This window comes from Ursus maritimus, unplaced genomic scaffold (assembly GCF_017311325.1).
Source record: "Ursus maritimus isolate PB19 unplaced genomic scaffold, ASM1731132v1 scaffold_29, whole genome shotgun sequence".
In the NCBI taxonomy this organism is placed as follows: Eukaryota; Metazoa; Chordata; class Mammalia; order Carnivora; family Ursidae; genus Ursus; species Ursus maritimus.
In genome coordinates this window covers 5,000,484-5,072,572 of record NW_024425452.1, presented here as the reverse complement: position 1 = coordinate 5,072,572, position 72,089 = coordinate 5,000,484, and positions in this window count along the sequence as shown.

The window sequence follows — 72,089 nt, the reverse complement described above, 5'->3', positions numbered from 1 at the left end:
CGTGGCTCAGATGCTAATTGTTCTGGGACCTTGGCCAAACCTCCAAGCTTCCCTGAGCCCCAGTTTCCTTGTGTTTAGAAAGACGGGATTCACCTGGAGGGGCTCAGCTCTTCATTAGTCTATGATTTCCAGAGTTTCAAAAAGTGAAGTTGTGCTGTGGTCACATAGCGTCCCATCTCCCCATCTCAGCCCTTCTGCTCTCCGGGGCTGAACAGTTCAGGTGTCCGTGGACTAAACTCGCCACATTGCAAGCCCTTCTGCATCGAAGCTAATTGGAGCCACGATCATCTAGGCACACGCTAGGTCCAGCCCTGCTCTTTGCTCAGCGCCACTCTGAATCGAACTTGCTCCATTTTAACTTGACAACGTTGCTGTGTTTATTTTACCTGGTAAGTGAATCATTTGCCTTATAAAAAGCTCATTTCGGAGATGGAGTGGGATCCAGGAAAGGGCAACGCCAGTCATTGTTCCTGACCTTCTCCGTTAGTTGAAGTAGACTCAAGGAGAGGTGATGCTATCCCCCGAGGCAGACACAAGACATATGGGGATGAATAGAGTTGCTATTCTCCTTTCATCGGAAGACCCTGCCAATGGAGTTATGCTGGGTTCTTCATAAAGGGGAACTCAGGAACTCAATCTGAGTATCATTATGTAGACCCCACAAAGTCTCTTTGAATGTAGGACTCTGTTGACCTAGAGTGTGCTGATAAATTGGAAACAGGATTAAGTAGAGTAGTTACAAATCACAAAGCATTAGGGCTGTCCCTCATTTTCACCCTCCTCTCCTTCCAAATGGGCATGCCACTTCTTTGTTCAATGGCGTTTGGCAGCTGCCAACCTAAAGCCATTTTGATTTTTCCTATTCATCTGTGGTTTCAGCCGTGCATTAGAGGCCTATCTTTTTCCTTTTCCCCCCAAATAAAAATATTCATAAAGGGAACCAAGAAGTTGATGGGAAGACTGGGATTCTTTCATGAGGAAGCAGGCGGGGAAAGCATGAAATACACAAAGAAGTTGTTTAACACCATGGGCCGGCCATTACGTCCTCTGAGCCTCAGGACGTGAGGTCGATGGCTGCTTCCAGAGAGCTAGAGGGACTTTAGCAAGATACTATACAGAAAACGCATAACACCCTTTCCCTCACATATTTACTTATTCAACCAAAGGTTAGCGAGCACCCACTCTGTTCCACAGAGGACAACTCTTAACTCCCTCAAAACCAGAGAACATAGACTTAGCTACCAATCCTATTAAAACACAGAAGAATTTGTTTCAGAAACTCAGTGTTTACTAATAACTCCATTTGAGTTAACTTTTTCTCTATCTTGCCCCTTCTCCCCCAGCCCAAACTTGACTGTGGAGAAAAGCCTCTGCCCAATTCAACTCCCTTCTCCCTAATCTTCTCTGGAATCCAGGAAATCAGACTGGGAAGAGGTGTCTGGAGAAAAGACAGCCTTGAGAAACAATGGATGACCTTTGATAGATTGGGTGGCCAGTAAGAACAGGAAGGGTAAAATTCATTCAATCCCACAAAGGTCTAGTAAGTGTCTATTAGTGACTCACTGCTGGGTGATGTGGGAGCTGGGAGAGAGTTCGAGTCCCTGGTCCACAACTGCTTGACTCCCTGACACTGGCCAACTCCATTGCTTCGCTGGACCTCCTCTTCTGTTACGGGGGCCTGGAATAGAGGGTCGCGCGTGGCTCTTCCAGCGCTAACGGTTTATAATGCTGATCAGCACAGGGAAAGAAACTGAAAACTTGTTCCTGCAAAAATGGAGCCTCTTTGCCCTTTCTGTTCTTTATTTCACCACAATTACTTAAACTATTTAAAACATATTTCCATGTTGAAGTCTAATTGTGGAATTTTCTTTTCTTCTTTTCTTTTTTGTTGTTGTTGCCTTTGAATCCAACTTGTTTTGTTCATTTCCTTGGGTGGAAACTTTTAGTGCTGAGTGCATTTTTATGAAAGTCTTTAAAAGAGAGAGTTAGATACAGTTTCTCTGCCTTCAAATGGAAGTTCCCTGAAATTTACAGGGCAAGGAAAAAAAAAGTATCTAGTCACTTCGAATCTAGGTCAAACCGAATTTTAATATCCAAAGAATGTAATCAGAAAGCTGGAGTCTATATTACTGTTTTAAGATACCAGATTTGGCAAGTGTTCTATTTTGTTATGAAGGACTCTACCCATCTCAAGGCTAATGCGGTACATATTAGCATCCGAGACCTCAGGAAATCTCATTTTGGTTTAAATTTAACTCTATCTATCCTAGAGTTTTTAGATAAAGGAATATCTGCTTCAGATGTAGTCTCATGGATCATATCAGAATTTATTTCTCTAGCTTAGTGTGATTCAAGAGTTATCAAATAGTTCAACACGTTGCAAAAGTAAACATAATAACATCTCATTAATTTAGACCTCGCTAATTTAGAGTTTATGCACCCCGAGGGTACAAAGGCAAATCTAAGCAATTGTGTGACGGAAGTGACAGTTAAGGAATTTCAGCGTTCTTACGAAGACATTGTTTTAAGTGCATTAAAAAAAATCTGCATCGAAAAAAAAAAGATGCTAAATACAAATGATTCTAAATTAATCTCCAAAGCTGTCCCAATGGCCCCTCTCTGCACAATATATTTTTAGCCATGATTGGTGACACTGTTTTTAAGAGAAGTTCATTTTTTTTTAAGATTTTATTTATTTATTCGACAGGATAGAGACAGCCAGCGAGAGAGGGAACACAAGCAGGGGGAGTGGGAGAGGAAGAAGCAGGCTCATAGCGAAGGAGCCTCATGTGGGGCTTGATCCCAGAACGCCGGGATCACGCCCTGAGCCGAAGGCAGATGCTTAACCGCTGTGCCACCAGGCGCCCCGAGAGCAGTTCATTTTTAAACATTGCACAGTTCCAGCCTTTTCCTTTTTGGCTGCACTTGCCCCACCACTTAATAGAAGTTAATCCTATTGCTGCTATAGGATACACCGCGTCGGAAAACGTGACATGCTTGATCACGGTGTGAAATTGGCTTTCTGTGATTCACCCCGGGGTGACGATGAAAGCAGCCGTGGGGACAAGAATAGTTGAGGTGAGTCTGGGGAAATGTAGAAGGAAAGCTCATCGTCAAAGAATGAATGCGATCATCTTATCTGGGGGCAAGGAGGACCCAGACAGGCAAAAGCAAACTGATATGCTGAGGTCCCTTAGTTTAACAAGAAGGAAAGCAAGGCTTAGAAAGCATGGCTCTTTGCTCTCGCTTCAGGCTTTTTTACTACCCTGCTCTTTACTCTCTGAAAGCAGCTCCCCTCCCTGCAAGGTCCTCCTGCCCGTCTACAAATGGTCCTATGCTGACCCAGTGCCTTAACCTCAAGCGGCCGCAGGATCCCTTGTTTAAGGTACACTGGGAGCCGGCCTACAAAATTGTTCAATTTCCCCCCAAACCAAGTCCTTAGCCTCTAGGACTTGCTTTTGTTCCAAAGCATCTGACTCAGTGTTAGTCCCATATAGACACAATTATCGGGTTGAGGGGGGTGCGGAGAGGGGATATATATTTATCTTGCCACATTATTTAGACTGACCCTTCTGCCCATTTCCACCTCCTGCTCCTCGGTAAACCAAGGGTAAGTGGGTATTTTAGGGAAAATGTACTGGGAGATCACCAGAGCAACCTGAATTTTCTTCCAGCGGAGCTGAGAGCCACAGGCCACAGTAACCTGACTCTTGAAATGTTCACCACTGATCTTGGCAGCTGTTTTCTTTCTGGTTTGTGATTTTCAATAAGATCCCAAACAACCAAAGCGGGGGGGTGGGTGGTGGTGGAAGAACAGGCAAAGAGAGAAAAATCCCTAACCTTCCAAAACCAGCCATTTATCATAGTCATTCACACAGCGACCTCAAGGGAGGTCACCGCTGCTTAAGAGTTGGCCCCGGTGCTGTGGTGAGCACCAAAAGGCCTTTTTGGCCTCACAAACCAATTAGCCAATGATCATATCCACTTCCTTGCTCCTTCCTGAATTTCTTAAACATGTGTTTCTTGGAATCCACCTCTTTTGCCACATAGACCCAAGTGACAAATCATCGCCCCCGACGATGCGGTGCTGTCTAGCAGGTCACTGGCTTGGGTTGCAGCTGCTGGAGCGACAAGCCAGGCTACCAAATTTGGTATTAAAAAAAAAAGAGAGAGAGAGAGAGAGAGAGAAAGAAAGAAAAAAGAAAAACAAAGGAAAAAAGGAAACTCTTTGCATTGGCTAAGTAGTATATTCCAAAGTGCGGGGATGGCCCTCATCGCTCTGCAGAATGTTCCGAGATCTGTTACAGTGAAGCAGAGGCTTGGTGAAACAGAGGGTGTGACATCGGGGCAGGTTGGCCAGCAACCGGGAAAGCAGTAGCTTGATGAAGTGTCTGCAGTCCACACACTGGTCCTCAGCCCTGTGGGCCCACCATTTAGACTTTCCCTATACGTACCCAGAAATGAAAGATCAGTGCCCTAACCAAACACATAGGGGGCTGATGTATAAACCAGAGGCTAGCCTATTAAGTAACAATGAGGCTGACCCTCTTCTGGAGCTGTCATGCTCTTTTGCCTCCCATGCCTGTCTGGAATGCTCTTCCCCAGACACCCGGGAAACCATCTTAAGAATCTGAAAGAGGCTAGTCACAGTGCATTGACTCAACAATTGCAGGAAGATGGCCTTGAAGAAACTGCCAACCCCCCCAAAACATCCCTCTTCCCTGAATGGACCTGGATGACCCCTGTGCGTTTCTGTCCTTCTACCATTCCAAGCTGTCCCTGGCGTTCTCATTCTTTCTGGAAGTTTCTGGAGCCTCTAAGTGGTGGAGGCAGTGTTTGAAGTCATGTTGGTCTCTCTCCCCAGCCCGTGTCCTCAGTCATGTCAAAGGAGTCCTTGGTATCTTCCAATATTCTGGATTTCCTCCCTTTCTTCAGGGATTTATTTTTTTAACTGAGAAAGGGAAAGGTAGGGCTTTCACTAACCCCGGCAGGGGATAGAGGGTCTATACACACTCGGAGGTGACAAGAGGCTGACTAACCACAGCTGTTGAGAGGACAGAGAATCCTGAGAACCAGCTTTTTTTTTTTCCCCAGCTAACACAACAACAAAAATAACAACAGCAAAAGTCCACTTTAAAGGTGCTAATCTTTCTAAAATACTTCCACTGATTGTCTGCCTTAGTTCTAACATCTAATAAGCATAGTTGAGCTTTTAGGTTGTTGACTATGGTGACCAGAGACCATTATAGCTCTAGTTGGTATAAAAGATTGTACTGAAGCTTGGTTGTTTTTTCCCATCCCCTCTCCTTAACGCAGACCTGTTTTCTAATGATTTCTTCTCAACGCTGAGCTGAGATAGCAAAAGCTCTAGTTCTGCAAAGATGAGTAATGAAGCTCTTTTAATTAGAAATTGGCAAGCACAATGATTCATAGCACATGATAATTTGTAGCTTGGGGGACTGTGGCAATCATGGAACCTAGTCACCTCATTCTACAAATGAGGAAATGAAGGCCAAGAGAGAAGTGAGCTGGGAGGAATCAGTAGCAGTCATCACCACATCTTCTACCCACAAATAAAATGCTCTTTCCACCGAGTGGGACCAAAGTAGACACGCAACCAGAAAAGCTGTCACGCTGACGGGGAAGAAGGACACGGGGATGTCCTCATACCTTTCTAGGTCTGTGTTAAGACCTTAAATACAAATACCACTGACTCAAAAAGTCGTGGAGACATCTTTCCCTCACCCCTCACGAACCCTGGTCTTGTAGACTCAGGCAATGGGTAATGTTTCTGGGCCTCTCTTTCCAGATGTCAAACGGGATTTTTGTTTAGTAATAGAGCCTTGTCTACCCTGAGCACATCTTGAGACTCTCTGGGGAGAAAACGGACAGCAAAGGAAGGAGGTTGGGGCCTGCAGGAGGGGAAGACTGCCGAACAAAGGCAAGTAGAAACTGGTTTTGGAGTCTCGACTGAGGCTGGGCCGGTCATCATAGCTAAGAAAACGGATGAAGAGTAAGAAGATCTGAGGAGAAAAAGTCTGGAAAGACCCCAGATACCTAGAAAGACACCTTCTAATGGCTCCCATGGCTGAATCTGACAGGGCAAAGGCTTCTCTCCCCACCTCACCCCAGCACTGCAGACATTCAGACAAGAAGGGGGCAGAGGTCCAAACACTCTCACTCCATGGCTAGGACAGATGCTGATTACGTGGGGCCTGAAGCCAATACCATTCCACTCAGGCTAATACAATTAGAAATAGCCTGAAGCTAATTACAATTACATTTAAGGGAAAAAAAAGTATGTTACAAATAATGAATTCTACTGCAATTATGTGTTACAAATGTGAATTTTTATTTAGAATGAGAAAAGACACCACCAGATATTACAAAAGTTTTAAAAAGCCATCAAATACCAAAATATTACAAAATCCAAAAAGATGCCCGTGGTATTTTTATCAATTAACTTTCAGACATGGCCCCCATACCACTGGGTTTTTTTTTCCTATGTTTTTGTTCACATTTCTTTTTGATACATCGCTTCTGTAAATGATAATGAGGCACTATTTTTTATATATGGGGAGGAAAGGCAATTCAGTCTTTCCGCCAGCACAATTGATCAAAATTTGGTTTTTGGTATTTGGGGTTAATAGTTTTGATTAGGCCTTGGTGAGATGCCTAAATCGTCCACTTACAGTTCTGGGCACGTAATGTGGAGAAGAACTTTCCAGAGCATCGCTTCTGGCTCCAACATCAGGATCTTGCTTCTCCTCTGCTGTCTCCTATGACCAGTGCCAGTGACGTAGGACACAGACATGATGAGAGATGACGCCGAGCCTGCATCTTTGTGCCGTGACGTGAGGCAAGTGTACCCCTTGGGTGGTAGGAGAATCCAGCCATTCCTATATCAGGAGGGTTTGGTAATCTCACCATGCATGGAAATGGCGACAAACCACACTAATCTACCCCAAGGAAACTGAACTCATATATCCCCCACCTAATTGCCCTTTATCCAGATCCCCCAAGATGCCCACGGCCCCTCCAATGTCACCTCCTAGGAAGGGAGGTGCTGGAGGAAAGAAGGGGGAGAAAAACCAGCAGTTCCTACTGACTGCCTTAAAATAGCTTACTTTTGCCAATGTTAGGAAGACATATGAGCACTGGGGCCTCTACCATGCAAATCAGGGAGGGAGGTCCTGAAACCTAAGCCCTCATCAGCTTCATAGTAAATCCAGGCTTTAAATCTGGAAATGCCAGACCTGTTGATAAAACTCAGTACACCCTTCACCTCCCCCAGTAGGCTGGCTCACCTGATGTCTGGACTGAGGACCTGGTCTTCTTAAGTCTGTAGCCGGGATGGTCAGGGGGAGGGGGTCCCAGATAATCCTTAAAACGAATCCATATGTGGCTGGATTTGCCTGATGAGTGGGGAGGTGGGGGAGGAGCCAAGACCAGCAAACGTCTATATTCAGGGCTTGATTCGCATCGTGGGAGAAGAAGAGTAAAAAGCAGCCTGCTGTGTAGTGTGGGGAGCAAAGAGGGGGACAGAGGACAGCATGGAGTCACACGTGTGCGCACGCACACACGTGCGTGCGTGTGCGCACGCACACATGACCATCAGTCCCAAACATGTGTCTGGGCCCTGTGGCTGCCCTGTGAAGCTGCAGGAGAGGATTTCTAAAGGACCTGGGAAGTCACAGGGCACTCCTATCATCACCTGATCAAGCCCCAGATGATGGAATGTGAGACCCAGAGTAGGACAGCGGCCCTCTCACGTCTAAGCGGAACACAGCATGACCCCGGCACCGCGAGGACCGGCTGCCCTCAGAGGAGATGGCCTCAATATGGTGGCCGGTGTTTCTGTGGCGGGTGCAGGCAGCAGGCCGAGGCAGCTCAGAGGGCCATGCACAGAGAGGACATTGTCGTGAGGGCCTCCAGGGGGAAAGGAGGAAAGGAGAGGATGCCACGTGGTGACCGCTGCCTATACTCCCAGGATTCCCAAACGGACGGGGCAGGGCTCTGCAGAGAGCTAAGGCCTGCTTGAGCAGGTGGGGGCCAAACCCAGCGAGGAGGGCACTGTTGTCACCGAGCCCTTTGAGATTGGAGATCCATTTCCTAGACATTGGCGTCTCCGCGGGCTTTGTAAGAACCCCATCCAAGCGCTATCAGTGATCTGATTTTGAAGGTTGAGGAAGCATATGGAGACCTTCCCCGGGCCCATCAGTTGAAGGGGAAAGGGTCCAATTAGAATATGGTTCTAGGTATTTATCCCTTTGCTCGTCTAGTACGAGCCAGGCACTGTTGTGGGGTAAAATAGAGAGTTCCAGCTGAGAGGCTGCCAAGGGAACTGGCAAGCAGTGAGTCAGGAATTGCTGCATCTCATGGGAGCTGGTGTGCATACCGAGGCAGGGGGGAGATGAAGGTTCTGGGCACGGAAGCCAAACTGACCTGGGTTGAAACTCACAGCCACCCTTTCCCAGCCGTGAAAACTTAAGCTACTTGATCTCCCTGAGCCTCTGGTGTTGCGGTCCCCATCTGTGCAACGGGAACAATATCAGGGCTCGCGTCCAGGGTACCGGGAGAGGACTAAAATGTAGATTCCACAGAAGTGTTCAGCACGGCTCCTGGCACGCGGGGAAGGTGTGGTGAGTGTGAGCTCTTCATAGCCCATTGGGATTCTTACACCCTCATTGTCCCCGTTCGGAAGTTGTACTGCCGCCTGGATCTGGGAGCCAGACCCGGGTGCATGGGGTGGCGGGAAAGAGAGCACAGACTTCCACAGGCAGCAGCAGGACGCCGTGCTGTGCAGTGGCCTCAGTCACACCGGAGCACGGGGACAGCAGCTGGGGGGACCTGGCACCCTGCTCCGCTTCAGCAGACAAGGGAGCTGACGAACGCCACTAGGAGACAGACAGCTGCACACACGAGCACACAGATGACACCTTCTGGAGACTTGGAGGAAAACTAGACAAGGAGGCGTTTGCAGGGTGGCTGAGGCTCCCATAGTCACAGGTGGGGCCAGAGCTGGAAAAGGGAGCTTTGCTGAATTGTGTTTCTCCTCCCAGGCTGGGGGTTAAGGAAACGGGGGCTGGAACAGGGCCCACTTCTTCTTATTAGGCCCTTGTAGGGAGGAGGAACTGATGGGGTCCTGAAGGATGAATAGGAGTTTTCCAGGGAGGACACTGGTTTCGGGAGCCACTGAAGTCCTGTATGGGAAGAAATGGAAATGAAGCTGGAATGTTAGTTGAAGCCAAATTGTGGAGAGCCTCCTATGCACGGAATGATCTAAGACACCAAGACATGATTGGTGCCCGTTAAGAAATGTTCCTTTATGCCCAAGTTGCTCTGCTTTATCTTAAATGCATTGTCAGAAGGGAAACAAGAAACTGTGACTTGTGTGTGACCTCTTTGCCTCTTGTTTTTGATGAGAAGGCAGACTCGGGGAGATGAACACCCCTTGTTGAAGCACAGATCCTGGGGTTCCCCTCACTCATGAAGCCCCTACCCAGCAGGCTTACTCCTCAGCCCTCCCACCTCCTCGCTTCCCCAGACGGCATCATGCTCCTTGCTTCCCCACCTTGCCTCATGCCCTGGCCACATCCAAGATACCCCCCTTTGCCTGTCCTCCTCTTCCCTGCTGGCCCTCCCGATCCGGACCACTTGCCACCTCTTCCACTGGTCTCCCCTAATGAGGCCAGTCCTTATCCCAAAGAACAAGGACAGTCCCCTGTGCTGAGCCCGCACCAGCCAGACACTAAGAGCGCTGTAGCCAGGAGAGCACGCTTTCCCCCAGAAGCGGGACATGCCTGCCACATGCCCGGGGACCAGCCGGGAGCAGGGAGGCCACAGTGCGGGGGACAGTGTATCACGCTGTCACAGGGACCCTGGGAGGAGGCAGTCCTGTCCATTACAGAGGAGATCACTGTGGCTCAGCCAGCTAGAACATCTTCTCCAAGGCCCTACAACTAGAACCCGGGGGAGGGAGCTTTCGATGTGGGTCAGTGTGGCGCACCCTCTCTAGCACTGCGACCCAGGGTCACCTCCTTCAGTGTCTGCAGTGACACTGTGTGCAACCTTAAGGGCCTACGATGTCTTCTTATTGTTCGGTGTGTGTTGGACTTAGCTCCATAACTGAGATCATTGAAGGAAGGGCCCAGCCTTTAGTGTGATGATTTCCCCACCGCACCTGGTACCACGCTGAGCCCCAAATATTTGGGGAGTGAGGCAAGGCAGGCCTTATCTGGCTCGCCCAGCGCCTGTCTGGCTTCTTTACCCATAAATTCAGCAGCAGAGGGAGGCCAGCGGGGCTCCTGGATACTGAGATGCCTCCAGGCTGCCCAGCTTGTCTCTGGTCCCCACCACCTGCTAATCCTCCTACTGGCCTTCCAGCTCTGTAGGAGGGCTCACTAATCCCTTTGATATCCAGAATCTTCTAAAAGTGCTATTTAATCAGGCCACGTATTTCAAAGATACCGTGGCATTCCTTTTTTTAATCTTTCAAAGTATGAATAGCAAATAAACCACTGGTCCGGTGTCAGGCATTGTTCTAAAATTCGGGTTCTCAGGCAGCCTAGGGATCACCTGGGAACATGTTAGAAACGCAAACTAAAGGGACAGCCTAAGGTGGGGCCCAGTGATCTGTGTTTTAACAAGCCCTCCAGGGGTTCTGAGCACATAAATTTGAAAACCGCTGTCCTAGGGCTTTTCACGTATAGAGTAACTCACTGAATTCCCCTTCCAACCCTGAGATAAGTTCTACTGTTAACTCCACTTTAGAGCTGGGGGAATGGGGGTACAGAGAGGTTAGGTAGCCTGCTCAGAGTCACACAGCAAGTGAGGTTGGTGCTTCCAATCCCTCACTGGGGGAGAGGCTTGACCTCAGGGAGTTTGGGAAACTCGTGCTGGCATCTGTCTTCCCACTAAGAAAAATGTCCATAGGCAAGAGGCTGGTGGGCAAAAGACAGGGTTCATCAGACTGTGGTGGGCCAGGGATGTGCCCATTTTCCTGGAGGTCACATGGACCTGGGAATAGTTGCTGGGCCCCCGGGCAGCGAAGAACAATAGGAGCAAGTATTTCTGAAGGTACTTGTAGAAAAACACAAAGCACTTTGAAAATCAGGCTCTGCCACGTCCTAATGATTCCATACTGCGTTTCCCTCAGGGCCTGACAGGGATTTTCCAGCTGACACTTCCAGAAGTCCAAGGATGAGGAGCTCAGTAGAACATGGCCGCAGCCTCTGGCCATGGAAGGATGGCAACTATCTTGGACCAGGGGCCTAATTTGTCCCATAACTGGGGGATCATTTTATCTTCAGGGAAATGGCTGAGAGGGCAAAAGAGCGTCCGGGAAACACCCACCCTCCCCCGCCGACCCGCTCCAGGCTCTTCTGCCCAGCTGGGATTCTCCATCTGGGGTCCTGGGAGACAGCTGCGGACGGCCACCATGAAATGGTAGCACATTCCTGTGGCGGATATCATGCAATTTTCTTTCAAAGTATGCTTAAAGATTTTACTAGGGAGAGGAGAAGAGACAGGGAGATAAACAGATGAAAACAGACAGAAAGAATAAAGATACGAAACTGAATGCAATAAACCACACAGAGCTGGTAGAAAGATCTTTCATCTTTCGTCTCTGCCCGGCCATCTCACGGCCTCTGGGGAATGGGGATTCACAGTCCCAGAGAAGCCACACTGGGCCGGGCGCTCTCCACGTGGCACTTCGCTCCATCCTCACACACCCACCAAGCCCTATTTATTGTACCCACTTTGCAGAAGATGTAAAAGACAAAACGAGGTTTCAGGCTTCCTTGTGCTTATCACCAACCCAACACTTTCTGCTACATATGTGAGCTGAGTCTTGGCTCTTTTGCCTGCAGAATGAGTCTCCAGCTATACGTATGATTGGTACTTGAAAATAAATTACTAAGTGCTTCTGTCACTCTTCCTCTCACCCCTGGGCTTTTTTCTCTATTCTCATCTCATGGACACATGCACTTGTCAAGGTGGTCCCGATGGGAATATTCATTTATCTATAAGGACACGAGAGGCAGCCCTTAAGATGCAAGGTTTGGTTCTCTTTCCCCACCGAACTACCCAGTTGTAACAACCCACCGTACCTGAACCAGAAGGCCTCATGGCTTTTCACTGAAGACATACTTATCAGTTTCGCAAGTTTCAAAATAAATGCGGAAGCTCAAAGTGGTAGCTTGGACCTACTGTAGTATCTCTACTCCCTCCCACATCTCATTGAAATAACGTAACTAAATGCCAAAGAATAAATCCGTAACAAACATGAAAGGATCCCAGCAGCGATCTAGGATATTTCACAAATGCCTAGAACACAAAGAAGATGAGATCCTACTCATGGATACAGCTGAGTAGAATAATCCACACCCCAAAACCCGTACAGGAAGAGAGCTAGCTTGGGGAAGGAGACACCCTACCCAGCAAAGCCCCGGAGAGACTCCCAAATCAGAGCTGCAGCTGCAAAGAGTAAGGGTGGGCTACTGACTCACTATGTGTTTGTTATTATTATTATTATTATTATTTATTTTTTATTTTTTGGAGAAGGGAGGGGAGGGGCAGAGGGAGAAAGAGAATCTTAAGTAGATTCCATGTCCAGCATGCAGCGCGATGCAGGGCTCCATCTCAGACCCTGAGATCATGACCTGAGCCGAAATTAAGAGTCAGACGTTTAACCGACTGAGCCTCCCAGACGCCCCTGGAGTCACTATTTAAAGGCCTTTCTGAGTTTTACTGACCCAATCCTCCTCCATAGACAACAACTGGCTGCGATGTCATTTGCTTGTATTTAAAAAAAAAAAAAAAAAAGTCTGTTTGGTCTTAGCTTCTGGAACGTTCTCTCCCCAAGGTCCCCTTGTTAAGTGATGGAGATTCAGTCATACTCCTTGGTTCGGCAGTATCCAATATTTTCATAATCGCAGTATTTTATTTGCTGTGTATCACTTTTCAGGTTTCCAAACCAACCTACAGATGCAACTTGGAAGACCTAGAACATACACTCTAAACACCTTGAACAGGTCAAGTGGATACTAGCGTTCAGAGAAGGACGTGGGGAAGGTGGGGAGGGGAAGGACGCGCGGGTGTGCTCCTGGCTCGTGTTACAGTCTTCCGTGGAACAAACAGCAAGCAAGTGCCTTCCTGTGTCAGGCCGGTCCCGGGCCCTGGGAGGCAGCAAGGAGCCGAAGGGACAGACATCCTCACCCCTGCTGCTCTTCTCTTCTGGGGGCAAGACACTAGGTACTGCCTACAAGTTGGTGAATCGCGAAACAAAGATCTAAGTATATCATTGAAAACTATGAAAGTAACCATGAGATTATGAAGCTAACAGTCTCATGTACAAAAATACAGAGAAAAGGACAGAGAGGGTAAATGTGCTAAAATCCCTGTCGTAGCAGAGAGGGAACGGATGCGGTGTAAGCCAGCTCCAGACCCAGCTGCAGAAGGGAATTACCTAAGCGTCTGGTAGGAATCACCGGAAACTAAATACTGACAGTGTCAGGGAGTGACTTACAGCCGGGGACGCCCGCCCACAGCTGCGGCCGGAGAAACGGACCCACGCTCCGTAGGCCTTGGTCGTTCTGTCGGGGGGAGCACGCTTCCGATGACGGGCAAGTAAGTAGATATTACACATAAATGACTAACATGATCAAAAACAACTTGGCAAACCCTGGGAGAGATGTCAGGTAGGTATTCTCACTCCGTTTTATGTGTGAAGACGCAGAAGCCAGCCTGCACCTGAACTTGTTTTCGGAAACCAGGCCTCCTGACCCCGGGCTACAAATCCCCCCACGTCCCTGAGCCTCCTGTCTTCAGAGGCCGACAGACTGGGGTTGGGATTCTTGATTTCTTGATTCAGTGCAAGCTACTCTGGGCTGCTCGCTGCTCAACTTTGAAAATAGGGAGACTGACCACTGCCCCATGGGTGTGGAAGGAGGGTTCTCTCAAAACTCTCAGCGTCCTTTCTTTACATTTCTTTTTTAACCCATCCAACATTTGGAGCATTAATACCATTCGTCAATCACGTTTTCTTCTTATTTTATGTGATTTAGCACTAATTCTGACTAAAGGAATCCGGCAATTCATTCTAATGGGCAGGCGTGGCCCTATCAGAGGGTCTGTTGTGGGTGGGGAGGTAGAGAATGTCACATTTATTTTTTTTTAATATTTTATTTATTCATTTGAGACAGAGAGATACAGAGAGAGAGAACACGAACAGGGGGAGAGGTGGAGGGAGAGGGAGAAGCAGACTCCCCGCTGAGCAGGAAGCCGGACTCAGGACTGGATCCCAGGACCCGGAGATCATGACCTGAGCTGAAGGTCACGTTTAAAGCATTTGAGAAACATGTGGTGCCGCAGACACATCCAACCAGTGCTTCACGTGGGTGAGCTAAGGGGCACATGGTATGAGGGCAGACGGGGCAGACTTTCTCCTTTATCTCCCCAAATATCCCTGTCTCACTCCCCACACTCAGGCGACACCTTCTGAATCAGTCTTTTGGACCTTGAAGAATTTCGGATTTCTCTGGTCCCCTGTGAAAGTGTCCCGGGCCACAACCCCCTAAAAGGAGGGGCTGTCCAGCTAGAGTACAGTCTCTTGGGACAGACTGCCTGGGAGGGGTCTGGGAAAGGATGGAACAGCATATGAGAGCGCACAGGATCAAGCGCTTCCAATGGGCTAGGTAGATACTGTGTTAATACTTCACAGACATCATTAGCTCATTTGATCTTCACAACAACCCTGTGAAGATGTCACTATTATTATTTCCATTCTACAGATGGAGAAACTGAGGCACAGAGAGGCTGAGTGTCATACCCGAGCCGCACAGCTGTGTGACAGAGCCAGGAGCAGAGCCCAGGCAGCTTGACTCCAATGCTGTGCTCTGCACCATCACACTAGAAACACAGTCCCCACCTGTAACACACACACACACACACACACACACACGCACACACACACACACACACACACACACCCTGGGAGGACTTTCAGGGAACTTCCGCTTTGAAGAACCGTGAGTTGCCAACTTCTGCCTTTTAGAGCCCGGGAGACACCGAGAACACGTTTGTTGTACGTCCAAGTGCTTAAGCTGACACTAACTTCGTAGATTTACTCTCCTTCACTCCAGAGCCCAGAACTGGAACTGAAGGGCGGGCCTCCCCGGAGACACACAGTAGTTCAACCTGAGCAGTGTAAGAAGACAAAGGACTGCTGTAGCTGGTAATGAGCTCCCTGTCAGTGGAGGGGGACAGCTCAGGCAGCCCCGGGCCAGGGATGATCCGTGCCCTGGGGACAAGGTTGGCAGAGCCTTGAGAAGAGAATCTCTCAATCTTCCAATCTGGGAAGAGAATCAAAGCCTCTTCCAGTCATAGCGGTCAGTTCAGACCCGCTTCTCCAGACCTGCCGTCACAAAGCAGTGCACTGAACCCATGGCAGGTGCGTGAACCGTAAGACCTGACCCGGCCTCTGACGAGTTCACAATGTGATCCTCAGATTTCCTAATAGCATCTTTGAGAGTTTCCGGGAGGAATTTAATAAAGGACAGTGAGTGTTCATTCCTTTCCCCTCCCAAGGCTGAGTGCATTCTGACCTGCCCATTCACTCTTTCTGTTCTCTGTCTGCTTTGTATAATATGTTCTATGTCTTTGCCTCATCAGAGGAAGTGCTCTGTGTTACTGTAAATAATAATTTGGAGGTCAGTGAAGGCTGTTAAATGTCCCTGATGCTTTTCTCACTTCCTTCCAGACTCTCGTAATTACTACTACTCTGAACCCAGAGGGCAGAGACGCATATTTCTCTGTCCAGGAAATGACAACAGTGTGGTACCCTCTTCTCAGTGAAGGCCTGTGTGTCTGTGGATCGGATCTGTCCTGAACCCATATCAGAGTCATTCACGTCCCTGCATGGAAATAGCCAAACTCAGCAACTGACTGCCCAAAAGAGCTAAGGCTACGGCTCATGGCCCTGGGTTCTAGATGGTTCTACCACCATCTGTGTGACCTCAGACCAGTCATGGGAGCTCCTGGGCTTCTGTTTCTTTGTCTGCAAAGCTGAGAACACAATACTTTCCTTGACTAAAAAATATCATTGCTATAAGAATTCATTATTTCATATTACATTTAAATATTTATGGGCCATCAGTCAGGGTCAGGTACTATTGTAGTCCCGGGGGAAGGTGGGGGTGGGGCAGTCATAAAGGAAACAGGTGAAAGTCTCTTGCTCCCCAGAGATCCACTGGGGGAAGCAGATACATAAGTGAGTAAAACTAAATAGAGTAAACTAAAAATTTCTAATGGTGATTTCTCGGCAAAAAGTAAAGCATGAAGGAGAATGGGGAGTGCTGGAGAGAGATCAAGGAGGGCATCTTTAAGGGGCTGCTATTGAGACTTACACCCAAAGGATGTAAAGAAGCAATCCCAGAGCACATTTGGGGGAAGAGCATTCCAGGTGGTGGGAAGGGCAAGTGCAAAGGCCCTGAGGCAAAGGTGAGTCTGCACATTCAAAACTAGCATAGGTCAGAGCAATGGAGGGGATGAGGGTGAGGGTACGGTAACTCTGAGGACCTAGGGAAGTGAGACCAGATGGGCTAGGACCCTGTAAGGCCTTTGACTTGACCCTGAGTAGGATGGAAGCCACGGGAAGGTTTTCAGCAGAGGTATGGCATAATCTGGCTTGAGTCTGAAAACCAATCTCTCCTGCCGCCGGGTTTAGAAAAGAGAACTAAATGGAATAATACTTCCTGAGATGTTTTGCAGAGCGTGAAATACAACATGGACATGAGTACAGTAAAACGCTCAGCCCCAGGGGCGCCTGCGTGGCTCAGTCCGTTAAGCGTCTGCCTTCAGCTCAGGTCATGATCTCAGGGTCCTGGGATCAAGCCCCCAGTGTGTGTGGGGGGGTGTCCCTGCTCAGCGGGGAGTCTGCTTGTCCCTCTCCCTCTGCCCCTCCCTATGCTCGTGTTCTCTCTCTCTCTCTCTCTCTCAAAAATAAATAAATAAATAAATAAATAAATAAATAAATAAATAAAATATTAAAAATGAACCCAAAAAACAAAACAAAAAATTCAGCCCCCTTAGAGCCTCCCGGGAACAAGTTGTTCTGGAGACCCGGTGCGGATTTAATATGACCACACATTTACTGCCATATTCCCCATGGAGAGGCGAAGTTCATGTCCCTCCCCTTGCCTTTGTTGGTTCTGCAACTCCTTATCAAGTAAGATACAGTGGCAGGGAAGCTGGGCCTGGTCCAAGGCCAGCTTTTTGAAGGACTGGTAGTGGAGGGCGAGGAACAGGGCTCCACCACCCAGGCCCCAGACCCTGCTCTTTTACCAGCTTATTTGAGCACAATTCTCTGTAGTGACCCGTATGTCCCTACTGAGGCCAGGAAGCCCAGGCAACCCACTCCCATGAGAGGTCGAAGCGCAGGGCAAATGCTTTGTTTGGCTCCACCAGTTACTGGCTGTAGGGTACTGGGCGAGCTGCGGGGGCCCTCCGAGCCTAACTTGGTCAAGATTGTAAGTCCCATTGTCCAGGTTTGTCAGGAAACATAAATAAGATGACCCATGCTGAGTACCTAATACGGTGTCTGGCACTCATTTTGGGGTGCCCTATTTCAGACTTAGCCCTAACACAGTGTATGAGGCTCCCTCCATGGCTGGATCAAAGTCTTTCTTTTCCCTGTAACTTTACCTACTTGATGGGAATGTTCCAGCTCTAGATCCTTCCTTCTGGGGATAGGATGGCAAAGGCAGGAGACTGTCCAGGAAAGGAACCTACTAAGGTATGTATAGTTCATGGCAGGGACTGTGGAGGGAGCCCTGTTGGAAGAGAATCCAAGTTTGCTGAGTCCTGCTTCTGGAACCCTCTGCTGGGCAAGGACTTCCCTGGGGATGGGGAAGAAGAGTGGTCTGCCAGAGTGAATGCTTAAAGGAGGGGCACAACCCTAGAGGCCGGCAATGAGATGAAATGCCTCCCACCCCACGCCTCCCCCTTCAGTTCCCTGAGGACCGTGAGGCCCCCACTACTTATTTTGGAGAGAATTTTAGTCAGTGCTCAAAGGAAAGAGGAAAAAAAAAAAAAAAGAAGAAGAAAGAAAGAAAAGAAAGCCAGTAAATCAACAGCAGATTTTTCTTCCCATCAGTTGGTTTAAAGTACGGGGCCAACGTCAACCGATCTAGAATTTCTAAGTTGTAAATAAAAAATTGAATGGTAAGATTTTTATCTTCACTGCCTCATGAAAGCCACTATTCAGAGTCCTGGTTTATCACACTCTTCACGTAGTCTGAGCTAAGGTATGGGTGCGACACCTCAGCCCCGTCCAGGAAATTCAGTGGGAAAGTTTTCATTTCTACCTGGCTCGGGCTACAATGCTCGGATATGGCACTCCTCCTGTTTCTCCTCCAACTTATTTCTCTCAACAGATTTCTTGCACCCTGAAAAAATCATACAGAAACAGTCAGACGGATGAAGGACACTACAGGGCATCGTACAGCCTCATTGTTCAGGATTGCATAGTCAATCAACATGCCCAGAACTGTACCAGGTACCGTGGAGAATAACCATAACAACAAGAGCAGTAAGGACAGTTTCTATTGATTGCACCTGCTATAGGTCGGGCACCGAGCTAGCCACGTTTATCTTGTTCCCGATCCTTCCAAAAAATGGACAAAGTGGTTGTTCCATTACCTCCATTTTATACCCAAGCCGAGATTTATAGACGCTAGGTAAGTTGAATAAAGAGTCCTATGATAATGTTCTTGCTCCCGGAGAGTTTGAGAAAACACCAGTTTTCATCAGTTACCCAAGAATGTTCTTTCACTTCTAGCCATCTGGTGAGATTCATTCAGTCAGTAAATAGGTATAAAGCACTTACTATGTGTACCCGCAAATATAACACTGGCAACAGAGGAAAAATATGTAAAACAATTACTTGTTCAATTTTGTAGAACATAGTGGAAGGTCAGAGAAAGAGGACAACGTGGGCCAGAGAAGCCAAGGAAAGTTTCACAGAGAGAGTGAGTTTTGAGTTGGGTCTTGAAAGATGGAAAAAAATCATTTCAAGGGCATTCCTAGTCAGGGGAACAGCGGCCGAATCATGGAATAGCAGGAGGAAGCGTGTTGGAAGGAGGAGAAAACAAGTCTCAGGAGGAAAAAAGAAACTAGTCCCGCTCCCTCCAGGGACTGGCAGGAGGATGGCATTTGTCCAGGAATTTAATTAGAACTATTGCAGATGATAATTCCAATGCTTCAAATTCCTTATTCTCAAAAGGTTTGAGACTACTTTTAAAAGTCAAAGATGAATGAAAAAACAAACTACTCTGTTTTAATACTTGAACTCTGCTACGAGAGATGCGACCTACCAGATGATGGTGTGGTTAGAAAAGTTTCTGTCTTTTTTTGTGGGTTGAAACTGGACTTTTTTCTGAAAAGTAATTTGTCTTCAGAAGATTCCTCTGTGTGTGTGTGTGTGTGTGTGTGTGTGTGTGTGTGTGTGTGTGTATGCATATGGGTGTATCTGTTTCCGTAATACTCCAGAAAACTGGAAACATAAGAAAGTGTAACTGCCCTTTACCTTGGTATGGAAAGCTATATAGGGACCATTGTGTCCACATTCCCAATGGATTAAAGGTCTTGGAATGTCAAAGGCTTCCATGGAATGGCTTATCATCCTACACTCTCTCCAGTAACCTCCCAAGATGGCAGATTATTCCAGATCGAACAACTCCAATTTAGGGGAAAATTCCTGTCAGGTAAGGGATGGATTCTATGGTTAGAGAAACTCCTATGGATAGGAAGGCACTTCCCAAAACAGTAAAATTTACACGATGAAAGTAGAAAAAAGGACATGCTTTTGCCAAAACACAGAGACCCAAGGACAGAAATGAGGGTCAAGATCCAGAACTGGGAATACTTTCAAGGGCACCGTCCTAAGGTGTTTGAACTTCTTGTATACTTGCACTGGGGATAATTAACATTTAGTTATAGTTTTAAATAGTTTTCTTTCATGGCAGAGCCTGTTAGCTATCTTCCTTGTGCCCTCCTTCGACTGTACAAATTTTTTGCTAGAAAGTCACTGCTCCATCTGAGGCCTCACTTTTGAGCTCCCTTTGCATCCAAGTCAGGGCATGTGGGATGCCATGTGAAATCTTCCAGAGCCTGCAACTCGCCCCTGATGTGCAAAGATCTTATTCCTTCAAATCCTCGCTTGCTTCTTCATGGAGAGTCCATTAGGAAATAATATTTCACTCATCAGGATACTAATAATAATACACTAAAATTAACAACTTACAGTTTATGTGGTCACATACGTGATCCCATTTGATACCAAGGAGAACACTAGGACATCTTCTATTGTCCCCATTTCAGAAACGAGGAAACTGAGATTCATGTCTTAAAAAAATCTGGTAAGTGGCAGAGCCATAGCTGATCGGTGTTCTCTAAGAGAAAGTTTGTGGGTCATTCCCCATGAACTGTCTTTGCCTTGCTCCTCGCCACTGCTACTCTCATGCTACCAGCTTCATAAACCTTCGGGTTCTTCCCTGATGGCACTCTCCCATTTTCACACTCACATAGGCGAAGGACCAGAGAGTTCTTCCTGGTGCCCGTGGCTTCATGTTCAATCTCAGATCATAATCACAGTGCGACATGGAGAGAACAGTTCAAACCGAAGTCAAAATGTTATGGCAGTTGGCTACATCTCCAAGTACAAGAGTGTTTGCTCAGGTTCCCCGTCCAGCGCTAGAAAATGGAGCCATGAAACCATCTCCAGCCATACATTACATTCATTCAGTCAGTCAATACACATGGTTGGAGCAGTGTTTCTCAAACTTTTTTTTTTTAATTATGACTCCCCTAAGGAGACTTTTTAGATATTTTTCACCCCATCGCCCCATGAAAATTTAATGCCAAAGGTATACTGTATATCTACTCATGGACTGTGGCCCTTTGACGGGCAGTAAGCCATTTTTCAGGTTTTTCTCATGTCCCTCCCCCAAGAGTCATTTCCCCCCCGGGGGTACAGTCTCCTCCACAGATAATGCATGGTGGAGAGAACTGACTGTGTGTGGACAGCAAAGGGAGCGAAACAGAACCGATCCCCGCCTTCAAGGGCTTACCGTCCAACATGAGGTAGCCTTTGTCTTGCATCATCAACAATCCTAGTAAAAGAGAGAAACCAGAGGCTCTGGGTTAATTTCTGTCTAAACCGCCAAAGTTGATTTTAAGACCCTTCTCAATCCAGGAGTTTAGTAGCATTAGATCGGGTTTCAGTTCTGAGCCATCATCAGTGGGGGCTCTACGTACAAAAAAATTGGCAAAGACTTGTGTTCTGTGTGGAAATATGGTTGGGAGGCATTCACCACACATTTATGGCACGAAGAATAATTTCTGCTTAAAAAAAACTGTTTATAATGAAACACAAGACAGAATGGAACAAGTTCCTCCAAAAAATTAAAAAAATTTTTTTTTCAATCACTTCTATTGAAAATCCATTCAGCGGGATTTAAATAGCCGACCCTACTCAAATTAATGTTTCACTTTCTTTAACAAGGGAAAGAATTTGAAGCCGAAAAGCCAACTGCTACTTCATTACTTTCATGGAAATCCCCTTGAATTCTATGATCCACTCAATCACAGGCTCATCGATTGAGTCACAAAAAGGTAGGAACCCTAAGAAAGGGACTGAATGTGAAAGGCATTCCATTTCACGTTAACGCCTAAGAACGCGTTATCGTAACGCTCCTGGTGGGCATGGGGGAGAAAATGAAACATGTGCCATGTTCCTTCATTCGGCAAATATTTATTTATTTATTTATTTTTTAAGATTTTATTTATTTATTTGACAGAGAGAGAGAGACAGCCAGCGAGAGAGGGAACACAAGCAGGGGGAGTGGGAGAGGAAGAAGCAGGCTCCCAGTGGAGGAGCCTGATGTGGGGCTCGATCCCAGGACTCCGGGATCACGCCCTGAGCCGAAGGCAGACGCTTAACGACTAAGCCACCCAGGCGCCCCTCTGCAAATATTTATTAAGTGCAGCTTTGTGCCAGCTACCATGTTAGGTTTTGTTTTGTTTTGTTTTGTTTTAAAGAAGTCCATTAGGGAAAGAAGTGACACTTGTCTAACATCTATAGGTGACTGGTCTTATACTTCATATGTGAGGCATTCGAAACTCAGTATTGGAAAATTGGAAAATTATTACACGGGGAGCAGGAAGGAGACTTGAGTGCTGGATCCACCTCTGCGTCTAGCTGTCTGAAGCTCTGTCAGTTACCTAACGTCTCTGGGACTTGATTTCTCCACCTGTAAAATTTGAAGGTTGAAGGTTGATGTGAATAGTGGTTCTAGCCCTGGGGGGCTTCAAGGATATATGGATGCTATCGGTCCGTCCAGGACCAATTGTATCAGAATCTCTGGAAGTGGGGCGTGGGGGTAGGTTTTTTTAAAGCTTCCCCCCAGTGATTCTTCCAGTACTCTCTGTGCTAAAGGCTAAAGACAAAACCCTAGAGAGGGACTCATCTCAAAACAAGACGGCAGCTCTGACTTCCTGACCAGGAGCAATTCTCAATGAAAAGAGGCCACGGTTGCCTCCATCACTTCTAGTTTCTGTTTTAGCATATTTATGCTTTCCTTCCTCCTTCTCCCATTCCCAGCTGTTTCCTTTTTCTCCTGACCCACTTGCTATGGCCTAGTGCCCCCCGTACTTTTCTTCTGCTTTTGGTAAAACATACAGTAGCATTTATTTGCAGCTAAAAGAGAATTCATCTCAAGAGTTTCTGGTCTCAGGAAGGACGACGTGTAACAGTAAAATGAAAGGCCTTCTAACCCAGAGAAAGCAATCGTAGGTCTCAGGCAAAGAGCTTAGGAGACTTTTAAAAGTCAGGAACAAGGCTGACATCAAACCCTGTAGATTAGTACCTTCCCTGGACTTGTGAAAGAGTCATATGCCCTCTACCCCCAGTAGAAAATTAGATAAAATTTCTCCAGGATTTAACCTAAAAAGATAAGAAATTTGGAATGGATTGAGAAGTCTTCTGGTCAAATACTTCCATCCAATGCTCAGGCTCCCAGGCCCATCAGGCCACTTTTTTACTTGTGGATGTTCCCCTTAAAAAAATGGAAATTCCATTATATTAAAATGTTCTTTTAAAGATGTCCAAACACTGAAAACACCAGGTTCCTCCATAAAGTCCATTTTATCTGCCTGGAGATACTGAGCTATCTAACTTGAACAATAACATGGACAAAGAAGGTAAGCAACGGATATTTCCTTCTCCCTTTTATGAAAGAAGTCTATTTTACATTATTCAAGTTAAAATGGGGCATTTTTGCTCCATACCTTTCTTTCAGCCCTGAACTAAAAACCCTTCAAAGGACAAGAATTCTCCATCACTTAGCAGAGAGTTTGGCACTGGAACGAATAGATGGATGGATGAACAACTGTCTCAATGGAAGTTTCTCCTGTAACTTTTTTCTTAAATAAACCATTCTGCCTTGCTTATAGCCAAAACTGCACTATTTCCACCACAAGAAGATCTGGACTGTTTCAGGATTGAGTAACCCTCTGACCGTGCCTAAATGGCAAACACACCATTTGTACTGTGAGCAGATGACATCTTCATGACCTATGAAGTTGTTGCCCACAGTGGGCACAGCATCCTATGACTTTCTACTCTGGGTGTCCCATCTGAACCCGTAAAAATGTCCTGGAGTCTCAGCTGAGAGAAGGTTAGTTATTCATTCAGATCACACTCAATAAATTATTTAAAATTTTTTTGGAAGAATTATATATTCACAGGAAGTCACAAAAATGTACAGAAGACATCCCATGTACTCTTCACCAAATTCATCCAATTCACCAAACTACTTTGCAATTTGGCAGAAAAACTTTTATCAATCTGTTCATATGACGGAATGGGAACTAGAGTGCCCAACATACTTGGTTTGCCCGGAACTGAGGGGGTTCCCAGAACATGGGACTTTCAGTCTTAAAACCAGTCCCAGGCAAATTGGGACGAGTTAGTCACCTGAAAAATATTCATATTAAACTACTAAGCAAGCAATATCGGGGAGGGTGAGTATATCCCCACTGCTCCTTTTGCATCTCCTCTAGAGTTGGTTTCCATCACCCCCACTACGCTCTCGGGCTATTTCATTTCACAAGCTTGCAGACTCTTGCCTCCTGCTACTCATATCTGTCTTTCCTCCCAGAGCTCTGTTTGAGAATTATTCCCTCACGTTTTCCTAAATCCCGCATTAGCCATCAAAATTTGTATTTTCTCAAGTCACTGCTGGTCTCAACAAGATATTGAGAGAAAAGCCTTTCATTTCAGTGCAGTGAAAAGACTCTGGTCCAGAGCTCCTGGACAGGGAGCAGGGGGCGAGATTCACACACAGTTGGCTGAGTGACTTTGCAAATCGTCTTCAAGCTCTGGGTATCTCACTCCGAAAGGGAGGAAATTGGTTGAAAACAAGCTTTCTCACCAAATCATACCACTGATATTTGGGGCCAATTATTCTTTGCTGTGGGGATGGTCCTATGCAATGTAGGGTGTTTAGCGGCATCCTTGGCCTCTACTCCCTGGATTCCAGGAGCACCCCTAAGCTGTGACCACCAAACATGTCTCCAAACATTACCACATGTCTCCTGGGGGTAAAATCACCCCTGGTTGAGAACTGGTCTAAAATACTTCTGAAGTCACTTCTGGTTGTGAAAACATTGGATATAAATTAGTCTCCAGTAAATTATGAATGATTAATAGTTTCCCCTCAACTTCCCAAGAATATTTGCATTTTCAAAGTATTACCCATTTGGGGGGCGCCTGGGTGTCTCAGTCGGTTAAGTGACTGTTTTCAGCTCAGGTCATGATCCCAGGGTCCTGGGATCGAGTCCCACATTGGGCTCCTTGCTCAGCGGGGAGCCTGCTTCTCCCTCTGCCTCTGCCTGCCGCTCCCCCTGCTTGTGTGCTCTCTCTCTCTCTGACAGGTGAATAAATAAAATCTTAAAAAAAAAAAAAAAGTATTACCCATTTGGAAAAAAAAAAAGTCCAGAAGCATCTTCACTGAAATAATCAAAGCAGCTCTATATTGTAGTTGGAGAGATTTACTCCCTCCTCCCCTCCCCTGTCTCTCTCTCCCACCCCCTCCTGCTCTTATTCTTCCTCTTCATTTTGGGGGCGTTAATATCATGGTCATCTACTACCTGGGCTATTTTTTCTTAAACTGGATGTTCTTCAGTCCAAATGAAATCAGTCAGTAGGTCTTCGAGCCAGGAGGAGGGAGCCTGGTTTGAAACAGGAGAGATTACAGTAGAAACAGGGCCTCCCTCCCTCACATCATGTTCTGCTCGCTGTGAGATCTTCTCGTACAGTTGTATTGACTTTGACATTTTTATGTTGTATTTATCCCAGATTGTTCGGCAAACACAGGGTGTCTTCAAAATACTTTTCACACCAGTTCAGGGAACCTCAGCAAGAACTAACAAAACCTCATCAACACTCACCTCCCAGAACCGCAGTCAACCAAAAATCATCCTCCTCCGACACGGGACCTGTCTGGCTGAGAGGGAGTCCGAGAGGAAGGACTTCTTAGAAAATTCTAAAATACTTCCAAAAGTTTATGGATTATCTACTTTATATAAACATGCCATAATTTGAGTGCACCATATGACATTGTTGATAGCTGGCCGTTCTGACCTACAAAACCTACAATTTCACATGGTTTTCCCCTACTAATATGCAGAAACTGTCAAGTGATGAAGAATCACACCGTTGGCACTGCCTTGATATAGGAAGTGGTGGAAGGGCAGGGAGAGGAGAGGGAGTGAAGGTTGACAGGGAGAAAAAGTAGGAACTCTGGCCTCTACGGTGATCAGGGACCACCAGGGATAATGGTGACCCCAGAGCTGACCTGATCCGTGATGTCACCAAGAGGAAAAGGCTGCAAATGGGCTCTGCCCTGGGCAGTGTGTAACCTATTCAAGGGCAGGAAGCATCTGCTGTTGACCAGGTCTGTACGCCTTACTCTGTGCCTTTCGCACTGCTCTGCACACAGCAGGGACCCAACGGTCACTGTAGAATGTTACGTGAGTGGGGATATCTGTCTGTTCTATGGTCAAATGATTCATTCTGACTTTCATTCATTCATGGATTCTTTCCTCCAAGGGTCTTTATCACCTAGTATTTGCAAAGAAAAATGTTAGATAATGTGGTTGGTTCAATACTTTTGTCCCCGCTCTCAACATATTTCGAGCCTATGCAAATTGGGCCTAAAGAAGTGGTTTCAACACTAGAATCCAAGTGCAGTGTGGTTCCATGTGAATGACTTTATCACTGAAATAAGTGAACCGGGGGAATTCCCTCGAAGCTACGTTCATGACCCCAGTCTCTCTGCAAATGACAGTACCCAGTTAAAGCGAAGGAAAAAAACCTACTTGGAAGAAAAAAAATATGTTTACTTCATTAATGACTAAATCTTCTCATGCTCAACAACTCATTTTTGGATTCTCAAAAGCCACGAGTTTGCCCCTATTGTCAAAAATACATATTAGCCGACAAGTGCTCCAAAAATATCCCGACATGCCAAAGTCAGACTAAAACAATGAGGGGAGTTGATTCTAAATCTTTTGGGTAACTTTTGGGGTCCTTGTCCCCTTTGATAGCACTTACGGTTTAGGAGCAGAAGCGACTTGGATCAGACCCTCCCACTGGTGGAAAGCCAACTCGATTCATTCCAAATGATTAGAGCTACCGGCTCCGATCGAGGGAAGGCTGTTCTTCCATTTTCTATAGGAATTTGAACAGATTTCTCAAAGTCTGAAAACCTCGTACGTTTTGATCATTTTTCTGTTTTGTCCTGACATTTGCATTCCTAATAGCTTCTTCGAACACGGCCTTGACTGGTGTTAAATGTCTGCCAGCCATTTGGCAGGCCCATTCATAGGAGGCACATATCAGCAGCATGCGGTCCTGCTCCCTGGAACTCGCTGACTCTCGGCTACCATGATGGAAACCCTCTAACTTTAGCCTAGTTCCACTCTCCTCCCAAGAGAACCTGGCCTATCATCTTGCTTTTGTAACCTCATCTTTGGGCATCTGAGATGTCCAGAGAAAAAGAAGACTCCTGGAGGACAGAAGGAACTTCTGGTAGGGGCCAAGGGGAAACAGGAGTCAGGGACCTGGGTGCACATCGCACTTTTCTGCCTCCTGAGCTACCTAGAGCCACCACGCTCCCACAGCCCTCATCCACGAATCCCAGAGCTAACTTAGGTGACCTTGCGGTGGCTTCAAGTTTTAGTTCTCCACAATTCTGTGGCCAATGATGAAAAAAATGTGACTCGTTTCTTCTGCTCTCCCTACTTCCCTGCCTTCCCTCTCCCAATCGCTCTCTCTCTCTCTCTCTCTCTCTCTTCCATAGGGCTCGCTAAAAGCTGGCAAATGCTTCCCAGCAGCCAAATAGAAGTCATTACCAGAAGCATTGCAGCTAAACAGAGGGAAATGTTTAGGTAAGCATTATAATGGGCATGGAAATAAAGAGACCACAATTCAAAGCATAAGTCATCCTAGATGAGAATGCACATGTTTGGGGCTAGGTTTATGAGAAATGAACGGGATGAGGCTGTGCTGGCGGATCCCTGGCCTTGTGTTTTCTTAATGCCAGGAGTGATTTATTTTCTGGTAAACAGTTTTGCTCAAGTAGGGCATCCAATTACTACAAACCTTGTTTGGTATAAAAACTAACTGCATAGAAAAATATTGCCTTTGCAAGGTTTAACTGGTTGTTAATCCAAACATGTGGCAGAGCCCAAATTCCAGGGCTCAAAATATCCTCCCGATTCTCAGCAGCATCTGAACGTCCAGAGGAGTTCATAATCATCACTCTCAATGAGGCGTGACTCAGAGGTAGCGTATGGAAAGAGGACATTTCCAGAAAAACCATGGTATGGAAACCAAGCCCGCTGGGGGAGGCAAGGCCTCCCTTAGGTAGAAGTTCTGCTCAGCTCCTTTGAAGTGGGAGGTCGGGCTGCTCTGGGAAGATGAAAAAAAAAAAAAAAACCTTTAAAAAATCCTCCTTTCCACACAAATCTCTTCACATACAGCTCTGTTCCCCGGGATGTTTCATCACCTTAAAAAATATATTTAAAACAGACACCAGTAAGAGTATCCTTTCGAAGTGGAGCAAAGCTCTAGGCTTTTATTTTTTTAACGACAACAAAAAATCAAATTGCCTTCTTCACATTCTCTGGGTTTGCCTCTCAGCATCCATGAGCCCTAATTGTCATACTTCAAATATTTTGTTTTTAAGAAAGCTTGAAAGAGCTCGAGAGAGGAAGAAAAACGAGAGCGAGAGGGAGGAGGGAGGGAAGGAGGGAGAGAAAGAAATCTGGTCGTCAAGAAAGTTTAGCTTCTGTGTCAAAAAATGTTTTACAAGGAGGGAGAGAGGAGATAGGTTTAATATCCAGATCTTGCCCTTTCCCACATCTCTGTTCCGTGGGGCTTCCCGCTGGGCTGACAGTTCGCAGTGGCCTCTGTGAGGTGTCCGGTGACTGTGTCTCCCCAGTGCTGCACATGCCCCCAGGGCCTGCATGTCCTGGAGGATTAGTTTCAAATACTTGCCCTATTTCAAGGTGGCAGTTGGCAGTCAGAAGGAGACTCTGGAGCCATTGGAGTGGAAAGGAACGTGAAGTGTCAGCTTACCCAGCACACAGACAAGAGGCTTTGCCACAAGGCCCCAGGCTCCTGGCTCGGTGCACCGGGCTCCCGGCCGCAGGCCGTTCACGCCACTCGGAGTCATGGCGACCAGGGGCCTTGGCCCACGGACGCCCTCTGCTCAGCCGGCCCTCGCTCCCTCGCTTGCTCGCTAGCAGCCAGATAACCAACCCGTTCCACCGCGCCGGTCCACCCAGATCACATTGTTTGCAGACTTCCCAAGATGGGGATTTCATCATCTCCCTTTGGTTGTTCACTCCAATGTCTCCTAACCCTTCCACCAGGCCCTGCTTCTTCAGCTCTAACCCTGATCTCTCCCCTGATGCAATCCCAGCCCCTGGGGTTTTTTTCTGTCTTCACCAGAAATGAAAAACAGCTGGACCCCATCTTCTGCATACTAACCCTCCAGAAACTGGGAGACCATTATTAAATCAACCAGGTCCTTGTCTTCTCCAGGTTAAGTGAAGCCCATACCTTCAGCTTTCCCTCAGACCTGCGGATTTCCAGCTCTTGTTTTCATGACTCGCCCTGTCACTCAGAGGGTCAAGGCCCAGACTAGAAATTGTACGAGGATTTGACTAATAGTGTGTGTGTGTGTGTGTGTGTGTGTGTGTAGGAGGGAAGTTTAGCTCAGAGTTCCAAGTTAAGTTTTTACCCTTTTTTTGTGGTGAAAGAAATCAAAAAGAGTTTGTATAACATACGTGCATAGTTCAGAAAACAAAACGAAAGAGAACTCAAGCACCTCGTGCCAGTTATTTTTTCTGTTAACACTGACCTTGTGTTTGATTTCACTTTGAGAGGAGACGGAGGGTCATTTCTCCACTGACCACATTTTATTTTTATTTATTTATTTTTAAGATTTTGTTTATGTATTAGAGAGAGAGCAAGAGAGAGCGGGGGGAGAGGCAGATGGGGAGGGAGAAGCAGGCTCTCCAATAAGCAAGGAGTCTGATGTGGGACTCGATCCCAGGACTCTGGGATCGCGACCTGAGTGGAAGGCAGATGCTTAACCGACTGAACCACCCGGGCGCCCAGCATTTAAGTTGCATTTACATTTACTTCTCACAGTCTACGTTTTAAACCAGCGATGTTCTTCTGACTCTTACACACGTGCTTGTTACAGAGCTATTTTCAAATCTGACAATATTTAGCTGAGGAATCAAAAGTTTTATAAGATGGCCCACTCTAAAAAAAGCTGAACCCAGATCAAAAAAGTCTTCCAACGGGGAATGTTTTCAATGAGCCAAGTTTACTAACAGTCTAGTTCTCGATTGAAATATTCACGTCTGAATTTAAATTCAATGTTTTCATCAGGAAATGTCAGGAAACAGGCCATTTAATCATGTTTCTATCAAACGATATTTGATGGTATCGTTTCCATCACCCAAACAAACTGCCAAGAATCAGATGTGCCTTGCATGAAAGATTCAAGCCGCCGTGGATTTATTATCGTGGATTTTCTACTTCTCATCAGTCAAAAAGATGGCGCTCGGCGAAAGCATTTGAGATGAAGTGACATCAACAGACCACTGTCATTTTGAATATCTTAGGGAAAAAAATGTGCGAACGAGGTGTCGTTTTATCATCGAACCTAGGCCTGTCATTTATGGTCAATCTGAATCTCTGCTTGAGTCAAAGGCCCGACGTTTTCCTGGACGTGAAGCCACAACTTTCAGTTGGGCCCACAGGGAGGGAGGTGCAGCTGCTGGTTCTCAGGAGGCAGCCGTGAGCGCCTCTCCCCTGCACAGGTGGCCTGTCTCCATGACACAGAAGGAGCCTCAGTTTACCAACTCACCTCTGCTTCCTCCAGAGCTCTCTGTTGCACTTTTCATGTCCTAGAAAAGAATCAGAAATAAAACCTGTGTTCTCACCACCCTCGTATCTATTTTCCCTCAAGAAGACCGAGGTATTTTTCGCTTGTTGTTGTTTTGTTTACTTCTCCTGCCAGCAGATTGCCTGGTGTGGCTGGGACTGTATCTAACTTGTTTTGTGTTTCTGGTCCTCCTCTCATGACTTGATCAAAGTTTGTGACTTGGTAACAAAGATTCTGAACCCAAAGTCTTTTTTTTTTTTTTTTAAGATACTATTTATTTATTTGACAGAGAGTGAGAGAATGGGCACAAGCAGGGGAAGGAGCAGAGGGAGAAGGAGAAGCATGCTTCCCTGCAGGGCAGGGAGCCCGACACGGGGCTCAATCCCGGGACCCCGAGATCATGACCTGAGTTGGAGGCAGACGCTTAACTACCGAAGTCACTTTTGAACACAGACCTCAGTTGGCTTCATCACACGTACCCAAGAAGCTGTGTGGAGAGGTTGGCTTCCTGCATCTAGTCCCTTTATCCAACACCAACTCTTTCCCTTGGCTTTGGGTGCAATGTTTTTACACCCTCTCCACCCATGCCTCCTGAGAATTTATAAAGACTGTTTGCTTGCGTTTTTCCCCCTAGCTAATGCCCATATTTTATTCTAATTCCCCTTGTTAAAATTGAAGAACATGCAGGATCTTTAAATTTCTCTTTGGTAATGACTTCACTGTGGACACTTCTTGCAGGGGTTTCTCTCCACCTGTTAGAGCCAAGACCAGACTATCTTCTATCTGTACAGCTGTTCCAGCCTCCAGAACAAGTCTGGAACCATCTAGCAGGCTCTGCGTAGGACCCAAGGCAGAGATGGGCTACCTGTTTTGGAAAAGGGCAACTTGGCCATCAAGGCCACCTACCTGATACCATCCTGGAGCTTCAAACTGGCCTTTTTAAGAGGGAAAGGGGTGGGGGGGGGAGAAAAAAAATAACATAGCAACACTGATCTCAGCACTACCCGTGGAGTCATTAATGTGGTTTCTAGCAAACTGCTCATAAAATTCATGGCAGCAGCTAATTGCTACCATGTTCTTCCTCATATACTCTCATATTAAATTTGAAAGAAAGAAAGAAAAGCCCTTTCAAAGCCATATTAATCCGTGCACAGCGGTGGAATGCGTGATCTAAAGTGAGCCTTTCACATCACCACAGCTATGTGGGCTGGCTGTCAAACGGTGGATTTCATGTCACTCACGATACAATGAACAATGCCTTTGCCAGCCGCGGGCTCTGCCTGGGCCCAGCTCCCTCGAACCCCTCCAGCACGAGCCGGCACGGAGTGCTGTGTGAGCGCACACATGTGAGCGTCGGCACATGTGCGTGAGTGTGCATACCAGCCTCCGAACCGTCTCGAGGGAATTCAGTCTGCATCTTGGCATGCATCTTTTTGCCTCCATCCCCCACACAGGTTTGCTTTCAAGTTCTCAGCAGAAGAGGGGTGGCCAGTGGCCAAGCTCTGGCTGCCGCCTTACCCTCATGAAGACGTTTCGCTGCATATGCCATGCAATGTGCTAAGAAGACCAGCTTTGCCTCGAGGCAGCTCTTGCAAGGATTTAAAGAACCACAAACTCAACAAGCCCATCATACTTCCTGAAATTCTCACTAGTAGAAGGCTCCTATTGGAATTAATTATCCCAAGGGCTCATCAGATCGGGGCTGCTCCTCAGCTGGTCTGCACTGTCACAGCGCATGGGTCGCTATGGTCGGCTTCCATTTTGATTGGCCGTGGCGTCCATTCTTTTTTTTTTTAATAATAATTTTTATTATGTTATGTTAGTCACCATACAGTACATCCCTAGTTTTTTATGTAAAGTTCCATGATTCGTTACTTGCATATAACACCCAGTGCACCATGCAATATGTGCCCTCCTTAATATCCATCACCAGCCTATCCCATTCCCCCACCCCCTCCCCTCTGAAGCCCTCAGTTTGTTTCCCAGAGTCCATAGTCTCTCATGGTTCATTCCCCCTTCTGTTTACCTCCCCTTCCTTCTCCCCTTTCTTCTCTACAGATCTTCCTACTTCTTATGTTCCATAAATGAGTGAAACCATATGCCACTTTGGAAAACAGTGTGGAGGTCCCTTAAAAAGTTAAAAATTGAGCTACCCTATGATCCAGCCATTGCACTACTGGGTGTTTACCCCAAAGATACAGACATAGTGAAGAGAAGGGCCATATGCACCCCAATGTTCATAGCAGCATTGTCCACAATAGCCAAATTGTGGAAGGAGCCGAGATGCCCTTCAACAGATGACTGGATTAAGAAGATGTGGTCCATATATACAATGGAATATTACTCAGCCATCAAAAAGAACGATTTCACAACATTTGCAGCAACATGGACGGGACGGGAGGAGATAATGCTAAGCGAAATAAGTCAAGCAGAGAAAGACAATTATCATGTGGTGTCCATTCTGATTGGGTGTGGCATCCATTCAAATGGCCTTGACATCCCTCCTGATTGTTAGAGCCAGTGTCAAGCTGATTGTTACATATTGTAAACGTATTAAATGCAATAAATGGAGCCAGGCAACCAGCAGGTGCAGATAATGTATCAGAATAACTGGGTGACAGCTAGCCAAAGGCATGGCTGGGTCTGCACTGAGCAGTCGACCTGAAAATTTCCTGCTGTTGTGTGAGAATAAGACCCTCTCCCAGGTCTGTCCGAGATGTCATTGCAAAATAGCTAGAGATCAATGTTTATTTTCCCAACCCTGCCTAAGCAGGAAAGCTACAGAGGACGAATGTCAGTCTCCCTGGTGGGGAAAGACTGAGCCCACAGCATCTTACGGGTGATTACTTTATCTCCCCTTCCTCCCCAGCCTCACGTTCTGTAAGACCTGAACATTTTCCATTACTGTCCCAAACCCATTCTGGCCTCAACTCAGCCCTAATCAAGCCAGGCAGTAAATTAGAAGCCCCATGTCAATGAATGGGCATGTTTGGAATTTATTTGTAATTAGTCATGTAAACTGATGGCTTATAGAAATGAGGTGAGACTTCTGTGCGCCCCCTACCCCCAAGTCTTTGGCATTAGCCCCATTCTCTCAGTCAATAGTCCTCCACATCCCATTAATTTCACAGGCATGAATGCTCTGTTCTGAACCACAGCCCTCTCACACGAGTCTTTACCCTCACATAACATTAGTGACACCCTGTGACCCTTAGAAGTAGCTCAAGGATTCCCCTCTTCTCCAGGTGACTTCTCCAATCGCCTCATCTCTCTGCCATTTCCAACAGAAAGAGTTCTGAAATCATGACGTCTCAGGACAAAGTTAGATCTCAGTCCTAGGCAATGAAGCTATGGCTGGGAGGAGATGTCAAGGGTGTGAATGTGGCCAGGGTTCTCATTCTCCTGGGTTCTTCTTTTTGTGTGCATCCTCACTATCAGAGTGGTGAGAGTAAAACCACATATAGGCCCAGCAGTAAGAGGCCCAAGAGACCTGACTTTAGGTTTTGGATTAGAGGAGAAAAATGGGGTCATTACCTTTTACTTCCTCAGGGATGACACCAGACAAGAATATGGGGCCAAAGTCTGAGTTAGAAATAAAGCATGTTCCCTTTGCCCTCCTACCTCAGGAGCTTGTGGCAATAATAAGCAGCAGGTCAAGTACTGGAGTTTTGTGATCTTGGACAAATTCATTTCAACAGACACATAGCAGGCCTCTTTCCCTGGGTTCAGGGGACTCTTCACCATCTTCTTCTCTACTGGTTAAGGTTCTGCTTCTGATGGACAGAAGTTCTTGGATGCACAAGGCACCCACCCTCCAGACAAAGAGTTTTGCCCCTTCTAAACACTCTTGCTGCTGAGTCCCACCCACCATATTGGCACCCTCGGGTGTTTTCATCAGCAGGTGTTCAACTCAAGTTCAGGCATGGATATTGTGAGACACTCAGCCATTCTCCTTGAGGGCCAGTCATAGAATTGGCTTCACACCTCCTTATATGCTACCCTCCTTTGCCCTATCTTAGAAGGTCGAGATTGCCTTGCAGCCATGTCAGTTGAAGTGCTTGATATGTATTCAAAAGTGGAATTGTTGTCCATGAATCGTCAACATTACTATCTGTGATTATGTCAGAGGAAAGTAGCAAAACATGAGAAAGTTACTACACAAATTAAATTTTCAGTGGATTGGCATGCAAGCCATAGTGCTTATGAAAGTCTGTTGAGAGATTTGCTGTCCTCCCTAAAGATTTTAGATTGTCTGCTTTTGAGAAAGAAGTGTTCTCATAAATAATACAACCCAAGTGACCCACGGTCTACAACCTTCTACAAACTTATGTCTATATTCATGTAAAATAACTCAGGTCTCTATCCTCTGTAACTGTGGGGATTCAGTGACCCTCAAGTATTTCTCAGGATTTCTATAAGATATTTATAAGTTTTTGGAACTTGCCTATACCTATCAGCCCCAAACCACTGTTCCTGGTTTCCCCCTAATCATATCAGATTTCAGCCTGTGTTCTTATCTATACCATGGCTCCCAAGTGCAGATCAGCCTCCTTTTACTCCCCAAAGCAAACCCAACACTTGCCTTGTATGGAACAGACTTTGACAGTTTGGAGCTAACATAGGGGGATTACAACAGAGGACAGGATAAAGTTAAAACTGGATATTGCTGAGAATAATTGGATATTAGATACCGATGTTAATGAAGTTGATCGCCTAAGCCCTTCATGAGGCCACCGCATGCCTTCAGGTCTTTCACAAATCGGAGTTCTTCTCTTATCACATTTCTGAGCCAAGCTTCAGCCTGCTACCACCTCCCTTTCCCCAATGGCAAGCCCTTGGGCTAGCCCAAAGGACACTGAAATTTTCATAAAAATTATGCAAAGCTATTTTACGCCTCTCTTTAATTCAAATGCATCCGTATAAATAAAACATGATGTATAATCATTAAGCATCAAATGTTTCCTTTAAACATTCTAAAACATTGAAATGTTTTCTTTAAAAAAAAAAAAAAGACCAACTCCATTCTTAAGAGCAGGTCTGTCTTCTTTCTAGGTAGTGGCATGACTATAACTTTGAAAAGCAGCACCTTCTTTCTTTGCTTCCACCCTAGTAGGTCAATCCGAGGATTTATTCCAATCCCTGTGGAGGGCTTTTCGTGTTTTTCGTTTTCTTAAACATTTCCAGGTGGAATTTAAAGGTGTCCTTGTAGCTGGAAGAGAAAGGGGAGACCGTACTTACAAACTAAGATGGCCTTTTGTCTGATGAACAGAAGTTAAGATGATACAGACTCTGCTGTGCCAGGTGTCCCCAAGTCTCATGGGGGTGAGTCCTCAAACTGGAATTCAAGAGAAGAGGATTATTTTGTAGAAAGGGAGGCTGAATAACACAAGTCAAGGAGATAGCTCTCTTAGAAATCAGAAGCCTGCTGCTGACAGATTGCTGGAGAACACGTGTGTGAGGGGACCAGGCCAGGAGGAAGGGTGGGGGAGGCTGTGGTCAGCTGCAGCGTGTGGAGGATGCCACCCCGGTGTAGATGATGGAACATGCCAAGGGCCGAGTGTCTGGCCAGTGCTAGAATTTGAAGGCATTCTTTCAGGGCCTTGCGGGTTGGGCAGGAAACCTATCTCATGAGGGCGGGAGGATCTTAAAAGGGAGTGGGGAGGCGGTTATTGTTGTGATGGAAAATTCTCTATTGATTTGAAGTGAAGAAAAAGAGGGAAATGCCTCAATTCGGCCAAATGGTTTATTTTGGGGAGTTATTTATTTTTAAATATAAAATAAAATGAATAAAGCAGCATGGGTACTGATTCCCGTACCCCTTTTTAACAGTGAGGGGCCAAGTGTAACTAAAGAAAATTAAAAGCTGGTCTGGCATGAAGTAATGTTTGAGAACTTTATTATCAATTTGAAGACGAGGAAGCACAGAGGAGACGGTGTACTGTCTTAAGGCTGTTGCAAATATGTGCAATCTGACTATGACTAATTCGGATCTCAAGAAATCCCCTCTCTTCATTCCATACAATACAGTCTTCTTGTGGTTTCAGCCCCTTCCCAAAATAACATTAGAATCACCCACATCAGAGGGTGAAGTAAGCGATGGGGGCGCGGGATATTGGCCGAAGGCATGGGATCACCTTAGAGGTATTTGGGTATCCTTGTGAGCACTTGGTGGCTTGTTGAACACCACTTTAATTCCTAGTTGGCTTGACACTTGGGTTCTTATTTTCGGATGAATCCCAAACCGTACAGATCCTACCTTTGACCGGAAGGATGACACAAGGATCTGAGACACTAAGAGGATGACCTTAGTTTAATAGCTAAGGAGAGCAAGCCAGCTGATGCAAAAAGGCAGGAAGCTAAAGCACAGCCAGTTCCTGGACAAGCTCTGATTCCGTGCCCAGGAGGTTTACATGGAAGTCCCAAGCATCCCTCCATTGGACAGAAGTCAAGCGACATCACCACCTGGTTAAAAAAAAAAAAAAAAAAAGCAATGCGTTGCTATAAACCAGTATTCCTGCAGAGGACACTCAGAAGTATATTTAAGACATAGGGACAAAGAGGAACATGAACTCAAACATATATATAACATGAATATACAAGTTAGGCTGAACTGGAAGAAGAGAGTCAGGGAGGTCAGTGTCCTGATGGGGTGACTAGCTGTCCTGGTTTCCCAGGACATGGGACTGGGAGTGATAAATCAGGGAGACTTCTGAATAAACCCGAATAGTCACCCTGATCCACGGTGAGTGACGGAAGTGACGATACAAGAGTCAAAAGAGATCTTTTTGTGGCGGTCACGTGCTAACTACCCAGAGAGAGGTCTAGGGGCTGGTTTCCATGCTGTATATTTGAGGGATGGTATGAAGAAAGCAGAGCTCTCTGACTCCTGCTTTGCTTTTGTTCTGTCTGGAAAGAAGAATGATCTTCAGGCCAAGAAGCATAAACTCAAAATTGGTTAAGGGTCTACCAAAGTTGAAGATGAATGTAGAGCTAAGAAGTATTGACCCAGCTGCTGTAAACGAAATCAAGAGTGCTAGTCTGGGAACTTTCAACCAGAGGGAAATGGCAATAAAGCTACCAAACCCAAGTGGGCAATATTTAAAGAAGACTTTTCAAACTTGAATGTGTTTGAGGTCTTCCAGGGAAACCTGTTGAAGATACAGATTCCTGGGTCCCACCTTCAGAGAGTCTTACCTGTTATGTGTCAAAGATGGGCCTCGGCATCGTCTGTTAGCACTCCAAGCCATTCTCCTAAAGGTGAACCTTTAAGGGTCCCACTCTTCAGGAAACACTTTTTAAAAGAACATGGATGAACAACCAATTGGTGAGCAAACAATTGTCAACACCAACTGGTGAATGAACAAATGAGCAAGCACAAAGAACAGATTAGAGATTAAAAAGGAACGATGAATGGATGCGTATATGTGTGGACGCACATATGCATATTTTAATTTCCAGATAAGGTATGTCTAACGCAGATGTCACAAAACACAACGTACGGCCTAAAGAGCCGCTTGCCAGGTCCTGTCAGACTCAGGGCAATGCCCCTTAGGGAGGACAATGCAGCTGGTGGTGACAGGGGCCAAGTGTGGTCCTCTGGTGTCTAGACTTCCCACAGACCCTTGGACTGAGCGCTATTCTGAACCATCTCTCTGGAGTCAGTGCCTCCACCCGAAAGAATGAGCTTCAAGGTAAAAATCGAAGATACCCCAGCAAACCAAAGCATAATATATGTCACTTGGGTATATTTTTGTCATCAGTGGGCTAGACAGTTGCAGGTATGCAAATCAGGGTCCTGGAAACCACACCACTCAAAATGCCTCAGCTAAAACCTCCCTGCCACCCAGACAGCCTATATTCTAATAATGGCACTTCCTTCCTATCTGGTTGCTAATTCTCTGAGATGCAAACAGAGAAGAAATGAGAAAGAGAAGACCTGCCAACTAGCTCTGTAGAAAAATTCCTGCCCGATTAAGATTTTTATCTCTTCTTAACTTCGGTTTCTGAAATAATAACTAACATGTGCATAGCACTTTGTTGCTTAACAAAGTCCTTTCATGTATATTACTATCTCATTTCATCCTCCCACCAGCCCTGAGAAGTAGGTAGAACCAATGGTTTAATGACATCTGGGCCCTACAGGCTAAAAAGGGGCAGGGTGCAAATAATCAGAACTGGGGCTTGAACTCAGTCTCCTGCTTGCAAACCTGAAACCGTTATTCCCCTGAACCGGACAATCGTCTCCTTAAATCCTTTGTGGAAAAAGAGGCTGTGCAAATTACTTAACGAGCTAATTCCTCCATTGAAGGAAGGAAGAAATGGCTCAGACAGTTGTGGCTGCTCTCCTGATCACTGTTATATTTGTGTTTGCTTTTTCTTAAAATTAACTTCATTATGTTCCCGAGTGGTCGTTGCCAGCACGTATCTGCAGAGAATTACAATTTGCGCTGGAAGGAAGCTCCCTCTTGGACGTCTTGCAAGACCCAGCAAGGAACCTGATGGAAATTGAGCCTGTCATTAATGAGACAGGGCAATTTGGCTCGGAGAAAACAATCTCCTAAAATGACTCTGTCAGCAACCTCATTGTACTCCCCTCTGAAATGGAGCGGGGACAAGTTCCCAGAGGGTGGGGGCTGCAGGATTCAACATTGATCTGACCCACGGTGCCCAGCACGGTGTCATGAGCAAAGGGGGTGCCCAGGAACGTCTGTGGAATGAACAGTTTGGGATGGCTACACGCTTTGTCAGATAGAAAGAGGTGCAGAGAACAGAGCCAAAAAATAATTCAAATTTAGAGTTTTGATCCCAGCTCTAGCCTCGCTGTTCTTCTTTCTCATGGGTGAAGCAGTGTCATGAAGAAGAGGACAAGCCAAGCATCTTATTTCTCAATAATTTATACAAAAATCCTTCCAAGGAGAGTGGGCAGTTTAAAGCAATGAAATCAACATAGGTGCATTAACAACAGAGGGGAAGCGGTCCAAATTCAAAACCGAGAATACTAGCTAGGAGCAAAAGCAGTTTAGATCACTTCCCTTTGTAAAATGATCCTCCTCGCTAACATGAGGTTGACTGTATGTGGAAGGGTTAAATGCATTACCAGCTGGCAAATGACCTTCTTGAGAGAGAAAGGGGAAGCAAGAGAGGCCAACGCTTCAGAAGTAACTTATTTAATAAAAATAATCTCCCCCTCGCATTTCTGACACCACGGGGCAGTCACACCATCCTGCCTCGGGTCACTAGATGTGGCTCTGTGAAGTTAGAGGAAATTATGGAAATCCATCATGGCTGAGTTTTCCAAACTGGTTATTACTCGCTGCGTTTTATCTTCCAAGCAGTCCCTAGATTTAATTGCTTGGTTGTAATGAATTAACCTCTGAGGTCCACGGTAGCATTTATATTGTGTTCAAAGGGAAGTTGCAGGTTCTGAGCCCTGTTCCTGGAATACGCTCTGTCAGACCAAAGCGTCCTTGCTCAGTCCTGGGAACTCTGACAGACACTTGTTGCCAGAGGGCACACGGATGTCCAGGCAAAGGGATACACAAAGAGACTCATTTGACCAGAAGGAATCAATGCACGCCCTCCAAGCTGATCTCAAGAAGGAAGAGGAGTAGGCGATGACCATGGGGACTGTCACTCTGTAAACAGATGTTAAAAGCCCTGGTTTTAGAGGAGGTCAAACATGGGTCTTACTCTCCTGCCTTGTTTATCTCTCTGTCTCCTCTGGACCATCTCCCATCTCTCATCTGCAAAAAGGGCCTCTCTTGGCCCCCATATCTTGGCTATTCCTTAAAAACACATTTTTAAAAGATTTTATTTCTCTATTTGACAGGGAGAGAGCACAAGCAGGGAGAGCAGCAGGCAGAGGGAGAGGGAGAAGCTGAGCAGGGAGCCTGATGCAGGACTCGATCCCAGGACCCCGGGATCATGACCTGAAGCAAAGGCAGATGCTTAACTGACTGAGCCATCCAGGTGCCCCCAAACCAAATTTCTTAAAAGCATTTAAGAACATTCTCCTCCCTCTCTACTCAAACTTTTCTTATCCGTTACCATCAACCTTCCACCGAGTCAGATTTAACAGACACCTGTGGGTTATCTTCATCACCTTTGTAGTGACATCTGATACAGGGGAGAGCTCCCACCTTCTTGAAACAGTTTCCTCCTAGATTCTGTGAAGCCCACACGCCCCTGGTTTTTCTCCCGCCCCTGTGGCTGCTCCTTCTCATTCCCCTTTGCCAGTTCCTCTTCTCTTACTTACTTATCGGTAATGAGCCCTCTTCTCATTTCTCTTGATCTTCCTTCTCTAGAAACTCTCATCTGTCCCTGTGACCTTAAATGCCATCTATACACCGATAACTTAAAATAGACTTCTGACTTCTCTTCTGAACTTCAGGCTAGCATATTGATAGCTTCTCTGGCTCAAATCCAAATTCTTGAGTATTCACCATCTCAGAAAAGCAGTCCTCCTTTTCCCTTGCTTTCAACCCACTGGCTAGTCTTGTTGGTTCCACCTCCAAAGCACATCTCAAATAAATCCACTTCTTCTCTCCGTCTCCGTTAGCATAATTTAGCTTAAGCCACTGACTTAGCACAGAGGCTCCCCACACTTGTTGAGGTTTCCACCTGAGCTCCCTTTTCATCCACCCATCACACAGTAGCCATTGACCCTCAAGGCAGCCTCACACTCTTTCTCTCCACCTACTCCAACCTTCCTGGCCTGCTTTCTGTTCTTCAAATATGCCAAGCTCATTCCCACCCCAGGGCCTTTGCACTTGCTCTTTTCTTTGCCTAGAATCCTCTTTCTTCCTATCTCCTTTTGCCTGGTTCCTTCTCATCGTTGTGACAGTAGCTTAAATGTAGCTTAAATGTCACCTCTGACTCTGATGCTACCTGCTGAAACCAGCTCAGAGACAACTGTGGTAATCTAAGAGAAACGTTGGGCCCCTTGGCTCAGGCGTGTGGAAAGAACCTGATGGATTTGAGAAACATTCTTGGAGCTATAGTTGAGAATACTTGGTGATATTTATGTGGAAAAGAGGGTAGGAATTGAGGGTAACTCCCAAATTTCTGACATGGGAATTGCGTGGGTAAGTAATGTCTTTCACTGAGATGGGAAAGACTGCCCAAGAACGAAACTTGGAGGGGATGCCTAAGAGTTCCTTTTTGGACATGATAAGTTTGCGATGCCTGAGAGATGCCTAAGTAAAGAGTCAGGTAGGTCCTTAGACGTGTGGTTGGAGTACAGAAGGGAGGTTGGGATATTTCCAGGTCTGTAGTAGATGCCTTGAGACTGGGGTTGTCAGCATAAATGGCATTTAAAATCGTGAAAATGGAACAAGTTGTCTAGGGAAAGAAAATACAGTGAGAAGAGGACAGATAAAAGCCTGAGGCACTCCAGCATTTGGAGATAGCATGAAAGCTCTAAGTCCAACCAAAGAGATTGAGCACGAATGGCCAGAAAGAGTAGGGAATGCAGGCATTTAGGAAAAGGCCAAGAAAAAGAGTCTTGAGAAGCAGGGAGTGATCAATTATGTCAAACACTGCAGAGATGATCAGGAAAGATGTGCCCTTTGCATTTAGCACTGCGGAGGCAATGTGTGGCTTCAGCAAGAGCAAATTTGGGCTAGTGGTGGGAGAAGACAGACTGAGGTTGGCTGATGAGGAAGTGCAGGCAGACCATATGGACAATGCTTTCAAGAAGCTTGACTATGATGGTGAAATGGGACAGGGTGGAAGCTAGTGAGGGTGATAGTATCAAAGGAGGGTTTTAGTTTCAAAGGAGAGCCATTTGTGGGAAGCTAACAGAATGATCCAGACAAGGGGAAAATGTTGAAGATACAGAAGAGAAATGAGATTATTAGAAGAGTAATGTCCCTGAGTCCCTGAGGCCTGTTGGGTCTAGTGCATAATACAAGCTTCATAGATAATTTTAAATTTCCTAGTAACCACATTAGAAAACATCACAGGGAAAGAAGTAAAATGAATTTCAATAACACATTTCATTTCGTACAACATATTCAAAATATTATCATTTCAACATGCAAGTATTAATAAGATATTTTACATTCCTTTTTCATACGAAGTATTTCATACTTAGAGCACATTTCAATTCAGACTAGATGCATTTCAAACACTCAATAGCCACTTGTGGCTGGTGACTACCATATTGGATACTGCAGGTCTAGAGTGCAAGTAGAGGGATTAATTGGCCTTTGCTGGAGTGAAGAACACTTTCCCCATTGAAAGACAGAAAGGACTCAGAGCATAGATACAGGAGGGTTTGGAGATTTGGTGGTGAGTGGCTGAGGGAGAATGGAAGGAATATCAAAGACCGTTTAGTATAACCTTTTCTACATTACTTAATCTTTCCATCAATGTATCTCTTCTTCTTTGAAATTTCCTTTTACTTCCATACTACTTTGGGAAGCCACTAGGATTCTTGAGTCATGGAAGGTTGGTAGTTTTCACATTGAAGTGTCTCCCATAATATCTAAACAAACCCCTTTTTAAACAGTGTAAGGACTTTTTTTTATACATTCTCTTCTCATATGTTTGGAGAGACGAAGCAGCACTCAGTGGTAAAGCAACAGTAAATTCTGTGTCCTAAGCCCAGTCTAGCCACTGACCCTTCTGCATGCTGGGCAGTTCACCTCATAGACGGGGTCAGAGCAACAAGGATGAAAAAGGAAAAGAAACATTACAAAATAAATGCCCCCACACACAATCAATAATAATAATGACAACAATGACAACAATTCGCATGGGACAAACCACAGCCTCCTAGTGTTGGCAGTTGATGACCCCGCAAACCCATTTTTCATTCATATAAGCTTCAGCAAAACACCAAGTGTGATTCTGCCTAAGCCTTTTCCTCCTTTCCCTGCAAACCCACATGGACTTTGAGGTAAATCTAATCCACATGTTTCTGATTCATTTACACTTAACTCATCAAAATGTTGTTTTCTAACAGCTATTTGATGGCCAAGAAGTCTTTCTTAAAGCTCCTTTCTTAGAAAAAGGATGTTGTGGTTTGCCAAGAGAAAAAAAGCTGAGCCCCAAAAGATTTGAATTCAGCTTGAAACTCAGAAATCGTGAAGTTTGGACCAAATTTGTCCCAATGTTTTCTCATTATTCTTAACAACCTTTCTTCCCCAGGTGATTTTTCAACTCTCCCTTCACTGATGGACAGAGTGGGAAAGGGTTGGGCTGGGCAGTTGCTGGTCTAGGACCGAATTTTAGACAAGCCAAACTAGAAAATAGGACGCACTTGGAAAGGACAGTTTTCTGGCAATTCATTCTCCCTCCCTTGAAATTCCCTTTACCTCCATGCTTTACAGTAATCCTCTTGTCAGCTAAATGGCAGCTCCTTGACTCACCCAGGGCACTTCCCCTGTTCATGAGCTGCTCACCCTAGGGTGGGGCTATTCATGGTACCACTTCTTTCTTCATGTCCCCCTTCTCAATGAAAGCTCTTTGTCGAAGGGTACAGGAAAACAAAACTCCCAGAGCATGAAGAATTTCATGGCCCTGCAAAGAAACAGAAGATACATTAGGTCAGATGTTCGGCTGATAAACTCATCAACTCGCTTTAACTTAAGACTTTAATTAAAATGACCCTTGTGAGGGGGATTAAAAATAAACACTCATTCATGGCTTCACTCTGGAATCCCATAAAATCTACATGAATATGCTACTTCTGGTTTATTGTAGCTTTCTAAGACACCCTGCCCAGATATATTTTATTCCTGCCATTTGGAATGAAGACAAATCTTTAGCAGCCCTCACAGGCATAGAGATTCTGATCTTCCTCCATGTTTGTTTCCCTTTGGGCAGCTTCCAGACATGGGCCATTGAATGCATGGTACAATGGGGAGATGAGTTTATGAATTCTCTCTGCTGAAGGAACAAACTGGCAGCAGTAAATAGGACACAATAAATGTCCAAAAATACATGTGTTGAATTAGTCTATATCAACAAGACTCAGTGGGTCTGTGGACCTAGTAGAATAGAGATGAGGAATGATATTCATAGTTGGCAAAGCAAAAGAAGAAATTGAAGGGGCACAAAGGGAAATGGATTGAGGAGGAATGCAGAGAGGCGGTACCTAGTAAAGCCATTTTGCAGGCAACTCCAATCATTCAGTGAGCAATGAATGACCATTTCTAGAAAGTTTTACCAAGGTGATAATGGATAAAACAGGATAACCCAGACTTCGTGAAGTACACCAACATAGTCCTATTTTGTTATTATCTGTTTTGGTGTCTATAAGTGTAATTTTTCCAAGAGGGCCTGACAGTCTCACTGGAAAGAAGTTAAAATAATGGAAGAAATGAGGGACAAGCTTTGGACCGGAAGGTAGGTTATCTTGTTTCTTTTGGAGGCTGGAGTTCACTGGACCCAGACTCTAAGACATATATAGACTGGATCCATTCTAGTGGTGGAAATAAGCTGTCCCTGAGACAATGGAAGGAGCTAGTAACAATGCCAATGCAGAGAGGTGGCCCATTTCTAGGCAGCCAGGAAGCAGGGCAGCAGTTATGAAGCCCTACAGGTTCAAGAACGTATGTCTGGATTTTCAGTAATGCTAGTAAAGATCAAGAACAAGTTTCCATGTTCCTGTGAACTTGAGGTGAGGAGTGCCCCATCCTGATGGTGCCGTTGGGTCATCAACAGCAGATACCCGGATGAGAGAGGAGAAAGGCAGTCTCAGAGTGTTCTGCCCTGAGCCAGAAGCTAGATGAGAAGTTAAGACTGGAGGGTTTCTTCAGGGTACAGCTTCCTGCCAGACTCTGAGAAGCATCTGAGGGACATTCGGTGGTGGTTTGTGTCCAGCAAGTATGCAAGCATGGATTCGTGCTCTAACAATTTGGACATTAAGAAAGCAGAACTTGGTTTTCTAAAGAGCCTGAGAACATATATAGGTAACACGAAGAGTACCTTCCTGAGGGGCCCAGGCCAACTCCTTAGTTACCCTGTCAGTGTCTTGGGCTTTAGAGAGATTCCTCCACATTTAAAACCATCTTCTCTGCCTTCTTCTGCCATCATAGAATCTTTTACTGAAGAAAAAGAGTCAGAACTGAAGGTCAATTTGTATTTAAAAATGTAAAGAAGGCAAAGCTTGTATAACCCAAGTGATACTCCTAGATATCCACGGAACCTCCTCCTGGTGAGAGTGGTCCTTCCCTGAATTAAACAACCATCGGAACTCTTATTCCATATCCAAGAGGAATCCCTCTAAAGCTACGTGGCTTGGCCCTCCCTCTGGGAAGCTCCTCAGGTGCCCCCTCCCACTCTGACCAGCTCCTGACCCCCTACTTCCTATTTACTCATCATGGAGGACAGTATGGATCTTTAGTCTTGCCCCGTACTCCTCGGGCATAGAGAACCTCTCCACGTTCCCTTCAACAACAACCGAAAAAATTCAGTTGCTTCTCATTAACTGATGGGCTCATTTACATATGTGACAGGAAAATATTATTTGCTATTTGTCATTTCTGCCCCTCTCTACATTTCCTATAAAGAGTGAATCCTAGAAACTAGAGGATCTTTAGTAAACTGAGCCCCGTGTTATCATTCTCAGAATAATGGACTTTCACATATCGATGGGCACTACGATAAAGGACAATATTTTCTGATTTTTTCTCGCTATGACTCATAACAAGAAACACATTTTATTCTACAACTCCCCCACCACACACACTTTTTATTTCACTTTTTAAAATTTTATTTCATTTTTAAAAAATATTTGGTCTCACCCACCCAATTGATTTCACAACCCCCTCTTGGTTTATAACCAACCCACAGTTTGAAAAAAACTGAAAAAGTAGATTGGGGCAGGTGTGTGGGCAGGTGTGTGTGTGTATGTGTGTGAGGGAGATTGAGACTGAGAGAGAGAGAGAGAGAGAGAGAGAGAGAAGGAAGAGCTGAGAGAAAGGGATGCAGAAGTAGATCTGGAAGGGTCAGGAGAAGGGGAGAATGCATAGCCTAAGAGTAACTTTGGGGCAGATCATAGAGGTCGAAAGCAGGGTTTTATTGCCTCCCCTCTAATTTCCAGTAAAATCTGCATTCTTTCAGGGATGGTCTATGGATCAGCTTGGTAGGGCTACATGCAAAGCACTGTAACCTGGTTCAAGGTTGGCAGAGAATAAAGCCCGAGGAAAGCAGGAGAATATGAACCGGTTGTATTAAAAGGCCAACTATCTACATTTCATGGGATCTGGTACATTGGACAGTCAACAGAATTTAGAGAAGAATGGCAAGCTGTGTTGGATGGAAAGAAGGAAAGTTAGGGAGCCAGGAGGCCTCAGTCCTTGTCTAGGATGGCCTCTACTTGGCACAGACCCACAGATGCCAAATCATCATTCTGGGCCTCATCGCCACCCGGAAAATGGAAGAATTGTAAGATTTGTAAGGTCCCGTTCACCCCTAACTTTTGAAGATTCTTACATTGTATTCTTTATCTGTAAGACATTTGTAATCTTTGAGATCTGTACTGATCCAGTAGAGTCTCCCTTGTTTACCTGCTTTGAATTTTGTGCCAAACTAAGCCTCAGCCTTGGAAGATCACCTCTGATACATACATAACTGTGCATGCCTCCTCCCCACATATATACATCCCCTTGTACACACACACACACACACACACACACACACACACAGTGAGTGTGCTGATTGTCTGGGCTGTCCCTCCATGTCCATCTCACCTTGCTCTCTGACCACAGAGACTGATGCCTGTGTGAACCCAACCAACAGGCTCCTGGGCCTTCTACTTCCCATGGGGTCAGTGGGGAACCCTGGCAGGGACTAGGAGAAGTTGAGGAGCGTGGGCTCTGGATACTTATTCTATTTATTCTAGCTATCCTAGGAATTAACTTGCCCAGTTCCCTCTCTGTGAGGTTGCCCTAGGCTGCCATGCTCCTCTCTCTCTCTCTTTCTCTCTCTCTCTCTCTCTCTCTCAGAAATCTCCTCCTTTCTGGTTCTGATAACCTTTCCTCACTTCTCTCCTCTCCCCTCTAAGCCTAGGGGTGGCAATGGCTCTGCTACTTCCGGCTTTTGTCTGTCTCTCTCCCTCTTTCTCCGTGCCTCTACCTGTCACCTGTACCAGTGGAATAAGGCCTTACAAATAAACTCTTATACACCGACCCTAGTTGCAGTGTGTCATTTGTCCCTAGACAGACCTCTGCAGTGAAAGATTCAAAAAAAGGTTTCCAGACTTCACCTTTGAAAGCTGGGGACAGAAAGAAAAAACTCAATGAGTTTTAGTTGCTTTAGAAGCCAAAGGTTATAAACTTTAAAACACACATTTTTATGTGATGTAAAAATGTTGGTTCTTCAATAATGTTAATATTAATTGTGTGTGTGTTCTTCAATAGTATTAATAAATATAGATTGGGCAAAATAAACAAAACTAAAATTAGTGTTAAAAGTATTAGGGGAAATATCAGTTCTTAAGATGGGACCAAAGCTTGAATCATAAAATCTATCAATAAGTCCTCAGGACTTCTTATAAATCCATGTATTCCTTATGGTCATATGATTCACCTTATCAGGACATTACATTGAGCCTCGTCTCTGTAAAAAAAATATATCAATGTATGTACTTATACACACACACACACATATATACGTACATACATACATACACACATATACACAAAAGCCCATCCACAATGAAGACACATAGTAATTTATGCTCTATGCATGTTTATATGTTACGAAAATTTTATTTAGGCTAATGGTGTTAAACAAGGGACAAGCGATTGGACATTTAATTAATTAAGGTCATGCATACATTTCTACTGATAATTAGAATCATATATTTGGAATAGTGATGATTCCTTAGCTTAAAACAAACTATACGCTTTTTTCTCAAGTGTGTGTAAATATCTCGAATATCTCATTAAGACAAAGAATCTTATTCAAGCTAAGAAGTTCATAATAGAAATGTAAATATGACTCTGAATAATGAATGTGCTACCAGATTATGAAAAGCATATGGCCTGGGGCCTCTGTTCCTGTTTTCTCTTTCTTAGAAATTACTCATAGCACTTAGCTCAGAGCTGAGCACCTAACAGGTAGTTGAAGAATAGGCCTGACTGTTAACCAAGCTAAGTGAAGCCAAGTTAACTATAGCTTGTTCCTGTACACACACACACACACACACACACGCAAATACACACACACACATCTGTAGTCAGATTAATGCCTCATTTATCTGACATTATTGTTAGTACATTTCCCAAATAAATAAAGCTCACCCCTTCAAAGTTATATATTTTAACTGAGATCACAAAATTTTCTTAAAGAAAATACACACAACTTTAACTTCTTAAACAAAAAATTCTCAACATAATATAAACTGTAAGCAATGAATCATGATGGTTCTAATTATAAGCATCAGTCATTTTACCAGGCCCTCAGATTCCGTTGAAGAACTTTTAGTCATCATCAGGGTATTTATTATTTTTTAACTGTATTCTAAACACTTGAGGCAGTGAGCCTTCACCCCCTCCTACAACACCTTACATCTGTGGCAGCTTTTGCCCCCAGAATAAAACCTGAGAGTTGATCCCTGAAGACAATAGGTGTTCTGCCTGGGAAGGATCCAGGTGTAGGTTTGAGTCTGAGACCATATCAAAATAAATCATCTAGTAACTGTAGCCATCATCCCTGTTAGATTCTTAGAGAAACAAAAAGGCAGCTCCATCCAGGAATAAAATATACTGAAAGGCGATATCCCCAAACTGAAGCCGGCTTTATTTTGCCCCTCTGGGTTCTCCAGCCTGATCCCTGCTCAGGCACCCTATGGGGAAGCCCATGCTCCATCCCCGTCAGCACAGCAGGTGGCCTGTCCTCTTCATGGGAGAGGCCCGTTAGGTAGACAGCTCTGAACAAAAGCAGAGGAACCCTGCAACCAAGGATCATCCAGTGCTGAAGAAAAGCTGATTCTGTGAAAAAGGATTGGGTGAATAAAGAGATCAGCCATAATTCAGAGAACAGAAGTGACATTTTTAAGAAGTATAATTAGCATCTGCAGAGTTTGAGGAAGATAACGCATTCAGAAATCAAGAGCAGGCTACTGCAAGAAAGAAACATTTAGGGGTGCCTGGATAGCTCAGTAGGTTAGGCATCAGACTCTTGGTTTCAGCTCAAGTGGTGATCTCACAGTCCTGGGATTGAACCCCAGGTTGGGCTCTGTGATCAGTGTGGAGTCTGCTTCAGATTCTCTCTCCCTTTCCCTCGTGCTCATTCTCTCTCTCAAATAAATAAACAATTTTTTAAAAAGAAAGAAGCATTTAAAAGACAAGAAAGAATTTCAGGAAATTAAAAAAAAATAATTTACAAAATAAAACCATCATATCGACAATAGAATAAAGTAGGCTTTATTTATTACTGATCTATGAACATTTGTAAATTGATCTATAAGCAACCTATAAACATCTCATAATGTAAAGCAAAAAGTCAAAGAGATGGAAAATGTGATAGGTCTGGTAAGGAACACTGAAGAAAAAGCTACAAGATCCAGTATATGTCCAATAAGAATTTTAGGAGAGAACAGGGACAAAGGAGAGGAGAAAACAATAAAAAAATAAAAATAAATAATTTTTTTTTTAAAAGGAGGGATGAACTTCCCCTGGGCTGAAGAATGATAGGAATCTCCAGATTGGAATGGGTCCATGAAATCTCAGCAGAATGTCTAAAACGATCCCAACTAGGGGTAGAGGAGATTTCAGAATTTTAAAAAATAAAAAGAAAAGATTTAAAGCTTCTGGAAGAAAAGATAGTTTTTATTTTATGTTAAAGCTTTTATTTATTTATTTGACAGAGAGAGAGCGCGCACAAGCAGAGGGAACAGCAGGCAGAGGGAGAGGGAGAAGAAGGCTCCCCGCTGACCAGGGAGACTGATTTGGGACTCAATCCCAGGACCCTGGGATCATGACCTGAGCCTAAGGCAGATGCTCAACAGACTGAGCCACCCAGGCGTCCAAGAAGATAGTTTTTATAAGGGAAGTTGAAGCAGACTGACATCAGACTACTTGGTAGGTGCTAGACGTCAGGTAAACAGTGTAAGCACACACCTGTGGAGATAAGGAGGGAGCCAGGAAAATGCACCTGTGTGTCATGCAAGGAGGCTGGGGGCAGTGCGGCCACCTTCGTGCCTAATATTGCTATTATCTTCTTCTTTACTAACAGCACCCCAACTCTTGGGGAGAGGGATATCAAGGTACCCAGCTAAAATTATTCTCATCACCAGACTCCCTTGAAGCTGGGAGTAGCCATCCGATCAGTTCTGGCCAATGAGTGTAAGCAGAAATTGATCCCTGGAACTTCCTGGAAATCTTTTTCTAAGGGACAGAATCAACAGCCTGACTGTTTCATTCGTTTCTTTTCCCTTTCCCCTGCCTGCTTCTCAGAATGTGGACTTGATATGCCTGGAAGCTCACAACCATCCCATGACCCAAAAGACCAATGCCCACACAATAAGGGTGCTGCTAGAGGAGGGCAGGACAAGCTCCGATCCCTGATGCAAAATAAAACCATAAGACGATTAAAAGAAATGTGGCAAATTTACAAAATAATTTTGGAGGAGGAAGGGCCATTCTGTGTGACATAAAATGTAGAAGCCACAAAAGGAAAGATTAATACCTTTGACAAATTAAAATTAAAAAAATTTCTGCACAGGAAAAATAACCCCACAAAAAGTCAAATAAAGATAAACTATGAAAAAAATCCATAATTGCCACTCATAACATAAAAAGCTAATTTCCTCAATATATAATAAAATCCCCGAAAGTTGCTACTTGGAAAAAAAAAAAGACTGACTCAAAGGAAAAAATAGGCTAAAGGTGAGAACAATTCACAGGAAAAAGAATACAATCACCCTTATATGAAAAGATGTTCAACTCATAATAAAGATGAAAACTACAATGAAATATTATACATGTTATGTTATATGTTAATATTACATATTATATAAAATATGATAAAAATATTCTTGCCTGAGCTTGTATATTCATAGAATTTTCTAAACAGATAAACAGGAAAATTGCCCTTGGAAAAAGTGTGGATGATGACCAGGAGACAGTGATAGATGGAACATTTACTTTTCACCATATAAGCCCACCCCCTTAGTTCTGAGAGAGAGAGATAGAGTGAGTGTGTGTGTGTGTGTGTGTGAGACAGAGAGAGAGCAGGGGTGGGGGAGGGGCAGAGGGAGAGGGAGAGAGAGAATCTTTAAGCAGACTCCGTGCTGAGCACAGAGCCTGACTTGGGGCTCGATCTCATGACCCTGAGATCATGACCTGAGCCAAAATCAAGGGTCAGAAGCTCAACTGACTGAGCCACCCAGGTGCCTCATAACTGCCCTTTTTAATTAAACATCACATTTTGAGATAATTCAGCGTTCACAGGCAGTTATAAGAAGTAATACAGAGAGAGAGTCCTTGTACCCTTTACCCAGTTTCCCCCTGTGGTAACAATTTGCAAAACTACAGTACAGTATCACAACTAGGATATTGATACTGATATAGTTTCATCACCACTGGATCCTTCATGTTCCCCTTTATAGCTTCACCCACTTCCTTCTCACCCATATCCCCTCCTTAACCCCAAGCAACCACTGATGGACATTTCAAGAATGTTGCATAAATGGAATCACATAGTATGTAAACTTTACGAATTGGTGCTTTTCACTAGAGACTAATTCTCTAGAGATTCATCTAGGTCATTGCATGTATCAATAATTTGTTGCTTTCTATGGCTGAATAAGTTCCATGGTACAGATGTAAACCACAATTTAACCATTCACTCACTGAAGGATATAGGGGTTATTTCCAGTTTGGGGCTATTTTGAATAAAGTTCTTATAAACATTCATGGACAGGTTTTTGTGTGAACATAAATTTTTCTTCCTCTGGGGTAAATGTCCAAGAGTGTAATTCATGGATGGTATAGTAGCTATATGTTTAGTTTTTAAAGAAATGGCCAGACTTGTGGCTGCACCATTTTGCATTCCCATCAGCAATGGAAGAGTGATCTAATTTCCCCATATCCTCTCCAGCACTTGGTGTTGTCGCTGTTTTTTTCTGTAACCATTCTGATATATGTTTAGTAACATCTCATTGTGGTTTTAATTTGCATTTTCCTCATGGCTAATGATTGTTGAACAACTTTTCATGTGCTTCTCTGCCATTTGTATATCCTCATTGGTGAAATGTCTCTTTATGTCTTTTGCACTTGTTTTAATTGGATTTTTTTTTAACTGTTGAGTTTTGAGAGTTCTTTGCATATTCCAGATACTAAGCCTCTGTCATGTACGCAGTTTGCAAATATTTTTCCTTGCCTGTAGTTTCTCTTTTTATCCTTTTAATAGGGTCTTTTGCTAAGTGCGAGTTTTGAAGTTTAATGAAGTCCAATTTATCATTTTCCCTTTTATGAGTCATACTTTTGGTGTCACATCTAAAAACTCTTTACTTAGTCCTAGATCCTGAAGGTTTATTTCTATGTTTTTTTTCCTAAAAGTTTGATAATCTTATGTTTTATATCCATTTGAGATTCTTTTTTTTATGAGGTATGAGGTTTAGGTCAGGTTTCTTTTTTTGGTGGAGCTATGGATATCCAATTACTCCAGCACCATTTGTTAAAAATTCTACCCTTCTTCCGTTGAATTGCTTTTGCACCATTGTCAAAAATCAGTTAGGGATATTTGTGTGTGGATCTACTTATGGGTTTCCTGTTACCTACCATTGATGTATGTAGCTATCACTCCACCAATCAATCCAGTCTGGATTATTATAGCAATAAGATAAGTCTTTACATCAGAAAGACTGATTCCTCCCTGTTTATTTTTCAGAATTGTTTTAGCTCTTCTAGTTCCTTTGCATTTCTCAATAAATTTTACACTTGATCTTAACCAGAAGGCCAAGAAGTGATTCCATATACATTATAGACTCCTCTTATCTATACCAATTAAAAAACTATCCTAGGATTTAATAGGGATTAAGTTAAATTTGAGTTCAATTTGGGAAGAATTATGTTTACTAGGTCGTCTTTTAATACATGAACATGGTGTGTTTCTCCATTTATTTAGATCAACTTTGATTTCTTTAATTAGCATTTTGTAGTTCTTAGCAATCAAGTCCTAAACATGCTTTGCTAGATTTACATCTAAGTATTTCATTTAATATGAGTGATTATAAGTTGTATTGTATTTTTTGTTTTTGGTGTCCATGTACTCATAAATAGAAATACAGTTGGTTTTTGTAAGTTAACGTATCCTGCAACCTTATTGAAAACAATTGTTAATTCTAAAAGATTTGTTTGTTTGTTTTTTGATAACTTAGGATTCTCTACATGAACAATCATGTCATCTGCAGATAAGGACAGTTTTATTACTTCCCTTCTAATCTGCATGACTTTAATTTTATTTTCTTGCCTTATTGCAGTGGCTATCACTTCCAGCACCATGTTGAATAAGAGTGGTATGATGGACATTCTTGCCCTGTTCTGCTGTTGGGGGAAAGCAGTCAGTCTTTCACTATTAAGTATAATGTCAACTGCAGGGTTTTTGAAGATGGTCTTTATTAATTTGAGGAAGTTCTCTCTATTCCTATTTTTCTGAGTATTTTTATCATGAATGGTTTTGAATTTTGTTAAATGCTTTTTCTGAATCAACTGATATAATCCTGTGATCTTTTTTTCTTTAGTCTTGATAATACGGTGAATTGCAATGATTAATTTCTGACTATCGAAACAGCTTTGTATCCCTGGAAGGTACAAATAATAAGGAATATTAATGTAAATTGGTTTTAGTATTTTTGAGTCTCACCCAAACCATTCTTTCTCTGAGCTCCATTGTACTTCCTCACCTACTAGATAGATTGACAAGGCTGGCTTTAGAGGACACTGATTCAGGCAGAGTTCACCAGGCCATGATGCTGGCAATTATCACAGGACAGCCAGTATGCCAAGGAAGAGGAAACTGTGGATACAGCAGACTGAGCGAAGAGATGTATGCATTGTGCCAAGCTTGCTGCCTCGGGGCCCAGTGAGGTACTAGCCTCCAGTTGGCCAGTAATTTCTTTTTTTTTTTAAAGCTTTTATTTATTTGTTTGAGAAAGAGAGAAAGAGAGAGAGAGCATGAGCAGGGGGAGGGGCAGAGGGACAAGCAGGCTCCCCACGGGAGCCCAAAGTAGGGCTCGATCCCAGGACTCTGAGACCATGACCTGAACCTAATCAGATGCTTAACCGATTGAGCCACCCAGGTGCCCCTGGCCAGAAATTTCTATTGGAGAACTATGTGTCTGGTTAATTCTGCATAACTTTGCCCATAAACATACAAAGTAATGAGGGGAAAATGCATCCAGCTATTGTTGGAATGCAGTCCTCATGCACATAAACTCACATTCGCTTACTTTGCCTTGCTATATTCTAGGAATTAATTCTACATTTTTGGTGGTGTGAAATAAATTGTCCTCAACAAATCCCAGACTTTGTCACATGAATCTAGTGCACAGTTATAAAAATACCTGTAGACCTCTAGCATTGCTTATAGGCTGGGAAAAGTGCATCTGAGAGAGATGAAGCTTGGAAAGAATTCTTCCTAGCCCGGAGTCTGTATAACATTCAAGCTGCCTGGAAGAAACAGGCAAGATTTGGTGGTGGAAGCTCTCTCTCTGCCTGAGAGCCCTAGGGAGGTCAGAAATCCAAGGCAAATGTCTGTTTAGAAGCAAAGGCCATCTATAAATTTAATTCTCTCACGTGAGTCATCTGGTGAGGAATTTATATTTGTCTAATGAAAGTAGAAAAACATTGTCCAGCATTTTAGATGGAAAGGGCTCCATGTTCTATTTTTCTTCCCTAGATCAGTGTTTCTCAAACTTTTTTCATTCTATCTCCCTCAGGGAGACTTTTTATACATTTCTTTCCTGATTGTCTCCCTGACCACATGAAATTTGGGTACTACAGATATACTATATCTCTGTTTATGTTGATGGGTAGAGTTGAACATTGGAGGGCCATAAATCATTGTAATACCTAATTCCCCCCTCCAACCAATTTTTGCCCCCATGGCAGTAATATTTCCCTGTTAAGAATAGATGTCCTAGATAAATGAGTGCCTAAATTCTTCATGAAAGCAGGGAAATATCTTAAAGCCACCTTTAAGGTTGCTCCCATGTCCTGTCCTGAGAATTGCAATGACAATTATTCTCCTTTATCTGGATGCAACTATTGGTAGACTTCAGTCCAGGAGCAAATAAAGAGAGATTTACTACAATTAAAGAAATGTCAGGAAAGTCAGTTTCGGGAAGTCTGGAAAGGTCTGGAAAGTCCTAATCAGGCAGCTACCTTCTCATCTGCATTCTCTTCTGGGAACACGAGTTCTCTCTAGAGTAGGTTCTAGGTGAAGACTCTCACTGGCTCCCACCCAGTGCTGGGTGTCTCCTCCATGAATCCAAATGCCTAAATTCCCCATCCATACAACCTTCTGGGGTCCCTTCACTGTTATGACAAGGAAGAGGAGTAATGGAGAGTGAGTTACATGGCACCATTTGTTGCAATATTTGATGGCCTGACTCAGATGCCATTCTTAAGGGGACCAGCTTAATTTAAGATGTTATATAAAATCTAGTGTTATGTGTTAGGCTTGGATTCTAACAGATTTTTGGTACATGAACCATGACGTACTTTTCAGGGGCAGTCATTTCCATATATTATGAAAGGTGTGTATCTGATTTGCCCACATCAGAGGCTTCTTTGATTCATTTTCATTGGACTTTGGCAGCCGTCATCATGTTAGGTGGCAGGGAAACGGAAGCTGCTTGGTGGTAGTTGAGCATGCTAACGGACCAGCGTTAGCCAGGGAAGCCTGAGGCTGAGTTTGAGGGAGCCTCTAACATTCTCCTCACAAACTGGTTTAATGAGGAATCTCAAGTCATTGGGAGATAAACATGAGCTGGGTTCCTTTATGGAGTACCTGCCACCAGCTGGGCTCTGTCCTACTGCCTTTTCCCTGGGCTGCCATGATCTTAACCACAGCTCAGCAGTGGCCAACCTTTCCAGCACCTTGATTATCAAAGCAGCCTCACTTTGGTTCTGTGAGAGTCAGTGCTGCCAATGTCAAGCCTCAATTCCATTTCCAAGGGGACGTTCTTCTCTCTCTACCTTCCTGACTCCAGGGTAGTCTACACTGGGAGTTTGTCTGGGGGCTGGAAAGTGAGACATGGTCTGCTCCTACACACTTCTTCCTCTTCTCCACTCTTGTGTTGGGGTGGAGAGCAGAGGGATGGAAGGAATGTGTCTTCATAAGTGGTTACCCATAGTGAGCTTTCAGGCTTCCCCAGACTTCACCTTGCTTGGTCATAACTGCTGATTCGGCTCAGTATCTATGAATTCAGAACGATCTGGTGGCAGTTCCGACAGCTTGGTGGATAAGAGGCTCAATTTAGAGATGCTCCCCTAGGCATAGGTGGTCTCTTGGGAGATTAGACCACCTGTTTCACTTACCCTCCAACCAATGGATTTACCCACTTGCTCTGATGTTCCAAACTACTTTGGTCTCTGTCAAGACCATGGTGGTAAATCCTAATTACCCTTCCTAACCCCAAATCTGGGGTTCATGCAACGTACATGATCCATTTTCCATACTCTCATACTATAGAGGGGCAGTCCTCGTCTCTGCCCAGTGGCACAATGTGCAATCTCTGCCCAGGGTCTTTTTCTGCCTCTCCGGTAGCCCTGGTTTGGGTTCTCACAACTGGTGACTCAGTGTCACAACCAGGGAATAAAATGTCCAACGTCCTCTACTTGCTGGACTTACTCTTTTCAAGCGTCTACATGAAAAGTTGTAAGTGATTCTCTTGAGGTCTCCATCCTTTGACTTCAGAGAGCAGAAATCCCCTGGGAAGAAGAAGGGGGATGATGACTTGGGGCACTCATGGCACCCCCTGAACTGGGCAATTTCATTCCACTCTTGGTTGCCCTCTGATACCTACTGGGAGAAGGGATGAAGAGTAGTAGAGGCTATCTTTCTTTGCAAGCCCAGTGGTGGTGTCTGTCCATCAATGGTAAGAAAGCAGGATATCACTCCCCATTACATGGCTTCTTTCCAAAGCTCTTGCTTCCCTTTCCCTCCCAAGGATAACTTGCAGCTGTGGCTTTGTGTTGTTGTGGTGTCAGATCTGGTGGCCACTCCACCTTACCTCAGCTCCATTGCTCAACTCCATCTAGCTCAACCTCTGAGTCTCAGTGCAAAGTTTCAAGGAAGGGAATCTGATTGGCTTTGCTTCAGACAGATGTTCACTACTGGTTTAATCAGATGTGGATGGAAGATCAGGTCACCAGATAAAAACATGTCTTCCTAGGCCTATTCATTCATCAGGGCTTATGGTTAGGATTACTATCTCAACATATCAACCAAACTGAGACTTTTTGGAGAGCAAAGGGTGGAGTTACCAATAATTCCCCAGGGACAATAGGCATAAATCGGGGCTGTCCTGAGCAAACCAAGATGTATACTCACCCTACTTGGAGAAATTTCCAAAGAAGGAAGAACAGCTGGACAAGGGTACCAGGTACCTTTATGATGTAGTGAAATACAAATCAGTCATGAGGGTCCTTGAGGGAAGGAAATGTGTCTTCTTCATCTTTATATTTTGAAGTGTAATATGGTGTCTGTCAGATTTGGAGGCATCTAATGAATACCTATGGAATGAATGAAAATTTAACAAGCTCCAATATCTTGTTGAAAAATGCAGTTAATTTTTAAATGTCAACTTAGAAACTACTTTAAAAAAAAAGTAAAATGTTCAAATCATTCTCTGGGAGACATTTTATAGTCTTGTTAATCAAGTTGCCTACATTACGCGCTGACAATTTGGAAGCTTGGGACTGTTCCCGTTCTATAATTTGGCTGAAAACATACCCGCACCAAAGCAGCATGTGTTATTTTGAAAGAGTCTTTCATTTGGAACGTTGGTGATTCTCAAGTTTCTACCCAGGGCTTCAGCCCTGATCCACAGGCTTATGTTGGCAATTCTTTGTCAGGAACTTAGGCAGAAACTGCAATCTCTCTTCTTCGTCGTTGGTCACCCTTGGCTGTGGGGTAAAACAGAGCAGGGAAATGGAGTATGGTTGGAGGGGGTGGGAAGAAGGGATACAGAAGAGAGGAAGTAAGAGATCAAAGGACAGGAAGATACCCAAAGACAGGAGCAAGGCTATAGCCAGGAAAGAATGGCTTCATGGTGCCTATAAAAGCCCACTGAGGGGCACCTGGGTGGTTCAGTCGGTTAAGCATCTGCCTTCGGTTCAGGTCACGATCCCAGGGTCCTGGGATCAAGCCCCACATTGGGCTCCCTGCTCGGTGGGAAGCCTGCTTCTCCCTCTCACACTCCACTTGCTTGTGTTCCCTCTCTCGCTCTCTCTCTCTGTCAAATAAATAAATAAAAATCTTAAAAAAAAAAAAAGCCCACTGACTCCCAGCTACCCCTCCTCTTGGGGACTTCCAGCTTCTCTCCCAATCTAGGCTTTTCTTAGGCATGTGCAGCCATATCCATGTGCCTGTCTGAAGCCATCTCTAAGAACAACATCTTTGGGACCAGTGGAGGCACCTGTATGAAGCTGGGCTGGACACCTTGGCCTTCCTCCCTCTGATATCACAGTACTGCTCTCCACAAGCTCTGCCAATATGGCATGGGCCTCTGGCTCTGTTCCAGAAGGCATCTGACTCCAGAGACACTGACAAAAATAATATTGAAAGCCACCGTGAAAGGGAAATTGCCTTCTTTATTATTGAGGGTGAAGCCATTATTTTATTTACTATTTATTATTTTGTCTTAAATGGGCTTATATTTGATGCTTTTCTACAAAAATAAGATAGGATTTGTATAACAAGAGAAATAGAAAAGACGTATGAAAAAAAATGTATTACCTCCTCTCCCGACCCTCCTTTCACATTTTGAAGCTACATTTTTTTTATTGCTTTCAATTGCCACAGATCCTGTATTTTGTTGTCGATGCTTGTGCTTATGAATGTTCAAGTTGCTTCAACTTTTTTTCCTCTTCAGGCTCTATTTTTTTAATTAAAATGCTGGCTGTGTTATGTCAATTTCTCTGGGAAGAAAGTCTCCGTACACCCGCCCCAGATCTTGTTCTGTGGAAGAAGCTCTCATGCCAGGCATTTCCCTTCTCTTGGGTGGCAGCGGCCTGAATCACAGACATAAAGCCTCAGAGTATTTCACTTGGCTTTAGAGAGCCTCCTTGCAAACTCAAACTTAATGAGGACAGGAAAATTATTACAGAGGTGTTCTTGATGGCATACAGGATGAAGGCACATTTGCAGGGGTCAGGGACAACAGGGTCTACCCCACGACATGGCTCTCCCAAGCTCAGGCTCCCAGAATTTCCCTGAGGCCTAGTTGCCTCAAAAACCCAATAAACAGTCCGGTTGTTTATTGGAAAGGGGCTCTGCCTCTCACCTACCATTCACCATTGCCCCGGGTGGCCTGACCACCCTTGCTTTTAGGTTGGGAAAATGGCAAACTCAGGGCCGTGTTTGTGCCGTGTACCAAACTGTCACCTAGAAGAACGCAGACAGAGAGAGAGAATGAGGCTCAAGAAATCGGTTGGCCTGGACATGGAAACAGGAATGCATTTAAATCATGAGGAAAATAGTTGGGTTACAAGTTTTCTTTTCTTTTGAAAATTTCAGAATGTTTCAGGATGGTGTAAGCCCCTACAATACTGTTTTTCTAAACCGCAGGTTGGCAGTTGTGGCCTGTGGACCAAATCTGGCCAGACATCTGTTTTTATAAATAAAGTTTTATTGGAACACAGCCACACCCACTTGTTTACACATTGTCTATGGCTGCTTTTGTGCCACAAGGTAGAGTTGAGTAGTTGCAACAGAGACCATACGTGACCCACAAAGCCTATAATATTTACCATCTGGCCCTTTACAGAAAAGGTTTGCCAACTCCTGTTTTAGGCCAACTTTGACACACAGTCTCATCTTCCTCACTAATTTAACAGCAGGCTATTTATATATCAAGGCAAAAAGAGAACACATTGCTTATGATCGTGTCACTGGTTTTCTGCACCCACAAGCATTTCCTAGAGAGGCTGTGGAGAGCACAGCGTGCAGTCCTGCTCCATGCCTGCCAGGTGTATAGCTCTGTGCTGCTCCCATAACCTCTCATGTCTCAGTTTTCTCATCTGTGTATGGGGATACCACTTGCCCCTAACTCATCAGGTTGTAATGAGAATTAAGTAAATGAATAGACATTTTGTATCCATTCCATGTGAAGAGGCAAGGACAGTGCCTGGCCGTAGATGGCCTCAGCTGATATTGGCTGCTAAGTGGTCCCATTTCACTGTGTAGCCAATTTCTCTACACCTAACATTGCATGAAACACACCTTCATCAGAAAAGGGGAAAGAAGGAGAACCTGAAAAAAGGGCAGAAACTCATTTGTCCTTTGTCCAAGCACCTACCCCTTATTTATTTTTCCTAAAAATCATTCATAACAATTCATGAACTGAACGTGCTAGAACATGGCCCCTATAAAAATGTAAACCAACAGTTGAAGAGAATGACAATACTGAGTTGTCCTGGAATCTGCTCAATTCACCAGCTCTCTGGAATCCGGTGATTTCCACTCACTCTCATGCTCCCATGGACTAATTGTTCCTTGGAGAGAATTGGCCGCCGAGCCTCAGCTCCTCGCCCTCTTTAAAGCACTTAATAACTGAGTGGCTCTCCACAGGTCCTTACCTGTGCGCCAAAGTCAGACACACAGGGTCTGGGCTGACCTGGGTTTGAAAACAGGAAAACTAGTCAGGTCATTGCTCCAAGTGAGTCCAAGGAGCGCAGGAGTCATTTGCCCCAAGCACCCAGTGCCGCGTCACCCCTCGACAGAACTGCTGAATCAATTAGCCTAATTAAATGAGGTGGAAAATTACTCTCACAAATAAGTTGCCATGAAAGGCAAGTCTTAATTTGGCCTAAGGGAAAGCAAACAGCTCTCCCCTGTGTCTTGCCAGAGTCTGTGAATGGGGAATAATTGGCAATTTATGCGTGTGTGTTTTTAAAGCCACGGTACAAATACGTTTTCGTTGACAAGCAGCTGAGGCTTTCTCTGGGTAGAAAGAGAGGGTTCTAATTAAGGGACAGGATAATTGTGTGTGTTGGCTGAAATGCCACATGGGTACTGTGGCTGCAAACATCGAGGCCTGGGACCTGCCCCACTGTGAGGAGCGGGGGCTCAGGCCTAGATGGACCCCTGGGAAGGACGCCTGACTAAAGTAGCCCAGTTAGCTGCCACTTTCTTCCTGGGGGCTGTTTCCCCCAGCTCACTAACCCATGCACGAGGGGGCAGAGGACTCTAGGGCAAATGACCCAGAAAGACAAACTATGAAGTTAAAAAGTAAAAAGCATACCTTTGTCCCATGAAATCCACTATAGGCCTTAAGAATGATGTTGGAGAAATAAATTTCTGAGTGTAGAAAGGTGATCAAAATTACTTGATAAGACAAACACAGTTGCATGATGGTCTGTGTCAGAGTGAATGCAGCCACCTCGCTCTTCCACAACCCAGCCGCCGAACTCTGGGACTGTCCTACCTTCTGGCCTAGGCCCAGGCCCATCCACAGGGAGAGCTCTGAGACCTCTGCATGGCTGGGGAGGCTGTAGGGACTTAGAATCCTCAGATAGGGCCATCTACAAACCCAGCAAAACTCTCGCCCATGTTGACCTCTGTGGGCAGTGTAATTCTCAGAATTTTGTTCACCAAAAAGTCTCTTTTGGATGTCTTTCTTAAAGATCTCTCCCCCAACAGGAATGAGGGCTTGAAAATAAAAAAGTAGCCTATAGGGAGGAAGAAAATCCCTGCTACACGTGGGTAATTTAAAATTAAAATATTGAAATAATCACAGCATGTGAACTTCTCCCACCGCCCTATTTCTAGGTGCTGGGTGGGATCCAGAGCAGTGTGGTTCCGAGTCCAGGTAGTTCAGATGAACAAAGCTGATGTGGGCTCTCAGTCAGCTCAGCTCCCTCCCTTGTTTTCCAGGCCCATCCTATACCATGTGGCCCTTAATTAAGCCCCTACTTAATTAAGCCCAGTTCATCTCCATCGTGGGCTCCTAGACCACTGGACAGTGTCTTATACCTTCTTTCCATCTAGCTGGGGACAAATGAAAGATTCACTAGTGACTCCCAATGGAGAAGAGTCGATAGACATAAAGGGTCCTTAAGAAGAAGGTGTGAAGGCGATGGAAGGGTTCAATCTTTTAACTGACTGAGTTGAATGGCCACAAGCCCTGTGGGTGCCAAGATTAATGTCAATCTCTGTGCCATGATGGGGCTCAGTTTTTGAGATATTAAGTTTAAGAGGCAGTATAGCTTGGAGTTAAGACCATGGACTCTGAAACCAGCCAGAGGGAGAGAGGGAAGGAGTGTGGAAGAAGGGAGTGGGGGAGGAGGGCTAACATGAATGCCATACCCGCCATGTGCCATGCTCTTTACAGACATTATTTCATTAAAACCTCCCCCAAACCTATGGAATTCATCTCCAAGGAAGGACATTTTAAAAAGAGCCCTTTTGATAAAGCTCAGAAGTCATATAATTAAATGTGCCATTTGATCTGTAACCCTCAGCCCATCTCTGACCCCCTACCTCCTTCCCTGAGCATATTCCATCCCCAAACCCCCTCCCATCTCCAGGATGAGGCTCAGGGATGGGCGGGTGGCAGAGAGTATCTTCCTTGTAAATTATTTGGTAATTTTTTAAGGCTAGCATTTTGATGTTTTTCTTTTACTGTCATAACATTTGGTGTGAATGCCAAGATCTCTGCCACGGTTACCAAAATGCCAAGTCAAATTGCCATAGTTGCCACTACTATTCCCATTTTGCAGATGGGGCCCAGAGAGTAAATGACTGGCCCACATTCACCAAACAAGACAGTGGTAGAACCAGGACCCCAAAGCCATGCTTGTTGGTTGGCTTGAGTGCTTGGCTTTCCATTTCACATGCTCCCCACATTTCCTACAGGACTTGAGGGTTAGAGGCACAGCCCCGAGGTCATCCACTCACTGGTCTCCCTACCCCACTCCTAGGTCAGGACTCTGCTCTGAGTGTCCAGGGTCATATGTCAGCTTGAACAAGTCCCTTCACACGTCATGCCTTAATTTTCCTATTCATGCCTCAGTAGCTTATTGTGTGGAACTAGTCTGAAGAATGTCTTGGGGGAAAAACGGTTCCTACGAATTGAAAAAAAACATGAAGTCTGAAAAGATGCTATAAGGAAAAGCTTCTTTCCTGACAGGTGCTCTTCTCCTCAAACCCACATGGATTCATGGATTTCAAGGAGGCCAGGTGTGGTCTTTTCTCACATAAAAGCAGGATTGGGTGAATGGATCCATGGTACCCATTTCTATTTTCTATTTCCTTTTGGGTTATTTAAAGAATGTGGACCCAGTCAGCTTTTGAGTGGGTGGGAGAAACTCTTGAGATTGGGCAGCAAGAAGATCTAGAGATGAGAGTCTCTGTGAGGAGTCTGCACTGGACTGTGATGGTGGTGTCAGGCTGCCAAGTTCTCGCTAGGGCTTGTGGGACTCTGAGATTCCCACAGAAGCCCTATTTATCCCTACTGCTCTTTACTGATGAAGTTTTCATGTGAAACCCGAACCCATGAAGCAATGATCTGTCCATCTAAACTCAAGAAGAGGGCCACGATGAGCCAGAAAGGACTCTCTCTATTCAAGTCTTTTGGAACGGGGGGAGTGGGGAGGGATGGTAAAGAATTTATTTTATCAAAGGACAATAAGCTTTCACAGTTTGTCATTGCTCCATTTGATGAATATGCAGGAGACTGACTGGACAGAACAGTAGGTGTCTTCTTTTGTAGCCCTCAGGTTACTCATGGGCCATATGATTCAAGTGTTTCCTCGGTCCCTTTGGGTCTGGCAAGCTTGGGTTAGACCTCGTTTCTTAGTGTCTGTCAAGATTTGTTTTTTAATTTGAAACATGCACTGTAATTTGAAAATGAATGGGTTTTCTTTAAAGAAATAATATTTGCCACTTTTTAAAAGAGGCCTATTGGATCCCAGGCGAAGATAGTAGTCAGAGGTTGGCGTGGAGACCAGTAGAAATGCACTGGCTGGAAGTCCCCTCTTTGAACTCAAAGCATCTTTGGGTCCACTGTGGCCTGTGACCAGCAAGGATCTAGCGCGACATCTGACAAAGATCAGGAAGAAGATGAGGGGCTTATCCAGCCTGCTGTTCAGAAAGACAGAAATGGGGGGGGGGAGACCCATAAAACATCAAAAAATATTTGGAGCCAGAAGACTGTCCATTCTAAAGTAAAGGCACAAGAACTCCACAGCCATATCTATGTCTTCCCCACACTGCAGAATAAGCCAACCTCCCACCCCCAAATTTTGCCCCGACACGACGGTGCTGCTCTGGGTAGCGCCCTCCCCAGCAGCCCGTCAACAAAGCTGAGGCAGTGATGTCGCCTCATTCCAGGACACCAGTAGGGACCCTCCAAAAAGAGGGCCTTTCCCAAATAGCATCCCGGGGTCCTTTTTTAACCTCTGTATCTCTGCTAAACCTGCAAGGCTCTGTGGGGTTGGGTGGAAGCCAAGGGAGGATTAAGTGGAATTGTAGAAGTTTTGCAAATAAGCAGTTTCCTACCATTAGCAACTTCGCACCTACAGCTAAGGCTCAGCTTCTCCCCCTCCCTTTCTTACCCAGGAAGGATCTGTAATAATTCTGTTGTGTGAGATAGTGTGCGTGTGTGTCTGTATGGGCGCACGCACACACATGTGCACACATGCACAGTGGGCCATGTATGTATTTGCACACCTACACACATGGCCATAGCCTTACCTGCACTGCCTACAGAGTCGCTCAGGCCCCAGAGCAAACGTGCACTGTGGTTACCTGCATAAGCATTTTCAGCGTGCATGCATATGTGTGTGTGCATGTGCGTGCATGTGTGTGTGTGTGTGTGTAAACTTGCGTGTATATCTTTTTTCTTCTTACAGATTCTCTTCCTAGGATTTCATCAAATATGATAACCATTCTTTTCCATTTCTATCCTAATCAGGTTTTCTGCTCTGTCTGCTTCAAACACCACGAAACAAAGGTTAATTTTTTTTTTTTAACAGCCTGAGTCATAGGACCTGGAGCTGCTGTATCCAGCTATCCTTGCTGGCCTTGACCTCTCTGGGATGTCTCCTACCAGAATTCCCCAGAAACATACCAGTAACCAGAATGCATGGCCAGGCATCTCAAGTGTTCCTTCTGGGTTATGTTATAAATTTTGGCTGAGACATCAACACATGTCAACATGTTACTTTCAGTGACATGTTTGTCTTTTCTTTGTTAGCTTTGGTTCAAGGCCGTGAATCCATTTGGAGAAGTAACGTTTCCAAGCCTTAGAGAAACTGGTCTAACATGCTTCATGGACCTTGGGGTTTCTCTCTGCCTGTCTCTTCCTTCCATCACTCTCCCTCCTCTGTTATTTTTCTTATAAATCCAAAGGAAAAGGATATTTGGTGATCAAAGTGAATTGAACTGGCAGAGCATGAATGAACACAAACCAGTGAGCCCCCAGTGACCTCTGTCTTTGGTTGGGTCTTGATGAGATCCATTCCCCGTACCCATGCTTGCTGCCTCTGGGGGGAATCAGCCATCTCTCCGCTTTTTATCTGAGCTCTGCAATTCTCTTTTATCTTCGCATGACAACGGTGGTCTATGCTCAGGTTTTAACCCTGCTTTCTCAAGTCTCTCCTCTCCATCTTCATTATTCAAAATGTCTTTGATCTGTTTGAAGTAGGGCTCTGGGGGTACCTGCAGCCTTCCTTCCAGGGGTACCAAGAGCTCCAAAACCATCTCCTCTTGGCCCCAGAGGGGCTGCTTCTTTGCTCCATTCCTTTTGTCTTTGAGCAAGCAATTTCCTTTGGCTGTGCTTTCATGATCCATCATGGGAAAGAAGGTGCCACCAGAGCCCAGCTCAAAGACCTGGACTGTGAAGTGACCTAAAAGTGAAGGTGTGTTATGCATTCCTTAGGGAAAGCAGAAGGTGGCCAGCAGGAAGCCAGTGTGCAGGGAGCAAAAAGAACATGATTTTACTGCCTCTTTCTTAAAAAAAAAAAAAAAAGCTTCAGGTTTGAACAAATAATATTAATTTACAGCTTGAACAAACATTTTCAGTTTTGGCTGTCCCAGAAACCCATTCACAAAGGATAAAGATTTACCACCATTAGGATATCCTGAAGAATTAGTCACAGACTCTGAAGAAGTCTAGAGCAGGAGACAGCATGTGGCAGTGAACGGGGCATTAAAGCAACAGTCAGGCGACTGGGATTCTAACCCTGGAACTGCTTCTGTGTGACTGTGAGCAAGTTACATCATGGTGTTAGGATTCTTCATCTGTACTTTCCTCATCTGTAAGAGGGGAAGCAGGTGAACTTAAACCTCTGAATTCCTATGGGCTCCAAATATGTCTGAGCAAGCAAGCACGATTAGAAGAAGCACGTATTCTCCCAAGGCAACTACTTTAAAGGAAAAATATATTTACTTGGATGTACAAGTTCTGGTGTTTGTTAAAAAAAAAAAAAAGATTTTCACTGCTTTATAGTCACACCTCGTATATTCCAGCTTCTGTTAGAAGCCTTTTATGACTCTGTCATTCATAAATTTGTCCAAACTCTTTTTTAATCCATTTACATTTCCTGTCTGTACTGCCTTTCAGGGTAATGAGTTCCATAACTTTATTACGTGCTAGGAGAAGTATTATTTCCTTGTTTGCCCTAAACTTACCTCAAGCTACGAAACTGCCTGTTTGCCCTAGTATTTCAGAATTTGATGAACAAGACCATCCACAGTCTTTACTTTATAAACTGGAATTAAAATCATTTCAGGCTGCTTCATAAAGCGGCAGCCCACCCCACACCATTCCCTTAATCATTATGGTTATTTAGACAATAAATGTGGGAGTGGATGGTGTAAGGAAGTCCTGGCTCCAAATGACTGAGGGTCGGTCTGGAGAGCTTGGAGGTCTAAAGCTTAGGCTTCAGAGTCAGACAAACGTAGACTCGAATTTCAGCTCTGCTGCTTGCCACGCGGTCTCGCTGAGCCTTACTTCCTCTTCTTGAAAATAGAAAACAGGACCTACCTCAGAAGTTGTAGGCATTGACTAATATAATTTTTGTAATGTGCCTAACACAGGGCCAGATCTATCGTAAATATCTCCTTAAATCTAGTGGTAGATAGATGATAATTAATGAGTGCCATGACACTAGATAGACTTAATGTCCAAGGTGTTCTACAACCATTACTCTCGTCGTGAGCAGGGCCCAGATATGTGGTTGGCAAAGACCAATCCAAGCTTCAATGCATGAGATAATGGGAAGGTATGGGTGGGTGTGATGTTCTGGACACTAGCAAATGGGTAGAGTTTAGGGGGAGATCAATGGGAAGTGTGATCTCAGTTTGAACTAAAGTGGTACCAGATCATGAACAATAAATATTTACAAAATGGTAGAGGAGATTTTAAACCAAGAAGGAAGGAAAAGACAATATGTTCTTTCTAGAGCAATGCCTTGAGTCTCGGGGGTAGAAATTTGATTCCTTGCTCGTACTAACCAGCTGCGTGACCTTGAGCAAGTCAACACTCTCTCTAATTCCAGGTTTTCTTGCATATAAAATAGAATTAGTCTAGTTCACTAACTTACAAACCATACTCCTTGAACTTGTATTAGGGAGGAGAGGAAAGAGGCAGGAATGAGGACAAGATATGAGCCTTGTCCCTAATTCAGCCAAGCATCTATACTCATAAGATCTTAAGATTGGCTCATAAAGGGAAATTGCATTGAGCTAAAATTACTCTTTAAAAAATCCTTAAATCACCCAAATGTATACTGTGAGAAGTCCAAAGGAACCAAAACCAGGTGAAGAAAAGCAGAGTCACTTCTTCCCCTCTCATAGTTACTCTGGAGTACGCCACTATTGAGCCAAGTGGCAGGCGAAGTCTGTCTGTCTACCTAACTATCCATCTATCCAACTCCCTCTCTCTCTCTCTCTCTCTTACACACACACACACACACACACACACGCACACACACACACACCCATATAGGTACATGAATACATGAACTAATGCTGTTGCAGTGATCTTTCATTTAAGACTTAAAATTTGGTTTGTAGGGGCACCTGGGTGGCTCAGTTGGTTAAGCATCCAACTCTTGATTTTGGCTCAGGTCATGATCACAGGGTCATGGGTTGAAGCCCCACATCGGCCTCCGCCCTCAGCGGGGAGTCTGTTGAGGATTCTCTCTCTCCCTCTGCCCCTCCCCCCCACACACTGTGTTTCTCTCTCTCTCAAATAAATAAGTCTTTAGAAACTAAAAATAAAATAAAATTTGGTTTGTAAAAAGGCTTCCCCAGCTACTAAGAAAAATAACTGATACTACTAGATGAGATGCTGAAGTGCCTTCCACTCTAACAGAATGAGATTCCAACAAGAAGGATATAAGCCTTGGATTCAGGAGTCTTTTTAGAGGGATTTGGAGAGATTCCATATGCATAGGGAACATTGGGACAATTTCTTTGCACACCTAATCAGGCAACCAACAGGTACGGATGAAAAATAAGCCAAAAAAAATATAAGCATTTCTACATGAATGCTGGAAGCCCAACAACAACAAAAAGACACACTTGGCATCCATTAGCTCCATAACCCAACTGGCATCCTCACAAATAACTGGTTACAAGAGAGGAATGCAGAAACTCTATAGATGATTCCCTGAAGACATCATCCCAATGTGTACGCAGGGCCAAAAAGACCAATAAAATTCCAGGCACATCATCAGATGATTGCTTTTTTTAAAAAATACAGATACTTTATCCAACTCCTAAATAAATGCATGGCACAACCCAACTAAGATAATTTGCATTGTTCTCATTCTCCCACCTTGGAAAGACATAATGAGCTGGACAAGGCAACTCAGAAAACAAACGAGAAAATAAAGCAAAAGAAACAAGAAGAAGAGGGGAAGGGAGGGAGAAATGAAGGACAGACTGAAGTATTTCAAAGAGGGGGATTGAGAGAACTGAAGTGATAGAAGATTCTTCAGTAGGGAACACTGAGAAGGGATGTTACCAATATCTACAAAATAACAAAGGAGAAACAAAATGGCCACAGACTTTTTCTGATGGCTCCCTTTCTTTCTCCTACTCATGGGAGCTTGGGGATGGTTGTATGGAGTTGAACAAAAAGCATATTCTACCCAATAAAGTAAGATATCTTTAAAGTAGATGTCACAGGTACAGTGTTCACATTTACCCAAAGGAAATGCTTGGAACTTGTTATTCCATAAGGAGGATCTAACAGATGCTGTAACTCATTCAAGAAAGATTAGGAAAAAACATAAATGCGAGAACTTGATTTAAGAAGAATGCAGCTCTGTATATCTTTGACCAAAGAAGAATCAGTTTCTTTAGGAGAAAGTTATTCTCTTCAACCAGGAGAATGATTCTGGAAAATATTTCTCAAATGTCTTCACATTTCCCCTCTTGTTTGCTAGTGTCTGGAGGCAAAGACCAGGTATTATTCTTACTTATATCCATGTAAAGATCTTGTCTAGCACAATGCCTTGTCCAAAAAAATTATTTTTTTTGTTTGCTGAAACAAACTTAATTACATTGATTCATTGCAAGAGCTAGTAAATGAGGTCTTCCTACAAGCCTTCTTGGTACTTTCAATGTTCCCTTTGAATCCACGTGATCAGCCCCTAATAATGATTATATTTTGTGTCATCTGGAAAACATTGTTTCTGTGTGTGTGTTTTTAACTTTTCTGAAAGATCCAACCTATTTGGTTTCCCAAGCTTTTCATCTAAGAAGCTTCTTAGAAAAGTATGCAATTTTGGGGGGGAGGAGGTTCTCTTTTATTTTAGGGCCAGAGGTAGAGGATTACATTATCTAAAACAACAAGAAATGATTGAGATCAGAGCAATCTCTGATCCCTCAGGTTCTGGACATTTTATCAGAAGGTGTTTCCTTTGTTGATTCATTTGTTCAAATATATATTAAATGTCAGCTAGGTTGGTGATCTGTGCGAGGCACTGAGATGAGCAGCTCATCTTCTCAGGGAATCTCTCCTATGCAATTTGAATAACAAGAGAATAAAGTCAGCTTTAGCCTCTTGTGATACTAGGAAACAGTCAGTGCCAATCAATTTCAAAACAAATCCCAGAGTGAATGCATCCAAATAAAAGAGCCATCAATCCACACTTTTCTTCAGAGCGTGACCATTGGTGTTGAGCTTGTGAAGGAAAAGGAATAGCTGTGAGCTATCGAGATTTGTCATCATCCTCTTTGAGGAGCAACCAACCATGAAACATGAGATGGGAAGTCTAAGTCCAGTTCTATCACAAAAGCACCTGTGGCCTCAGGTGAATGATTTAGTCTCTCTGGGCCTCAAGTGCCTCATCTGTAAACAGCAGAGGTTACCGACTCAGGTCATAACACCCAAATCCAAGAATTCTATCCTATTTATTGGGGGTAAGAAAAATACCATGTTTCCAGAAAATGAGATTTTGAGTTCTATATTTGAGAACATAGATTTTCTAACTTATTCTAACTTAATTACAGATCCATAAGATATCTGATCCCCCAGATAAAAAGACTATGTGTGTATACATGCGTGTGTGTGTGTGTGTGTGTGTGTGTGTGTGTGTGTGTATGTAGGGAGAGGAGGGTTGTATAAGGCAAGAGTTTAATAACAAACTCCCCTTAAACTCCCCTGATTCTAGAAGAAAGCTGATTTTCTCTGTGATGTGACCACATTTCATACCACATTTCCATGTTCATGTTTATTAATGAGACAGCCTTCCAAGAAGAAATATTCTTTCTGAAAATGTTCTTAAGGCCCATCCTCCACTCCACTATTGGATGAAAACTCCTGGAGAGTAGAGCCCACAGGCCACAGCTCTGAAATGATTCAAGAAGCAGAAAAAGCAGAGTCCTATGTGAAAACAGTGGGGCACAGAGAGTGGTAAAAGGAAGTAGACTGTGGAGAAATACTAGAAGTCTTGCTACAGGAGTCAAAGGGGTGTGCTCATTTTAGACAGCTGCAAACCCACAAGAAGACAGAGACTGCCTCAGAATATTCTACAATCCTTCCAGAATTCTGGTTCTTTACTAACACATAGAACTGAAGTCAGTGAACAACATGCAATGACCATGCAATCCCATGCTAACAGGCCAAGACAAAGAAAATGAAAACAATAAAGGGCATGCTCTTTAAAGGCTTGTGGACCAGAATGGCTAGTGCCTGGCTCATGATAAACGCTATAAGAGTGTTTGTAAATAAATAAAATAAAAACAAAAACACTTACGGTCCCAAACCCATTTGAAATATGACTGCCACAGACATCTTAAAAGTGTTTTCAGTATTGTTATCTTCAAGACTTTCTCCATTCATATAAATAATAGGCCTGAGCTGTGACTGTGTTGTAACAAGGATGGATGATGAAAGCTCTTACTCACCTGCAGTCA